The following is a 72,089-nucleotide window of genomic DNA, read 5'->3' on the forward strand; positions in this document are numbered from 1 at the left end:
GGTTTTCAGGTGTTTTGATTTGCAAATGCTCTCTGAGAGCATTTGGCAAGGAGGGGCAGACACCCCTGTGAATTCAAGTCATCTGATAATAGATTTGCTTTTTTTTTTTTTGGCTACCTTTTTATGAAGCCCTTAAAATTCATTCATGAATCATTATAGTTTTGCAGACCACAGCTGGAAAACCACTGTTGAAGTGGCTGCAGCTTGTCTGCATTATGCAAGTCAGACTTCTCATCTTAACTCAGCAAACTATCATTTAAAAAATAAAAATAATGTACAAATAGTAAACATAGTGAGGTGCAGCTTTCTGGAACTTGGTCTATTTAGCACAGGGCAGCAGCAAGTAAAACAGAAGACCCTCTGTAGCAGACTAATGCAATAAGAACAACTCTGAACACCGTTGTGGAATTGGAAGCCAAATATTTTAGTCCCCACAAGCTACGTACCATTTCTTTATAAAACCATTTTCTTCAAAAGGTTTCTCATGAAGAAGAATTTATTTTCTCCTCTGAAAAAGCTGACTGTGTTCTGAACAAATGTGGTACTTCAGCAAAGATGGACCCTTACCTGACATACACATCTGCCTGACAGGCCGGGTGGTGCTAGGCTGCCCACAGACCCAACGCACCAACGCCCCCCTGCCAGGGAGCCTGCAGGGATTTGGTCATAAGCCTGAAACTGTGCTTCAACTAAAAGAAAGTGTGTTAAACCAGAAATAAAAGCCTGAAACCCTCCAGATTCAAAGAAGCAGCAATTATCTTTCTGATTAGCTCTGTCTGGCATAGCCATTTCCTCCATCATCCTTCCCATCTCCCAGTTTTTCAAGGGTGAAAACTGCTGCAGCACCAGCAGTCCCCTGTGCAAACACTGCAACAAGCCCCAAAAAAGAACCTACAGAACACACTGGGGAGTTCAAGGTGACCTAATGAGGCACAGAGATGAAAAAAACATCCAAAAACAAAACACAAAATCATCTACCGTGTTCCTAAACTCGTAAGAAATAGCTCCAAAAGGATGCACAACAAATTCCTGAAGACTCAAGATTTTATCACTGGTGTCCATTAGAAGTTAATTTTTTTCTAGTTTAAAACCTACCTGTAATTGCAGTTCTGTGACTTGGCCAGTCTAATTCAAACTTGCAAGAACAGAAGTGAGAACAGTAGGTCTCTCCAGGACACCAGCAAATTAATTTTTTTCTAAAGGTCAATTTGTTTGTATTATCTATATATAAATTTGGCAACTTATCTAATAAAATGATTTGCCAAGTAGCTTTCTCAGTTCCATACCCTGTTTCTGTGACTCTGTGCCATATAAAATAAGCATTTAGATCAATGCCAAATTTTCATTGCTGTCTCTCAAAGGGCCTCCAACTGAAAAGCTTTAGCTGACTGTGCCAACCAGTCACAGTCACATGCATCTGATACACGAGTCAAATAGTTGTAAAGATCTCACAGGTTTGAAGCATTATCAAGTGTGACTGTTTATAGTTCATAGAATAAGAGATTAAAACCAGGTGTTGAATAATTTTATTTAACTATTATTGCACTGATTATCTGAAGAAAATGTGTTTCTCTGGAACATAATAAAACTTCTCAAAGATTAATTCAGTAAAAATACTTCTTTGCCACAATGAAAAATAGCTGCTGAACCAACGCATTTTATACTTTTGTTACTTCAGACAACCTCACAAAAAAGGATCAATAGTTATTCTGAGAAACCAGAGAAATATGGAGAACACAAGTCATCAGTTAGCAACAATTTTGTTCTTCATTCTTGTAATATGTCACCAGCTGACCCCTGAGCACCCACAGCTGGAATCAGCCTGAACCAGAACATGTGGAGCTAAACCTGACCCAGCTCTTGCAGAAGGCACAGCCAACCTCCTCCTCCACTCTCAGTAAGTGTCTGCAGAGAAACTGAGATTGGTATATAATACCTAAAGCAGAGTAAGAAAAGATCACAGGGGAAAATGGGGTAATTGCTATGACTGGAAAACTTCACTCTCCTGCCTTTCAAGAAAAATGAGTAGCCACCATCAGTAAGTAAGCTTTTGCTTAAACTGAAAATACTACAGATAAAGGCTGATCACAGAGATAATTAATCAATACCATTTGAAGTGGCAAAGAACTTAAAGCAACTGAAATATTTATTTGCCCTCCTAGTAATACAGTATATAATGGTCATTTTAAACAAAATAACATGCAGTGATCTTTCTCCTGCAAATGCTCTGGGTTAACTTAGAATAATGTGAACAAGGTCAGCTGACTGATAAGCAGAGTCATAGGAATTAATGTTGACAGTCTGAGTTTTGCTAGCCCAAAGTACCCACTGCATCTATACATTGTGTTTCATTAAGTACTACACAAAGGTTAATCAAGTGTAACAACCTTCTCCTGAGATGTCCCAGGAAATAAGGTAGTAAAATTAAAACAGTTAGATGTCTGCTGAAAAGCAAATATATTTATTATGCACTTTCATATACACAGGGATTTTTGCTTAATATAATACAAGGAATAAAATAAAAATTTTACAATGTGAAATTCATTCAATGTACATTAAAGGCTATTTACAACCTACTCCAGGAAAAACAGTCTATCTGCAAACCAAGTTAACTGAGGAGTTCAGATGGGGAATATTAAGCATAACAGACATTTGCATAGCAGAGTAACTGATGAGGGAAAATACCTTTTTATTTTTAAATAAATGGTAATGTTTTCAATACTGATCACAGAGAAGACAAAAATGTATCAATTGTGCCTCTATATGTCTTAATGCATTTCTCTTTTGAAGAGTTTTTCCACATGCATACAGTAATGATATCAGTGTCCACAAAAGAGCCTTTTCCCTAGCTCTCCCATCAAGAATTTTAGGTGTCTTGTGGAGATGACCTTTGAAGGACCAGTGAAATGGGATGAAGAAAAACAGGATTCACGTTTTATTCAGGAATTTTAGGTTTTGAGAACGGCTATATTGCCAGAAGAAATTGTGCTGAGTCACAGTGATGCAACTCCATTCACCGCTACTTGATTGTACAGACGTGAAAGAGCAAACGACAGGGGGAACAGCAACTTTTCTTTGTATGCAAAACCCTCACAAATGATGGTATTAAAAACCACATATAACAGCAACATGGAATTACACAGACTTTCTGAGAAAGCAGATGTTTTAGAGCAATCCATGCTCTGTTCCAAATTGATATTCAAAATCTGTAAGAATTGTGATTCTGAAAACATTTTCACCAGGTCTACTTCTGCTGATTTGGACACAAGGTTTCCCCACCAACCATTTCAAATGTAAATATTATTCACACAAAAACCATCAGGCTACCTATAAGTTGTGGCCCCTTGTGAAACTGGCCATATTCTTATGCCCTCTGTCCACAAGGTGCAATTAATAACACCACAATAAAATTAAATAAATATAATCCCAATGACAGTCAAGGTCAGTAGAAAAATGTCAGCATTCAGGGATCCCTTTCTAGAGAACAAAACATACATCTAATAACTAAGAAAAGCTGTACTCTTGCACAGTATTGCAAGTGTACTGTACTTGAGGTTCGGAACAAGTTTGCTGAGAACATTTTGGTACTCTCTCTTCACTGAGCCACTAACTCTTAAGGCCATTCTGCCAGACTCCTGTTACGTTTATTTTATAATTGTCCCACAGGGACAAGAAATTCAATACATGAAACATTCAGAATAATCAATATTGCCATGTGTCAACTTTTAACATCTAATTTTACTACATGCTGAATGCCTGACTATAAAAGATTCTTTTTACATTTAGTAACAAGTGAATAAGAATGAAGGTGTGAGATATTAAAAAAAAAAAAAAAAATCTAACTTGAAAAATGCTCTGATGACTGATAATCATAATAACAAGACACTGAGCCCTTTAGTGCCTCAGAATATGCACTACATATACATCCAGGGGCCATTTATCAAAGTTGAAAGATAGCCATACATCTAATTAATCCTCTATTAAAAATAACCTCAGCTTTCTATCATCTTATTTGTGGAATGATCAGAGTTAGAATATGAAAAAGATGAATCCCAAGCCTTTAGAAGAAATACATACAAAAATAGGCTTATTTTCTAAAGAGCAAGGCTGTGTAATGGTGAATAGTAGAATATAGCTTGCATTCTTAGGAGAAAATAACCACTTGTTTCATTCTATCCCTCATAGAGCTGTGCAAGTAAGATGTGCCCATTTAAAGGAAAAATTCATACTGTTCATTTTCATGACAATGGCCTTGATTTTTGCTCTCCTTTATATAAGCTGCAGAGTGGGGAGCCAACTTTCAATTATCTGTAGATGCACTACCCAAGGCTGCTGATTAACCATGCTCCAGGTACAGAGAGACTCACACTGGCTCTACCTAATCCATCTGAAGCAGTCACCACACCCATACAAGTTTGTGCTTTAAAGAGTTATTGTCTCAGGACAGGACTAACCCAGTAATCTTTGTACTTCCCAGACAATGGTATTACTAACTATTTGCTTTTGCATTGTACTCTCACTGTATATTCCCTCAGCCTAATTAACAGAGCGTCTGTATTTTCTGTGATTTGTTTTACCGACATTCTCAATACAGTCCTTTACCTTAGAAAAAAGAAAGAGCTGTTTCTAACACATAAAGATATACATGAAAGCAGGATCAGACCTTTTACTTTAGCACCTCAAAGATACCCATATTCATTTACCTCATTACCATAACAATAACAGAGGCTATTTAAGAACAGGTGTCCAAGACCTATTGCTATCAGTGGTCACAGTCTGCCATCCAGATTTGGTGCTGTAGTAGCAGAGAGTCGATTTTGTCTCTTAAAAATCCCAAAGATACTGCAGAACGTTGTAGTAGGACTCCTTTGCTACCACTGAACAGCTATTACACAGACAGAACACACAAGTGCAGTATTTATAAAATACTGTTACGAGACTTGTATTTCTTGAGAGAATTTTTTGAAGTACACAGGGAACTGACCATACATTACAACAATGCAAATGTGACAAACCGTTTGCTTATTTTCTTCAGCCACAGGAAAATAAATACAAAAAGCACTGCCTTTCCATACACAGTTCACTGTGGCACATGCACCTCTACCAAGCATTCTGTTATAGGAAATCAGAATTCCTTGTTCTTACGATTTTCAGCTGTTGTCAGGGAAATACAGCATTTATCTTTTTGCAATTAAAAAAAAGTGCTCATTCTGTGTATTAAATACAAAGTACACAAAATAAACTTTTGAAGCACAGAGGGTTATACTGAGAAGGCAGCCTGAAAATGTAGGCACGTTACAGTAATTAAGGTAACTGTACTGTAGTAATCACATTCTTGAATTTCTAGGTGGACTAAACAAGCATTGTATGCTTTCATCCCAGCCAGCTGATAAATCATTCGGAGCAGAAGCACTTCTGTTCACAGCATCATGGAATTGGCCTAAAAGTACAAAATAAAAACATTAAGTTTTGAAATATTCCGTAATACGTACAGTGTTGTCAGAAAGAGACCTATATAAATTCTAATTAAAAGCACACAACAACATAGCAATGACAGAAATTATTTCTTGCCTAGCTCAAATGCCATGATTAGATTCCCTGTGCTCTCTACCGTCCACAGCAGGTACGAGGTCCCCACAGCAGGACAGCTTTCTGAACAGAGCTCAGAAGCAGCAGCTGGGGAAGAAAAACCATTCCTCAGGTGCTCCACTGGAGTATTTCTGATGTGATTCTCCACAGGTGACTAACTTATTCACTGGTCAGGGAAATTACTGTTTTTGTGGCACAAAAGGGGGTAAATTATAGCCTGCACCAAGCAATTCATAATCCACACAAAATTGTTTGAAACTTCCATATTTAAAATGAAGCTACAAAAAAATCATTGGAGAAAAAGCTAAAGGAACCATTTAGTTATCCATCACCTCATGTGTTTAGCCATTTGCATAAACAAGTACTCCACAGAGGAAACCCCTGAATTTTCAATAAAGCACTATTTATTCCAGATAAAGCAAAGCCCAATTAGAATTTTAAAATTATATGTGAAATGTTAACTTTTTTTTTTTTCTTTTTATACACACTTTCTTTGTATTTTAAAACCAACAAAGAGGGAAAGGTCATTGAAATTAGTCTTTTGATGACAAGTCAGGTCAAATCAATGCATCCTAGGTTGGAACCATAAAATTTATTTACAGTAACATGTAACATGAAAGCAAGCACTGAACATCAAGTGGAGGTAGAGAAGAGTTAGGGAATAAAATTATTAATTATACATTTTAATCCATTTTACAGAGGCAGGAAAAAAGATTACAGACAGATTTAAATCCTCTCTTGGACATGATGTAGAACCCAAGGAAACATCTTGGAGTCCTGCACAACACCGTAATTCACAACAGACCTCAGCTACATCCAGAGAGAGATGCATTCCATTAAAGTGAAATCCATTTCCAGGTTATTTCAGGAAAAAAAACTTGTCTATGTGTTTTTGACAGCTGAAAATCTCCCGTTTGTGGATTCTACACCACCTGCAATTGTGCTAGAAACCTGCAGTCTTTGATGACTTGCAGCAGAACTGAGTCAGCTAGTAAGAACATTCTTGTTCTCAGGAGCAGCAGTCTGGTCTGTCAAAAAACGCATCATTTACACAAACAAAAAATATGGTTTCAGAAATAAGTAAATAAGCAATAAGAGATGTGCATACATTTCATAAAGATGCTGCTTCTTTGAAATTCAAATATAAAACATAAATTATTAATACATTCCCAATATCCTAAAAAAGACAGACCTCATCAAGAAGAGGGAGAAAAAGAAGGCTGTTTTAGCTGACTCACTGACAATTTAAGTCTGAAAAAGCTACATAAAACTGCTTTTTCAGCTTAAATTCAATATGGGAGAGAAAAGGAGAAAACTAAAAGAACTCCACTTATTAAGAACTAGAGAACGGTCAGAAAATTGGTACCATAACATGGACTGTAATTGTGCTCTGAGGAATGCTCTCTCTTTTATAAGAGGGTTACTTTCACAGTAACAGAATATAAACTTAAGGCTTTAGTGTAGTATTTTACCTTTTACATTTGTAGATAAATATGCCAAAAGCATACTTGTAAAAAATGAAATAATTATGGCATCTGAAAGTATCATACGTTAAAATTCAAGTTGTCCTTACATTTGAAAAGAAAATTCAAAATCAATGCTGTATGAAACTTGTAGTTACATATCAAAGACAGTGGGATAAAATTTGAGCAATCAGGATTCAACAGAAAATATGACAGTGATCCAATTTCTCTAAGATTGATGCTTTTTAAGCAACATCAAAAATATCTGCCATTCATGACATTCATGATTTGCGTTAAGAAAACTATTCCAATGATAAACTAAAATGAAGTGTATTTTTAGTGTACATAAAATACACGTGATGAAATACATGCATTTGCTTCATTTGTGACTGGATAGGTTACCTTTTATAACGGTGTTTCCTTCTTGTAATTGAAACTGGGGTCGCTACCTTCAATCTGAAGTTTTAAGGCTTGCTTAAGGCTGAGTTCTGTCTCTGCGGGAGGATAGCCTTCCAGGACTTCCTGATGCCCTCTGTCCTGCACTGCTCGCGGGACCGAAACCCTGCCGAGAAAAACCTGATTGCTCTGAAGATGGTAGTTCGGATTTGTCATAATTCCATTTCTCTTCTTCTGTTCTCCACTCTGTTGGTGAATTAGGAACTGTTGCTGAGATCGACCAACTTCTTGCTGAGCTGGTGGGACCAAAATCTTGCACTGTGGCTCTGCTGGCATTGATTTAAGTGGCACGTTTGTCCCAGATTTGGCAATAGGTACTCGCTTATCAAACTGAGTCATTTCATACTCTAACACTTTTGGCTGGGAGGAACTACTTTGTTTTATTTTTTTTCCAGCTGACCCCGATTTGCTGGAGTTGTCTGTTTTCCCTCCTTTATGAGCTTTAGTTGATTTCAAACTAGGTTTTACTTGGCTCCATTCAAATTCACTACTTGGTGAGTTATGATTTTGACTTAGGGAATGAGTTGTGGAAGAAGGAGAAATAATAGACTGCCTACTTCTACTGCGTGGCAGGGAATGCTGCTGTATTTGCTCTGTGAATGATAGGCTGTGGAAACTATCAATGGGCACTGTCTGAGCAGTTGCAGTTGATGACGTGGTGCGGAGAGAAGAATTTTTGGAACTTTTCAGGGAATTATTTGATAAAGATGACTTCTGACGGTCAACTGTAGAATCTGGTGACTCTGAAGGAGAACTGAAGGCATGAGCAGGCCCATTAGATAAGCCACGCATACTAGGCTGCATATCCCCACCAGTACTCCCTGAACTATTTGACTTCATTGTTAACGACTGCATTTTAGACGAAACCGACTGTAAGGGTTTTTGCTCCATTGTGTGGACTGGAGATGGAGTGCAACCATTCAGAGTAGACGCACCATATTTTTCCAGTAATTTAATAATCTGGGAGTGTCCATTTTTAGCTGCAACACGCATAGCAGTGCGCCCAAACTGGTCGGCATGATTTGGATCAGCACCATGCTCTAGTAATATTTGGACAACGTCAATGTGCCCTTCTTGGGCTGCAATGCAGAGTCCAGTAGCACCTTGATTACATGTATGGTCAACCAGAGCTCCATGCTCAATTAGAAGCTGCACTACCTTCACATGACCTTGCCATGCAGCAGACTGCAAAGCAGATCTCTTCTCATTATCTGCAGCATTCACATCGGCATGGTATGTAATCAGCACCTGTACCATCTCCAAATGGCCCTGCCAGCAGGAAACATGGAGTGCTGTTCTTCCTTCAGCATCACTTGCTTCTACATTTGCACCATTTTCTAAAAAATACTCAGCCATTGTAAGCTGGTTTTCTAACGCTAAGATATAAAGTGTTGGCCGGCCATCAGCATCTTTGTAATTTACATCTGCTCCATGACTGAGCAGTAGTTCAACTATATCTCTGTGACCTTCTAAAGCAGCAACCCGGAGAGCATTTCTCCCATCATAGCCTCGCTGATCAATGTTGGATTTATTTTCCAGTAATATCTGCACACAATCATAGTGACCTTCTTGTGCAGCTAATATGAAAGGTATACGTCCATCATTATCAATTTCATTTGTTCTAGCACCTTGTTCTATAAGAGCTTCACATATCAACCTGTGACCTTCAAAAGCTGCCATATGCAAAGGTGTCCAGCCTGCATCATCTCTGTGATTTTCATCTAGCCCCCTGTCCAGCAGAGTCCGTACTACTTCGACATTGCCTTGCGCAGAGGCTATGCTCAGAACTGTTCTCCCTTCACTATCAATGCTATCAACAGCTGCGCCCCAAAATAAGAGAGTATTTACGACTGAAGCATGGCCCATGGAGGCTGCTGCCAGAAGTGGTGTACGACCATTGTTGTCTGTGTGATCAACATCAGCTCCTCCTTCTAGAAGTAGATCAACCACATCTACATGTCCTTCATAAGCAGCTACCAGCAGTGGAGTCATGCCATCTTTATCACAATGGTCAACCTCAGCACCACGGTCAATTAGAAGACTAACCACTGAGGCATGTCCCTTACTTGCTGGCACACAAAGTGCAGCGACAGACAGCGCAGTCCTTCCATCCACATCCTCATGGTTTACCTCTGCACCATGGTCCAGCAGGTGCTCCACGATCTCTTTATGCCCCATGTATGCAGCTGCAATCAGAGCTGTTCTGCCCTCATTATCAGCTTTATTAACTTCAGCACCATGTTGAAGTAGATTCAGTACAATATCTTCATGTCCTCCCCAAGCTGCTGCTCTCAGTGCAGTTCGACTGTCAGCATCTGCACAGTCCACTTTGACTCCGGCGTAAAGGAGTGCAGAAACCACCTCTGTGTGCCCACCCCACGCTGCAGATCGCAATGCTGTCCAGCCATCATGATCAGTGTGATTAACATTAGCTCCACATCCAATCAAGCAATTGACAACCTTTGTATGTCCCTGCCGAGCAGCTAAGGTAAGTGCTGTTTGCCCGTGAGTATCTTCTATCTCTAAATCTGCTCCCCTTGAAACCAGTAAATTAACAACATCGAGATTGCCGCTGTATGCTGCGTTGGCCAAGAGCGTTCTCCCATTGGAATCGCACTGGTTTACTGATGCTCCGTTGTCTAATAAGGTGCGAATGGAATCTTCTCTCTCCAAAGCCTGCCGAACAATGCAGGATGTGCGGTCATCTTCACTGTTGACGTGAGCACCAGCTTTTACCAGCAGCTGCAATACTTCTTGTTCTTTAGGAATTAAGGTTGTCAGAGAGTCTTTGACAGGTGTGCCATTCCATATCATCCATAAAGCCAGCTCAGAAGTCTCTAACTGTAAATTTGAATTAATTAGATGCAATGCAAACTCTTGAGCTTCTAACGGTGTTAAGTCCTTTGCTCGGCAAGTGTAACTCATTGCTAGCATTCTGTGTCCCTCTGCTGCATTACACAAGTATTTCTGTGTACAGTGCTTTACATCTAGCAACCATTCTGCAAAACTGTAATGAAACAAGATTTTTGTATTTCCAAGTCCATCAATAAGGACTTTTGCCAGGACATCCAATTTGCGTTGAAAGTCTTCCATTGTCAGCGTCATATTTTTGGTCCATACTGCGTGATACAATTCCGTTGTGGTTAACGGCCTACAGGCTGCAAGAATTACATTAAGAATAGGCTGGACCTTTGCAAATTGTTTTCTCACAAAAAGTCTCTGGCAGAGCCAAAGGTATAGGCCATTCAATGTTCCCGGAATATCGCGGATCTCCCGTAACATAATAAAATTCTCCACAACTCCATCTAGGACACGTTCCAGATACAAAAAGCAACCGCTGCTTTTGATGTGAAGCTGATTCAGCATTTCTGCAGTTTCTTTTGTAAGATGTTGTCTCAGTGCCTCTTCCTGATCTAAACGATGCAGAATATATTGTTGCACATCTTTCACAATATAAGCCTTCCGTAGATCATCCAGACTTATTTTTCGAAAACCTATCAAAAAGGAAGAAAGTTATTATTATTTCTGATCAAGTCTTGCTTAACTCAATGTTTTTTAAAAAAAAAAAGGACACAGACATTTCTCGGTAGGGAATACCTACAATAATATATTTTGTGTATACAAATAATGAATGTAAATTAATAATAATAACAGAGAGCTTTGATAATATACACGTTTTTATCATCATCTACTATAAGAAGAAACAGATGTTAATAACAAAAAAAAATTTTTAAATCCTTTTAAATCAGGCATTGTTTATCTACCTTGGACAATACCTGAGCAATACCACCTGAACTGCAACCAAAATAAGATTAAGTATTATTATATTATTAAAGGAATAATCCCTTCTCCAATGTGGTTAAAAATGGAATTTCAAATAATTTTCAGCTATTTAGATTAAGACAGCTATTATGTTAATGTCATTACAGAAGAGGTTATTCATGCCTGGTGCATATGCATGATGAAATGTACATAAATCACTTTAACCTGATCACCTTAGTTTCTTTTAAAAGCTGTTATGATACAGAAGAGAGACACTCAAAAATAGGTTTAATTATCTTTACGCTTCTGTTCACTGAAAATTACCTAGTTTTTCAAGTCAGGACTGAGTTTTAGATAAACACTTCAGTTCTTTGGTAGGAGGTTCACTGAATAAGAAAACAGGTTTTCTCAGTCATATGACCCCATTGTTTTTCCAACCTGTTTACTCTTTAGAGGAAAAAGGGAAATTATTTCATACATGCATACTCTGTATTTGTGCTCCCTATACAGGTACACCCGCCCCCCCGAAAGCAAAGAACACTGTTCTTAGCAGCATGTGACTACCAGCCCCTAGGGCAGCCTCAGTAGCCACTAAGATTCTGGGGAACGAGGCAGAATGAACATCCAAATGATGCTACAGTTGTGTGGACTACATGGCTATCTTGGTCATCCAAAACATTTGCTGTGGTAGTGCCAAGTTAAGCACTTGATGAACATGCACCTTCTTTGACTAATTGTTTGAACACTACCTTTCCAGAAGCTATGGGAATACCACAGAGGTCACAGATACAGCAGCCTAAGCTACTGTGTTTTAGGCCAGAACTGCACCTCACTTCTCCAAGGACAGACTGTAATCTCTTCCTTCAGTGTAGCAGATTGCATGCATTTCCTTATAGTCAGCTCAGTCATAAAAAAACCCAACTTTGCTTTTCAAACCACAGCAGTTACTAACCTCCAAACTGTATTGAAAGAAAAGCAATGACATAGCAACACATTCGGTGCAATTTTGGCCCCATCTCCATGGAAAAATAATTTTAAGTGAGACTCTGAAGAATGTTATTTTCAGATCTATGATTTTATTGTATTTATGTACTCTGTGGATCAGACTGCTCACTCTGTGAGCTTGTTCTGACTAAAAACTCAGCCTGATAACAGAGCTGCATTTTTTGTTCCTAAGCATCTTCAGCAGAGGTTCTAAAGTGACATTAAGCTCACTTTGTTAGTCTACATGAGCATTGTACAAACACAACAGATTAGAACTGAGAGGCAAACTATGGCAGCGTTACAAAAATGTTTTGCCTCCTATATTAATTATGGTAACATTACAAATCTAACAGGACTAAATCAAGAGAACATCTAAATCAGAAGCATGCTCCTCCCCAAAATAAAATCACTGGATAGCACACTTTGGCACAGCCACTTCTCAGGCTAAGGCCACACTAATAAGATTGTCTACTTGCAGATTTTTGAATGAGAAGGCAAGAAGTAAGAAAATAATTATTTGGGGGAAATCTTTCTCCATTCCATAGAAACTTTTTTTTTCTTTCGAAAGAAACACGGAACCATCTTTATCCACCATAATTTGTCACTACTTCAAGTAATGTCCCTAACTGACCTGCAGCATGGCATAATTCATAAATTCATAACTTAATGTGTATTTGATTAAAATGTTCTTTATGCAGCTTTGTAAAGCCCTTAATCCTTGCACATATGCCAAATAAGAAACTTTGCTGAGTAAGAACAGACAGTGCCCTGTGATTCTGCAGATGTCAAGCTTTCATTTCAAGTGAAAGGCTGTTTCTACGTTATGATCCTTCAGAAGCTACAGAAGTGAAAACAAAAGCATTAAAACCAGAGCATTTCTTGGTGCATGCATATGCAGAACTGTCATCAAACACAAGTGCCCCTTTGGTTGTCTCATGCATGCAGGGAATAGCTCTGTTTGGCTCAACGCAGGGCAAATGCAACCACTGCATTCACCCACCTTCCAATTCTTTGAACTTCTCTGCTTCTCCTAATCAGATATGTACTTGTCACTTGGCTGAATGAGAACAGGCACAGAGCTCTGCAAACTCCTCCTCAATGTGTCTCGTCAGAAATGACTGTCCTCACAACATCCTCAGTCTCTCCCATTAATCCCATGTCCACATCCTTCCTTCCAATATATATCTGCCTACATGAGTTATTTTTGTTTTAAATAAACCTTGTTGTTTTTTTTTTTCCTCAAATTTCGCAGTAGTTGATTTCATTTTCCCCACCAAGAAAACCTCTGCTTGATTTGCATAACAGCAATCCTGAGATTTCAGCTGAAGTTCAGTGTTGACCAACTAATGACTACACTTCAGCTCCCCTGACTCCCAGCCTTAACATGAAAACTTACAAAGTGGTAATAACTGTGTAAGCATCTCAGTCCCTGTATGTGTGCTTCAAAAGCAAAAAAACCTCTTGCTTATTTTGCAATGTTCTTTGAATATCAATTTTTATTTTGCTTCCCAAAATGGGAGGGAAAGTGAACAAAATCATTTTGGATCTCAATTAAAATAAATAAATAAATAAATATGTATGTATGTATGTATGTATGTAAACAAAAACAAAAATAAACCCAAACCAACAACAAAACACCACCAACCAACCAACCACAAATAAGCCACCCACACACAAAACAAACAAAAAACTCCAAACCCTCCAAAAAAGTAAACAAGGAAGTGTTTGTGGTTTGGCTTCCCCCCACCCCCCCCACCCCTTAAAGTACAGCTGTATCATTACCTTGTTACATATTAGGGTTAAAAATATTGCCCTACTCTGTGCTCACCTGATACATACAAAATTACTAAGTACTTCAGCCAAGTAAATAAATTTCAGAAGACTTAGAGCACTGAATATTCCAGAAGTCAGTAACTGAAACTATTTGGGTGGCTGTATGTTCATGAAAGCTAAAACTGGTTTCTTTTCTTTTGGAATATTTCCAGATATTCCTTCTTAATGCAATCATATCTGCAGACAAGTTTGTATAGAAACAAGCACACTACAGTCATACAGATCTTCACATATCCCAAGGCAGATCTGCTATTTAAGGGCTGGGATTAACAAGCTTTCATTGTAACAAACTTTTAAACAGAAATACATTGCTAATTTTAACCACTGCACCATACCATACTATGATAAGCAAATAATAAAGAAAAGCCTTCTAGAGAGAATCTTTCAAAAAAAAAAAACCCAAAAAATTCTCAAATTCTTGTTGCTAGCTTGATGGAGTAAAACAAAGACGTGGTTTTTTTTGCCAAGACATCTATCTGGGCATATAAAATGAGGTCTTTTTACATTTCTAAACAAAGATCCTGCAAACTTGCTTTTCAACTCTACCAGATACAATAAGTCACTTTCATGGAGAAGAAGCATCAAAACATTAAGAGAAAGCTCATTTTGTTTCAGATGCATTCCTATGAACTATTTGTAGCTCAGCAAAACAGGAGTGCAACAGACAGAGCTTGCAGTCCTACGACCCTGCTTTTTGCATTGTTAAAATTTTTCCTACAACATGTAACTTTCAACCCAATGGGAGCTCCAATATGGATTTTCCTGACTTATTAAATTCTTGGCAGTTCTGTAAACAACTCAGTTCCAAATGTACTTCTTGGCAAAATCTGGGGTCATTCAAATAATAAAAGGAGTGTCTTGGCTGTATAAATACTTTTACAGTATGTCAACCTTTTCAAACTTTAAATAATAAAAAATAAGCTATTAACTAGCATGTTCCAGTAAATACTTAAAAATATCCTTCTACTTTCATATCTTTAAATACATTTACGTAAGTAAATTACAGAAGTTTTAAATACATTTAAACATATTTCATTTAACTGAATTGTTAACTTTAAAGGAACCTAAATAATTAAAAGCATGGCAATGTTTTGGCATTAATAATTTAACTGCTGACCCAAGCATATGTTAAACTAGGTATTTCTATGGCCATTTATGCACACCTGCTCAAAAATAATAACATATCCAGCTGAGTAAAATGCACCGAAGACTCAAACAGCACACTTAGCCTTTAGTGCATTTGCAGTATACCATGCATTACAAATTTCACTGCACCTGCTACAGATGTTAAGAGACAGTGAGGCTGAAACCTGCTCCTTTCAGTGGTCCAAGTCATTGCACAGAAGTTCATTTAATTAGGCTTACAGGTAACAGCCCATTTAAAACAATTTAGTCTTCTGTCTTTAATTACAAAGCATGTAAGTTCAAAATGCACACACAACTTTTTGCTAAGAAATATGAAATTCAAAGTGGTAATCAGAAGAAAGTGCTAACGAGTAGAAAGAAAACAGTAATTAAAAACTCCCATTTTATTTCCCAAGCCTTTTAAATACTTTTTTTCCCCAAACCAATAAACAAACATTTTCAAAGCTTTACTATTATAGAAGTAAATTTTACAACTATATAAATTTATAAATATTATCTTTTATAGTAAAAATCCAGCACCCACAAAAACCTTAACATGAAACCACCCAAATACAACCTATGATGAAAAATTAGAGGACAAGTTAGATTTTCTTTTTTGAAGCAATCTCTCCTAAAGTGGTGTCACACCATTTATATTCTGGAATGGCAGCTGGTGAGAAAAGGTTTGGTTCCAGATCGGGCAACTGATTTGATTTGAGGATTCAGCAATACAACTACCTGAGTAGATTCAATTACCAAACAGTATCAGCTTTGTGGGTACAGAGAAGTTGGGTTGTCATTTCTTACTAGACTTCTCTTAAGTTTTTACATTTTTGCTTAGTTTTTAGTTTTAGGAAAGGCTACAAGAAAAACAACCCTCCACATTTTTTCAGACCAGAACCAGCAAATAGAAAAATATGAGAAAGGCTTATACTCCCATGATTTCTCATCCAGAATAAATTTGGATAAATATCAGCTCTAAATAATAACTGACTGTCTGGAGCTGAAAAATACATAAAAGGAAGAGTAAAAAATGAATGACAGATTGTCTGCTTTTGCCTATGGATAAGTGCGTGAATAGAGCTTAAGCTGCCTCTGAGGCTAGACTGAACCCTTTCATGTACATTTTTGATTCTTTTGATTGTAGTTTCCAATATCCTTCCAGTATCTAACATTAACTTCATGAAAACTATGGCTCCCTGAGATGTGACATCTGCATGGATTGCACCATACTGGTGCATTCATGCCTCACACATGAGAAGGAATTCTTTGGATGAACAAAGTGTTTAATTAAGGTCAGTGTTTAATCAAGCCAGATGCCACAGATATTTATGTGTGTAGCAAAAAAAGAAAAAAATAAGTGCCTATTAAAAAGCCTCTTCAAACCAATAAATAGAGCATTTGTACATAAGCACTTTTGTCTATTTACCTGCATGCTGTTAATGAGAAAGTATCTGCTTTTCACTCAAATGTATCTAAATAAAAATGCCTGATTTTAAAAAGCCCAAAGTTTTTAAACTAACAAGATGCATCTTTAAAAAAGGAATTTAGTTTTATAAGGACAACTGCTATGCTTTCAAGATTTAGCATTATTTTTAAAAGAAGCATCTTTATTAGCTAATTAGCTGAAGCATCAAAAAAGTGTCTTCAGTGCCACTTTCAGTTTAGAGGACTTTTAAATTATTTAAAAATACAAGGAAACATTTTTCAATACTATAATACAAAGATTGGAAAGACTGTATTTGATGGAGCTGCTTGACTGTCCGTACTTGTAGCCAAATGATAGCAAATTATGATGTGGCAGATAATGTGGATAATTATGGGCACAAGAAAGAGAATTGTTAAATTTAGGGGAAAAAGTCCATAAGAAAAAAAACCAGGTATGATGTGGTAGCTGGTGAAAGAGCACATACAAGTGAAGACAGGAGGACATGCGTTATCTGTTCCCCTCCTTTTTTATTCAATTGGCTGGCTTTTTGCTCACTGTGGAGGGTGACCACAGACTCATGCAGGCATCATTTTATGTTTGGTTCATATTTTTGAGATTGTCTTTGCAGCCACAAGAGGCAAAACCTTTTATTTTTTTTTTTTTAATTTTAATTAACGAAAGCTGAGTATCTGAGTAATGGGAAAAATATGGAGCACATTGCGCTACTACAGAATCTGGGAATACACAAGGGTCTGGAACATAAGCTGCAGTAGATGCAGGCACAACTATTCAACTTTCATAACTAAGTCAGCAACAAAAGTGAAGTAACAGAGGGGACCAAATTGAACACCCCTCCTCCTTTTCTCATTTTTAGAGTGGTAGGGATGATGTATTCACCACTGGCAGTTGCAAAATGACAGTGGGTAAGAAGGACTTGACGATTTCTTCAATGTCATCGCTATTTCTGGCTAAAAGGACAAAAGACAAACTCTCGTCTGCACTGGACACCCAAAAAAGAGCATCATCAGGATGAGGCCACTGCAGCTATCTGGCTCCAAATCAATAACACTTTCTGAAAAATAGGTTTAGCTCTCATTTCAGGAGGTTTCTGGAGAAGTTTTCACTGCATGAAAATTTTAAGTGAAACCTAATATAAACTGATTGTAAACAAATTAATATTGGATAGTACATACTTTGTATCACACTCTAAAATTTTTAGCAGAAAAAAACCTACAGATGGGACTCATTTTCCTAAAATAATCCTAAAAGGATTCCAGTGTAACTGACTAAGTTACAGTGAAACTGACTTATTGCTTCCAAATTAAAGAAATACATCTGAAGAAAATGTACAGTGATTATATCATCATTATGGTTGCAAACTATTTGCTGGGAAACTGGAAGTATAACTAATTCTGTATAGCAGTGTCCTAGAATGCAGCATACATTATACACCATTTATTTCTTCAGTCGCAAGTGTGAAAACCACTCATCTTTGATCTTGAATTCTGCCTGTCCACCAATTAAATAGCTTTATAAATTGGCTCAGTTAAAAGTAAACATTCAAATACCACAAGGAAGGAAAAGAGTTTGACCCAGTAGCAGCGTTAATGACAGTCTATTCTTTTCAGGTCAGAACCAGGTGGGGTGGGGGGAATGGAATAAAAGATCAGCATTATCTTAAGTTTTACAACACAAAGTTGCAATGTATCTGAAGTTCAGCCACGCTCCTCACATCGTCTCTATACCTCTCACAAACCTGAATATTGGCTGTAAACAGGAAAATCATCCAATGGTGTTTTAAGTGGGTAACTGTCACATTTGCTGTAACGTTACAGTTTTCTTTGGTAGTAGAAAAAGCACCACTTCCTCCAAATAGACCCTAAATTTTTGTGCCATTTGTGTTGAACTATTTTGGGATTCATTTTTTCTTTGCTGTACCTTTTCCACAGTGAAGATATGATTATAATATCACAAGGCAACTTCCTTTATGCAATTCATCAAGTCATCCTCTGTGGAAATGAGAAATTAACTCGTTCAAATTAAATTTATTTTAAGGGCATATCCATTAGTTCTGCTGATTTTTCCTGTCAGGAATACCATCTGGAAACATACTTAGAAGACAACCGCAATTTTTTAAGACTAGTCTGAAACATTATAAGATTCAATGGAAAGGAAATAAAACAGCTCTGAAGTTCTGTCTGTTTTTTTGGCAACGACAACGCATCTAATCAGCCAAGCTTTGACAAAACTATTCCCATATGAACATCCAAAGGAGCTCTGTGAAGCTACCCCAAAGTTTCCTCTAGTTCTCACATACTCCAAAATACCAATGTTCACGTCTGCCACTGATTAATACAGTACTTCATTCCAAAATGCAATTATCCCATTGACCTTTTGCCACTGTGGAAATGAACAAGCCTATGGGTCTGTGTTCTACACCGCATTTTTGTCCTAATTGTTGCCTTAATACACACAGGCTTTACACATAGGTCTGGAATCCAGTCTAGATATTGCCCCTTATTAAATTTCAGAGAACATCCAGTAACAATGTAATTATAGTGAAGAAATGTTCTCATGATACAGTAAAGCCTGGATGAAGAAGCTGTGAAGAATTTTTTTACTGTGCAACATTTGCCAAAAGTATACTCCAAGAATCCACATCTACATTGTGAAGTTCCACCTTCAAAGGTTATTCCCTGCTTTCTGAAAATAAGGGGAGAGATTTAACTGGAGATGAAAAAAAACACCAACAAACAACTTTTGAGGTTGTAAGGAATGAATGCATGCTGCTGACATGCTTATGTACTTACATATCACCTACACTGATGCAAAGCTTTTTAAAACTAGCAAAGCAAGAGAAAAACTCAGAACAGCCCCATTCTTTGCAGATGTACTGCAAAGGCATAATTTACCACCAACATACTTGGCCAATTTAAGCTTTCTATAGTCCTCAGTAAACCGAAATGTGTGATTTTTAGAAATACCATTTTTGTGATTGTCATCTTTTAGAACTAAGCATGCTTCAGTGCTTTCAATGATCACGGAGGGTTTTGTAAATGCTATATCCTAGTTACAGGACACACAACAAGCACCTCCTAGGCTCTGTACTTACCTGTAAACATTTTTGTAACAGCTTTACTCTGCTTGCGGGCAGAACACAGGAGGAGCAGCCAGGGAGGGAAGAACTCAAAGTGGCCAGCTAAAAGCTCTGCTATTGTTCCAGATAAACTTGTAGAAGTCTGTTCACCCTCGGAAACATTACAGCCCTCATCAATGGAATCTATGAGCAGGAAGAGGCTCTGCTGAGGGGGCTTCATTCCCAACAGAGGGAGTAGAATGCACCTGTAAGGAACATGAAACAAGGTCAGTATTTTAAATACATTTAACAATACATTGACAATCGCAGTCGTTCAAGTTGAATCTATGATCAACTTAAATTGCAAAGTTAATTTTTTTAAATAGTTACTACAGAAAATACTGAGGTAAGCTGAATTAACAAAAAGAGAGTTTGAACATTCAGTGATGTAATTCTTGCTTAGGCAATATTACTTTTTAATGAACTTAATATTTATAACATCATTTTTAAAGTACTGTTATGTTGTTCAAAGCTCAGTAGAAGACTTGGAAAAATGCGGCTTCACTAAGAAAGCAGCTACCTTGCCTAAAGTTTAAGAACTTCATCACTGTTGTCTCCGCCACAGCTGTTATTATTGCCTACCAGAAACTAAAAGCAAACAATAGTTGGTCATGAAACAAAAGTCTAAATAAAAGACCCATGAAATATCACAGCTCAAATAGTTCACGTCCGAATGAATATCAGTTTTGCAAAGAACAGAATTTCCACCGTAACTCCACAAATAAAATGGAAATTAATTTAGTAGCAGACTCAGGCATTTGGTAGTAACTTTGATGTATCAGTTTTTATTCATACTGAAGTTGCCAAGTTCCCATTACTACAAAAGGACTATCTGCATCTTCTGTATCAACACATCTGACTGCACAGCTGAAAATCACAAATTTGCATGTACTGCTGCCATCCTTAACAGTACTCATTCAGAATATATCTAACTCTGCACTTAACATGCATCTTTAAATAGAAAGCTTACTGAATAGCTACTACATCACTGTCATGTTTCTATCCAGTATTTCCATGCTACACTACTGATTTTTGGGAAACTTCACAATGATTTAGGCCTCTTAAGTTTCACTGACTAAATTATCTTTAAATACATTTGGCAAGCAAACTTTGACTTCACAGTAAGAAGATTCAGAAAATGAAAAGAGTTGAGAAAAATACTTATCTAGCAGTTCACTGTCTTTTGGAGGCTTGTTATTTCCATGTGTCCAGAAGGTATGCACAATGTAAGTATTTTTTCTTTTACTCAGGACCATAATAATTTTTTCTCATTTGTTTTACTGAACAAACTTATCTTCAGGAAACTTTGGTCAATACATTATTACCTACCAGGCATTCAAACTCGAATAAAGGCAAATCTTGCCTGTTAAGGGAAGACTACAACCCACTTCAGAAATTATTCGTAAACACTGTTAGTGGAACGTTTCTTATCTCCTGGCTTTCTGCCTGAGAACGACGCAAAATGGAAACAGAGTGGTGCACCTTTCATGTCCAACAGTAACAGTAGAATATAGTGGAGCAGACTAGGTGATCTATTACACTTGGAGAAATCTCCCCAAAGGAATAAAAAGGAAGTACAAAATACTTGTGTTCTAAAAGTACTTTGATGGATTTTAAATCTGCAATGCCATTCAGCCCTCCCATTCTTTTTTTTTCCAGATTCACAATACTAGTTAGAATTCTTCAGTACTTTCACAGCTAGTTACTCTTTCAGAAGATGCCTGAAGTACAACTAAAAAAAATCATTGTTCACTAAGCTGGGAAGCTAAGCAGCTACCAGTTTACAGAACAGGAAATTAAAGTAGCCATAAGGTTAAAATTACTTTCCTAAATCATGCCAATCCCACAATGAAAGGAGGCAGCTGGAAATGGCCACATTTTCCACCCCTTCCTCCCACCAAAATGCTGCCTTGCCCTCTCAGCTATTTATGTCACAGCATTTTCCCCGCAACACTTATTTTTCTATCAACACAAATTTTCTTTAAACGTTGTTCTCTATATGAAATTACTTTTTGAACGTTACTACAAGATATGAAGAAATGCTAATGGTATCTTAAATTAAAATCTCACTTAAAATCTGAGTGATGCTACCAAAACACTGACAAAATATCTTAGGAGTATCTAACCATGTTCTTGTGTCAGTATTTACTCACTGAGAATCCCACCTTGAACAGCTAATCGTCATGTCTGGGAAGGAGTCTGCTTAATTCCTGCAGGACATAGCAGTTGGCTGTAGTAGGTCAAATCAAAAGGTTCACACTGCCTCCAAACAAGGGTGAAAGCAAATGTGTAAAGAATAAACACAAGCATCGGGCAAGAATTAAACCACATTTCCCAGAACTCCCAGGAACTGCAGCAAACAGTGCTTCCAGGGACCTTCTGAACATGATAATCAGTTTCTGCATGTAACATCCCTCAAGTGACCATTCTTCCATGGGTTTGTCCAAGTCTTCTACAAACCAATTTAAGCCTCAGGCATCCACAACATCCCACGGCAAGGGCTTCTGCAGCTGAGTTACACACCACATAAAAAAATAACATTAAAAAAAAAAAAAACAACAACACTTTTTTGTAGATCTAAATCCAAAACATCCTTGTTTCATTTGACAGCCTTTTGCTTCTATACTGGAAGGACAGCAAGGAATTATGCCATATTCACCTCCTTCATGCCATCTGTAATCTTCTGACTTTATCACAGCCTCCCTAAGCTGAGGCAGAGGAGTCCTAGCATATTGACTGTGCTTCATAAAAAGCTATTCCATAGACCCTCATCTCCCTGTGCTCTGCTGCACTACACAATACTTTTGTTTCTGAACCTTAACATAACTTAAATTCCACTAGGAGAAATATATGGAGATATCTATATATATATATATACACACAAACACACTTGCAGTCAGGAAACAAGGCGAAGTGATTTCTTCCTAGCTTACAGAAATATTAACTGTGACACTGACAAGACATTGATAAAAGGCCTTAGAAACTGTTTGATAAACTTCTGTTCCTTCTAGACATTTTATATCTCTTGTTATCAGAGTAGATGCCAAGTAATACAATAGTGAAACTTTTCAGAGACGGTAAGTGCTGTGCTAATTTACCAGAAGTCACGTCATGTTTACCTCCATAATGTGACTTAGTAATTCCACTCCCCTACAATTTCTTGCTTGCACAGGAAAATTACATACATCAACACACAACTGACGATGTCTTAAAGTACTTCCATAAAGGGTGATTCATCTACAGATTGGAAATTAAGCAATCTGTTACAACAAAGTGCCACTCAAAAGATCAGAAGTTGAGTTTTTCTTACCTTCTGAAAGGATAACAAACATATTATCTTTAGAACTTTTATATTCAATACAGATATAAAAGTGGTTATCATTACAGAAAATTACTGAAATAGTAATCATGATTTAAAACAAACAAAAAAAAAGAATTAGTAAAAATACAAAATCTCTAAAGAAAACAGCACAATTAGGTATTTGAAATGACGGAATTCATTTTAATGACAATGTAATGTAATGGCTTATTTATGCAGAGCAAAGATGTTTTACATGCTCTCTAGCAAATAAAGAGCCCTCAGAACAATGAACCATCCCACAGAGTTCTTCAGGATTGCTACTGAGTTGACTGAACCCATGCAAACACAATTTTCCACATATGGAAGGAATATTTATAGTCTATGCTGAAGTTCTGCTTATGATTAACGTTGAGATTTTTAGATTGGATCCACAAAAATACTAAGACACAACAGAACAAAGTAGAAAGATAATGGTGTTATCCAGAAAGGATGAAAAGAGAGTAACAGTGGAACGCACATACTTGCTCAAAAGGGAAAAAAAAGAAAGCAAACGTCATATAAGCAGTTCTAGGAGCAAAAGAAGTGACAAATCCTAGTTTCCTATGAATGTGTTCTTCATATTTGATTGTCTCTGGTGCACAGGAAATTCTGTTATGTCCCCACTTTATTTCTTTGATGCTTGTTACAGCATAAACCAAGGTTATCTCTAAAATGGCTCCTTTTTCCCTATCCATCTGCTTGCGTTTGCTACCCAACATATAGAACAATTATATTAAACTCATCTCCTAAGCAAGTCAGAAGAAGAAAAGAAAAAAAGAAAAAACCCACAAAGTATTTGTCATAGTGCTGCTACCTTTAACAAACACAAAATACTTCAATTTTCACAATGATAGAAATGACTGATTTGGAAATTTTATTCAATGACTACTACAGCTCTTCAGTTTTTTTCTACTTTAGTATGACAATTCTTAAACAAACTGCCTTTTGAGTAACCTCATGAAAAAAATTATTGTCCAGCACATGTACTTCAGTTACAGCCAATGATGACAAGAAGACCTATCCCAGAGGTCTGCATTGAAAATTTAAACTTTGGTGTCCTCAAAGAAAGTTTGTGAAAAAGTAAACAATATCATAATCACATACACAGCCTTCTTTCTTCTCCTGCATTTTTGCAAATGGTTCTATACCACATTCCTTGAGCAAATTCACTAGCTATTTGTCATATTTCTAATCCCTGCGTATTAAATTAGCTTCTTCCCCTCCACCCCCCATTCCTTCCTAAATTATTGAGGGACTAATTTTTCCTCCTAATTTTAAACTATTAGATGCCTCCAAACATTTTAATTCAGAAGAAACTATTTCTATAAGCTACAGCTAAGGGAGCCAGCTTCAGGATTAACTCTGAAAGCAGGTGTGCATGCTGCCCTCTCACAAAGGTGGGACAATGTTGGAATCCAAAACTGATTTTGCATCTGCAGACCAAAACCATAACATTTTCACCAGTGTTACAGAGTGAAGCCTACTGTTTTCTCCCAAGCTTTGCTGCTACCTTTGCCAAGCCTTCAGCTTCAGGCTGGCGAGCAAGAAAGGACATGGACAACCCCCAAGCACACCAGCAGCACTTACTTTTCAACTAGAAGCTAGCTTATGCTCAGACTTTGCACATGTTCTCCTCCACTCCCGCTCTCCTTGCTTAATTTTTTGCTTATGTATCAAGAGAATAGCACTGTGCTGTGCTTGTTATGGTTTGGACCATGAGTGACATTATCAGACTTGAAGATTTTGTTTTGTCAGGTTAGAAAGAACAATCTCTCATTTGTGGTGATGCAAGTTAAACACCACTATGGGACATGAGCACAAAAGTAGTAAGGTAAACTTCCCGAAGTGATTTTTAAAAACTGTTAAAAGCTCCAAGTGATGTTTATTGCAATCTGTCAGGTAAGGTTGCCCTTATGCTATACTTAAGCTCATCTGTCCTTCTCACTCTGTTTATGGCAGTTCTAGAACTTCAGGAAGTTTGTATTTGCCTGCTTGAGTTCAGCAGCACCTCCCTGCAGAGATCTCCTTAGAACGCCTTTTTTCCTAAAGACTATTTATGTTTCAAAACAGAAAGCAATATTCATTGCTAGTGAGAGTTCATATGTGATATTTACAATTGAGTTAATGCTTCTATTTTGAATCAAAAGAAATGGTAGTGCCAGCAGGTGATCACACAGAACAGAAAATAGCGGCAAACTCCATGAGGATTGTAATTCCTTGAATTGAAGTAATTCCTTGGGAATTGTTAGCATACACTGAAAAAATTGTATTCATAATACCTTGGAAGAACAGGCTCAGGAAGTACTAACAACATGATGGAGCTGATCAACTGATGTAAGTAACTGAAGTTACATTGAGTTTTACCTGAATTTATTATCTATTGACAAAAACTTGCCAACAGAACCTCAAAAAACATTAACATTATGTGAGAGAGACAATGCTGTGCTGTCATTCATATGGGATCTGAATGCCTTGTAGAGTTTGCAAGGAAATCACTCATTTGTTCATTTGATCTAAAGAATTATTGAAGATTAAAGTAATGGCAGAAGATGCACATATACATATATACACTTATTGATGGATATATTTGTTTATATATATGTACACACAGTTTAACAATGTTTACCAATACCTAGTTTATAACAAAATAGACAATTCTTCAAACACTAGTCTCAATCTTCAGAAAAACAGACAAGCATCTCCCCTCTTATGGGTGGTTTACAACAACAAGATTTATTACAGCAGTTTACCACATAAGTTTTAAGACACTCACATTTATGTTGTATCAGAAAATAAAGTACATAGTGAAACTGCAAATAAGTCAACTCTATTTAAACAACATTGTAGTAATTTTTGCCAGCTCTGGATCAGGTATAGCAGAAGCTCCATGTTCCCGAGCCCACAGCTGGAGGACACACAGGGAAGGAGAAGGCTCTCTAAGGCAATTAACAGCTGGAGGTGCTGCATAACATCAGAAGGGGAAGGAATTGTGTTATACAGACATGACGGAGGGGAGCCCAAGCCATTGCAAGATACTCAAGGACGTATGCACCTAAGAGCACAAATCTATACAGATCTATACAATCTATTTCACTACTTTCATGAGCAGACAAACATAAAAGCTTTATAATGTATATAATGTAAATAAGAATAGATGGTAAAAATGCAAAACTCCACATTTTTTAGTCATCTGCACTTCAATTCTCACCAGTAACAACAAATATTCCACCTTGCTCCCCACTGCCTCATGAGTTTACAGACACATGTTCATTTGCAGATTACAATAATCCAGTGGTTGGTTAGCTGAGTACAATCCTTTAAAGCTGTGCCACCACAGTTTCAAATTTGCATTTAAAAGAATGAAACCAGTGAAGATAAAACTGTTAAAGATTGTCAGAAGCATCAGCAAAGCCAGACAAATGCCAGTAGCTTAATTTTTCTCTTTTGTTTTCCAAACTGCATATGGGGCATAAGTCATAATAAAACAGGAAAAGGTAAATTTCACTTCTAATAAAATCAGAAGTTTGGGCTGCTCAGTTAATGAAATATTACCCTCTTTCCAAGAAGACTTTCAGCAGATATATTCACACAGGAAGAGAAAACAAGGTATCTTTATGCGCTACTTGCAGTAATATTTGTAGATAGTGAGTTTTACTTTGTCCTATGACAAGGTATTTATGTCTTACAGATAACTGACAGTAAACAGTTTATTTACCTGCCTCATAATAGATTCTGGCTAATGATTAAAAGGGAAATTCTAATGGTCAAATTAAATAGCTGCTTTCTGTACCATACCACCCCAATTCTTGGCACTCTGTGCATGCATACCATGGGCCACTGCTTCATACTGATTGCCCAGTTGCTCATACTGGTAATTAACATCCCGAAAAACATATAACACCCTTAACTGACAGTGGCAATATTAAAGAAATACAAGGGCTGTGAAGCACAGAACACTTCTACACTTCAAAAGTTGCAAAATACAGCATAGGGCGAACATGAAATTACCCAGTTTGACGTGGGCACACCTGTGTGCATTGTAACAGATTTGATCAAGTTACTAAGGTAACTGTTCTGTAATTTTTCCAGTGTGATTAAGTGTGCTGCAACTGATTATAACTTTCTGACAGAGCGCAATACTGGAATTATACATACTCACGGACTATAGTGTAATAGAGATTATTGTTTCTAACAAATTACTTATTTACAAGCTGCACAGGAAGACAAACTGGCTCTAGCAGTTCTACCCAGCTACACAAAGGAAGTTCTACCCAGTCTTATGAAGGAAGAGGCAGAAAGGAGTGAAAACAAAACAAAACCAAAAAACACCACAACAAGAAAAAAAAAACAAGCTGAGAATCACCTGTTAGGGAAGCTCTAGGTACAGTACATGGATGCAAATCTAGGGTCTGGTCTTTTCAGAAGTGCTGAATTGGAAATAGCAGGCAAATCCTGTTGTGCAATTCCATACCTGATTTTGCAATGTCTTGTAGCAACCTGAATTTCATATGTAATTGTAAAGCAGACTGCAGTCCCACAAGAAGAGCACAAAAGCTAGCTCCAGGGCATCAGGACAGACAAAAGCAGAGTTTATGACAGAACCAGCACCATTGGTCACACATAAACAGAGCATGCTGGACCTCCTACTGTTTCATACAAATATATAGGTGATTTTTGTCTATGAAGTATTACCAGCAGATCTCCTGTTGGATTTACTCAATCTCAGAAAATAGAAACCTTAAGAGCAAATATTTTGGTGCAATAGTTGGACTGCCTCAAACAGTTTGCAAACATCTCAGCTATTATAAAGGACATACAACTATAGCTGAAAACCATTCACACCTGCTACCATGAGCAGGTTGACTCTCTTTACATAATTCTAAATGGAATATATCTGCCATATGTGCTAACATATACAATATGTTCTAACTACTCAGAGTCTGACATACAAAAACCTGTATTTCTACCAAAGGCAAAGAGAAGGAGAAGACAGAAAACCATGCAAATATTTTCTTGAACATGTAATATAAAGCAGTATTTTATTCTAGACAAATTCTCCCAGTTCTTCTTTTTGGTAGTAGAGAGGTCACCAAGTCCAATTCCCTGCCTACACACAGATCAGCCCTAAATCTCTCATCCCTGAGAGATATTAGTCTAAGCTACTCCTAAAGACTTCCAGTGTTCAATACTCTTGTGTCTCACACAATCTGTTCCAGTGCTTCTGTATTCTTATAATTGTGACGTTTTCTCCCTCTCCCTGTTGTCTAACCCTAACCTGTTTTCCTGCAATTTAAGCTGGGTCTTCTTGCCCTATTACTTGGGTGCCATGAATAACATAAGAGTAATTAAAGAAGCCAGTAGTGTCCAAAATTTATGAACATCTCCTTCTACTCAGTCAACCAGAACCTTAAGAAACACATTGAAAAGAGACAGCGACAGGACAGATCTCTGTGAGACCCAACATGATGTGCTATGTCAGTTTGAAAATGAATGACTGATAATTACTCTTTAGGTATGATTACTCAGGTCTTTTTTGCATGTAGCCAAATGAGTCATGTAAGCACCAATGCCTCTCTGAAGTCAAAATTACATTTACGGTTATTCCTTATCCACAAGTTCTATTACTGTCTCTCACAAAAAGATTAGATTTGTTGAAACCAAACCATGTCATCCCATGTTAACTGTTTTTCAACTCTTCCAGCTGCTTGCAAATACTTTATCTGATTATTTGTTCCAACAGTTTTTATTTCAACTGACGTGCTTCTAAATCCCCAATGCCTTTTTGTCCCTTGTTAAAGCAAGGCTCTAAATATACATCTTTTTCTTTCAAGTCTGAATTTTCTGCCATCCTGATAAAGATAACCTGGCCTTTGAAGATAATCAGTTAACAGTCCATAGGCTGAACAATTTGTAAATATCTCACCTATTTTATGTGTTTGGGGTTTATTTGCCCAGGCTATGTTTTTTTTCTGTAATCTTACTTCTTTGTTGCTAGTTTTAATTATGTTAGCTGTCTGACTGCAAAATGACTGGTTTTAAGAAAGGACAATTTACACAAGCATTGAACATTTCAGCTTTGTCAGAGCTATCAGTTTTTCCGCCCCAGTGAATAGCAGACCAACACTTGGTGGATAACTTCTTTCTGCTAACATATGTACAGAAACACAAACAATGCCCCTTGAACTTTCAGTTTTGCCCTCATTTTCACGTTATTCTTTTACTTTCATATTTACTAGCTGATCTACTTTCTCTTTGTAGTCTTCCTTCTAGAGTCTAACGCATTAATGACAGGGAGCTCAGTTTCACTAAATTGGATATTTAAGATACTGCTTTAAGATCTCAGTGTTCTTTGCAGATAATTCCTTCTTTTCTTCATACTTGTCTTCATGAGATCTTTCCCACAAGTTATCTGAGGTCACCAGCATCTCCAAGTCCACAGTTTTTAGTTTGTCCTTATTTCTCCTCCTCTCCTAAACATCATGCATATAAGATATTCTCATAGTCACTGTCTCCAAAAGTCTCCTATCATTTTCTGAGCTAGTTCTTTCCAATCTGATCAAAGCAAATCTGTGTCTTCCCACTAGATGTTTTCTCTTCTTCGACATTGGAAATATGGTCACTGACAGACCTGTTTATATCATGCTTTCCCAGTTGATACTCATATCAGATTTGTTACATTATTCAAATTTTTAAACTATATAGATATTATAGTCCAAATTTTATGCATTGGATAATTCCATTTGATATCTTAAAGAAACTCAGATAACATGATCTTCCTGGTTTGGCAGAGTAAAACATTAGTATTTAAGAAAAGGCATGGTTTAGAGGTGTAGGAATCTCTCTTAGTTATTGAGAAGTACTATACGTTTTCAAAGTAGGTAAACTTTTAGATAGGCAAGATGATCTAGTAGGGTAGATTGTAGGTAGTTGTATTTACAGTCCATAAAAGATAACACTTTTACCAAGAAACATTTATGTAGATATGATACATGCGAAACTAGCACCATGTGTAGCGTATATCTTTTATTCACAGATTTTTCAGTAGCTTTAACTTCTTTGTTCTAGAACTACTAGCAAGCATAGGATGGATATACAAAGCAACTCCTAGCCAAGACTTTTTTTTAAACGTACCAGTCATAAAAGTTATCCTGACAGATCTTTCAGGGCGTTTAAATCAACCTTGACTGTGCACTAATATTTCCAGTTCTGCTTGTTAGTACTCCATATCTTTTTCCCATTAGTATAAAGACACCTAAGGCATTTGATTAACTACTTCACTTTTCTTTGTCCATCCCATGACCCTATATGAGTAATCCTATTTCCCCTCCTCCTCCACCTCCAGTTTTTGAGCTGTTGTCTAAGTTGCTATTATTTATATTTACCCCTGGGATTTGTCATCCACCAGGTGTTGTTGAAAAGTTCTTTTTTATTGGGGAGGTGGGGGGTGAAATGGCTGCTTTCCTTTGTATTAAGCAATTCTTTGTATTAAATAATTCTTGGGTTTAAATGAGAGAATTACCAGTACTGCACCTTATTTTCCATACTTGTAAAGTCAGGATAAATACTTCTTAAACATTCAGAACTCTGTGGCTGAAATGCAATATGTAAGGGTAGGGTACCACAATGAGAATAACTAACAAGTTTATAAATGCAACAGTAGTATTAAAATTGCAAAGTTAGTTTAAAATCATTTATGAAATCAAAGGTACAACAAAGAGAAATATATAGTCTTTTCAGTTTTCCCTATGAACTAGCTGGTTCATTAGCCATAAAAGAATTAATATTTATTTGTTAAACAAAAATATATATTCTTCTATGAGTAGTGTTACCTGAACACATTAGTATACAACTGAATCAAAGTTCTTGTAGCTTTACCAGCATTTTAAGTTGTTGGTATTATCCTATTTTTTGGACACAGGCAAAATCCATTTCTTTCTTGTGTCTCAATTTATGCAGAGCACAAACACAACTGAAGAAACAGATATTATTCTCCATATATACGATTGTATTTGTTTGTATGAGAGAAATGTTAGCCACCAAAAAAAAAAAACCCAACAAGAAAAGAAACCCCCAAAAAACAGATGAGACAGGTAGAAAACTACACTGAATGCATTCAGTCGTGTCACTTTCAGCCTATATTCTAGTTCACTGTCCAGCCAGCCCTACGTTCTATTCTTCCATGACCATGTAAGAAAATACAATAGCGTAATTCACACAACACAAAAACAGTCACCGTTATCACTGCAGTGCAGTCTGACAATACCCTAATTAGATTTTTCCTACATATTTGAGTAGAGAAGAAAAAAAAAATACATTAATGGTTAGGAAGTGCAAAGAAGAGGTGCTGCAGTGGCTACTCCAGCAGTAAACTGTTCCTTCAGAAAACAAGGTGCTTGAATTGCCTACCCAGAGGAACCAGGCTAGAACAACAATATACATTTTGAAATCTCTATCATTCCCTAATCAAGTTGCTATATACCTGCATTTCTCATTTCTTACACATCATCATAAAGCATCCCACACTTCAACTGTTGAACTGATTGCAGGATTATACTGTCCAACCTCATTTTCAGAAAAATCCTCTGCACAAATACCAGATGAAAAGTTCTTAAGATTTTAGCTTACTAGTCAAGCACCTAAGACAGCTCTCCTCCTGTGTTTGTGTTACCACATATCTTTTTCCGTTGTATTTTCTCAATTAAAAGGGACTATCCTAACATTTGCACTGTCTTAGTTGGAGAGGCAACAGATGGAGCAGCTTTCATGTGCACCATTCAAAGTTATTCTCCTGTACTTCTCAAAGTAGAAACCAAAGCATATGTTTCTCCTGCATCACCCTGAGTTCATATTAGTTACCACCTGGTTTGTTTTTTTCACCTCCTCCAACCCCAAGCAGATATAGTTTCTCTTAATTTGACTGTAAAACTCTTATTGATTCTAATATCTTCTCTGTAATTTACTTTAAAAAAAACATTGTTAGGTTAGCACCATGTGAACTTGATTCCATTATCTTACAGCAGTGATGCATTTAGCTTTGGAACTGATTCTACACCTTTATATTTAGTAAGACCTATTTTTAGCCCTAATTACAATAGAACAAGAGACAGAAACTACATTCTCTTCCCCTCCCTCCCCCCAGCCAATTTATATGTCAAATATTTACTGTGGATGGCAACTTTATCATAATCTAAAACAGAAGCATCAATCTCCAACACAGAATAAAGCAACCAACACCAAATTGCAAATTGATGCACATAAATCATCAGTAGCGTGCAGTACAAGTTTGGAAATTTTAGTTCAGTGTTTCTAGACTAGTCAAAACTCATATGTGTCAGTACCACTGCCATCACTCACACCAGTGCAACAGTGAGGCACGTTAACAGAGTTCATAACATTCTTACTTGAATTCTTTGTGTTGTTGACTATTTAAGTTTCCATCTGGTAGAGAACACAGAGTTGATACCACTTTCATAGTTCAGAACCATATAGGACACAATTTCTCTTACTGTGCATCAACTGCACTTTACCTACAGAGGTTTTTCCTATGTCCTGTTGAACTCCATGAAAGTGCAGAAAAAGGATGGACAGCTTAGTGATTGTATCATGCTCACCAACACTCCAGGAGAGCTAATGTAGTTAAAGCAAGATTTCTTAATTAACTGCTTTAAGATGGAAATCATGTTGTAATCCCTTTCTTAACAGTTTTTTCCTCAAGAGATTAATTTATATCTGCTCATTACTGTCTATATACTGCTGGTATTTTCTTCTGAACAGTTCTTTCTTCTAGGACGACTCCATAATTCTGCAAATAACCTTAAATAAGATGCTGCCATGCCCCCTTCCTCCTCATCTCTTTCATCTGCTAAGATATCACAGACCTTTAGCACACAAGCTTGCATCTGAACAGCCACATGCTCATCGTCCCTGCTCCACACACACACCACTATTACCAACTCTTATTGGTACATGACAAAGAAACAAAAAAACAAGGAAAAGATGTCATTGATGGGCCCTGGACTGATAGTTCACTCACATATGATCCTTTACTCGCATTCTTCCTCCCACTCCTGTCAACTTAGACAGCAGCATTCAGAACAGCCAAAAACTTTGATCATCTTCTATCCATGATAAAGACTTTTTAGTTCTTGCTTTGTGTGAAGGCGTATGCAAACATGCAAGATAAAGAGGAATTTGATTACAATGGTTTTGCCCCTTTCACTCCATCAGCTATGTAGTTTTCCCCATTTGCTTTCTTTTCTTGATCTCATTTTCGGTTTGTCTTTCATGTTATCAATTGTTCCAGCAACCTACCCATCTATGCTCTTTGCAGCACCTCCTCTGCAATACCTTTGAACACCTATCTACAACTCAATCCTTATTTCAACATAGTTTCTTGTTGTTTTTAATCACACTCACCTTTTTTATCTTAATTATTTATTTTTGAGCAGTAATTCTTCAATCATTAAGTGTTTCTGCATTAACTCTAAAAAACGTTCTTGCTCCTAAGTAAAGAGAGATTTCACACCATCCCCAGCGTATTGTACACATCATCACGCAGAAGAAACCGAAACCTCTTCAATGCATTGCTTCACTAACGGTTTCAGGAGGTGATATTTCAATATTACCTTTTCCCAGTATACTAGACACACTAAGTCCATTCTACTTCACAATCCACCAAACCCTTTTCTTTTTTTTCAGTAAAAAGGCAGGAAAAAAAAAAAAAAAAAAAAAAATTAAACCCTTGCACAAGCTATGAACATGTGCATAGAAAACTGGAGGGAAGGAAAATAATTAACAAGTGAGAATTGCTGTGAAGGTCCATCTAACTAAACAGCTTATAGGAAAACCTGTAAGGTTTAAGACTGAGCCACATAGATTAAAGGCAAAATGTTAATGCCTATACAAGTAGAAGACAAAAAGGTCTATGTAAGTTCTCATTCTTAAAATGCCTTAGGGAAACTTTCTTATGGTAATTTAAACTGAAAAGGTTAAAACCTTAAATGGTATTATGTTCAGTCTGTATGCTTTGCTTCCATACAATGAAAGAAGAACATACAACTTGCTATGTGACCCGTTAACTCCACACATTTAAGGGAAAAGCCTAAAGAGAAACATGCCACAAAGTACTTGAGCCTCAGGCAATGCTCAACTTTCTAATAGTCAAGAGAGCAACAGAACACAGCATCTTCTATGAAATCTAGTGTCAGTTATAAGTCTAAAGCATTAGTTTTACATTACATGACATACTAGGAATCAGAAGCTCCATCAGAGTCAAGATGCTCTCACAAGAGTGAGTTTATGAAATACCACTTTATCTTCTGCAACTTCACTTTTATCAAGCTGGAAACACAAGCTAAGTTGGCAGATTCTTTTTAACTTCTTGTACATGCTCTTACAAAAACAGTTTCTCATGTCACCCATGACTTGGTATGATTTTCAGTTGGTGTCTGACTATCATTTGAGTATAAAATAAATAATGTTAGTGCAGAATCAAAATGTAGATAAGTGCTGTATTTAGTAGAAGTCCCTATAACATACATGACAAATATGTAAATAATAAATTAACAGAGTCAAACCACACAAAAGTGAAAGCACAGAAATTGTGTACTTGAACTCTTGTAACTAGTAAGCTACACTGAAATTCAGTAGCATTTTACCTCATTTTTAGCATTAATACACTGCAGTTGTTCACCTCTTCACGGTACACTACCACACAGGAAATTAAGGAGTTAAGGTTCAGTGCAAAACTTTTTTTGTAGTGTTTTTTACTTCTTTCATGCAAGCTGTCTTGTTCACCATTTTTCTTCATTAGATCATAAAAGATCTTTTGATTTTGCATATATCAGCTTACATGTAGCTGCTTCCTATAAAGACTCATAAAAGCTTTGCGCTGTGAAGTTTGTCTACTATTTTTAATATTTTATGTCTCTTGGTACACAAGCCCTAAGTGTAAGCCTCCACAGTATGAACATCAATCTACCAAGGAGCTGAAGACTGTAAAACCATCCAGCCTTTCTGATGAAACCCATAGGAGTTGTAATGTTTTAAAAATAATAAAAAAAATCTTGATTAGTAAACTTCTTTTCAAATTAAAAAGTACTTCAGACACTTGATGTTGAAGGTACATATTTTTGACACAAACTTTATTCACCAGAAATGAGATACTGAAGCAAACTGTAATTATTACATTATGATTGAGTACATAGTACTACCAGTGACAGAGAAGCATGTGTGCCTCATGTTTAGTTATGGCTATATGTTTGACAGTCTTAAGTTTCTTAAAAAGCAGAAACACTTAAATCCTTTTGTGAATCTAGCTTTAAATCACACAGAATGGAGAGCTTGGTTCCAACACCCAGCTTCTGTGGAATTTCAAACTTAAACTAGAAACAGCAAAACTCTACATGGGAGAGACTGTGGAGAACCTCCCCTACTAGAGCTCTGCTTGCACTTCTCCAGCATGCTCCAGGTGCTGAGATCTTGAATACCTCATCAATGCACCACAAGAAGTCTACAAAAAGATACCAAACACCAACCAGCTTCATATCTGAGCTTGCTTTTAATTAAAAACGGTTATGGCTCCTAACAAGTTGGAATTATTTAAAGATAAGGTGAGAATAAAGCAGCATTCAAATATGTAAAAGGCTGGCCCAAAAAAAAAAAAAAAAAAAAAGAATCTATTCTCCAGGTCTCTGGAGAACACTATAAGTAGTAACAAGGTTAGATTATAGCAAGAAAAAAATCAGGTTAGATGTATGGATATTTTTTTTTTCTTCCTAATAAGAATTGTGAAGTGTAAGAGCAGATGAAGCATGCATCTCTCTAACAGACTTGGTTTCTTCTACCCGGAGAAGATAGATTCTATTTTCTGAGGTCCCCTTCCAAACCTCTCTCTTGAGATAAAAATCAGTCACTTGCACATTTGAATTTTACACATGATAAATGAATAAACACACTGGAAATCTAAAAACTTCCTTCTTTATAGGGTCTTGTAAATTAATTCATTATGCATTCAGATCTTTCTTCACATGAAATGGGATGGTTAGTCCTCGGCTTTGTTTCTACCATTTATAACTCTGTGAAATTAGAGAGCCTGACAAGATATACATTCATACCCTTCTTGTAACCACTGCAAAGCTACAGCTATCAAAACTCTACCGAAGCTGCAGATGTAGAGAGAAAGACTGTGTAGCAGTCCTTACCAGAAGAAAGGAGAGCATTAGAGAAAAAGGCACATACCACTCCCAGTCTTTGAGACTTAGGTGAGAAAAGTAATCTTTTATATAAAAAAGTGATGCCTTTAATACTGAATTACTAATGTCTTACAGAACAAATTGGTAGAAATCCCAGCAGCTTTTGCATTGCCAGTAGCCCAAGTTCAGGTGTCTGTAACTGCATCTGATGTGCTGCCTCTCAGTGTATCTTTTTTTTCAAACCCTACTAAGCTCATGGTAAAACCAGACTTCTAAATCCATTTCATTAAAAAAAAAAAAAAAAAAGAAAGTATAAGATATATCACACAATTAATACTGCTATTATAATATTCACAGCAGTCACTGAACTTTGAGTGCCAGCAAAACAGTCAGAAGTTACATCCTTGTCATGCTTCTGCCAGCTGCAAACAGCAGCAGATGCATGTGCTGTGGTTAATTCACTAGCAAAGACAACTCAAAGTTTGTAGGGTAACATATCAAAGACCAACCCCTTCTGCTTCCATGAAAGTCAGGATACTCTAATTAATCCCTAGCCTCAGCCATTCAAGTGGATTTGAAACTTTGTTAGCTAAAGAAAATGCAAAAGTCAACAGTTAAAAGAGATGGGGGCGGCCAGGGAGGGCAGGAAAGAGGGACAGAAGAGGAAAGAATAAAGAAAAGCTGGCCTTCAACTTCTCATATTTACTCCAAAAATCATTTAAGTTTTTTCAATTAAGAATAAGCTACTCCAAAACAGTGAAAAGCTCACTAATTAATTGTTCAGTAAAGCCTACACAATCAGTGATTTTAATTATATTACTGGTTTCAAAGATCATACAAGGAGTTCCAAAAAGAACAGCTTCTTCATAGTTCATCTGTTACCATGTACAACTCAATTTCTAAGCCTCTTCCTTAACCTATGTTAAATAAACAGCAAGAAAGATGGCACTTTAGTACTGCAGATGTAAAGTCCCTGGACAACTGTCACAGAACATCTGCTGAACAAACCTGTGTTTTTCTACATTGCCAGACAGCTTAAAACTTGAAATCAAACTTGTTTCCTCTTATCATTTAGATAACGGTAAAGGCTCTCTAAACCACCTGCACTTTACAACTTTTTGATGATACACTACTCTTGACTGAAACAGGGAAGAAAAAAGGAAAAAAAAATAGTAGCATGGAAAGCCAATACAGGTGCAGGGCCTGGGAGGAGGAAATGCTTGTTAGCATTGGTTGACAATCCTGGTTTTTTTACTCCACTGTTTATGAGTTTTCCATCATATTGCCAAATACCAAACATCACAGGCTCAATCCTTTGGAGTTCTCCTCCAAAGAGGTAAAAGTAACTTCACATAGGTAATAGCTGTTGGCATAAGATTTGCTGTACTTTAACACTGTCCAAACCAATGACTCATACAAGAAGGCTTTCAATTTTAATCAACACAAATCCCCGCTTCAAACTTGCAGTCAGCATAAAACCTTACATGACCTCTCACACTTTTTACAAACAAGTCTACAGATATTTGCATATGTTAGAGAACTATAAAACTGTTTTACTATTTAATATCACTTAACATTACTGGGCATATTCCAAGACAATGCAAATCTGTTGTGCACTCAGACACACAGGAACTATACCACAAATACTTGGTACAGCTTCACAGAGCACTAGGGCGTGTTACAGCAACAGAGAGAAACAGCAACATCCAACCATTCTTTATTAGTGTTATTCTAAAGTTCTGGTGCGCATGTCTCTTGTCACCTGTTCAGCTTAGTCAACTCTCTGGGGATTTTCTTTTCAAATATACGAATCAGAGATCAGGAGTTAGAAACAGAAAAGTTGTGCTTGTCTGGGAAATTGCAAAAGGAACCATGACATTAAATTTAGCACCAGTGTGCATAGGAAAAAAAATAAAACTGGTGTCCGTTCTGGAAAGAAAAAAAAAGATACTTAAGTTGTGTGGTACAGTTTCCACTATACTCATTTTTAGTAAAGAAGATGTATCTGCCATGGTTTACTGTTGCCTTGCAATAAACTCTGACACATCAGCTTGATAAAACTTCTATAGTTTTATATAAAACTTGTAAGTTCTTATATAATCACAAATTGTTCAGCAGCTTTTTTTTTATTTTCCCCTATTAAATTGTTCTTCTCCTGGGTCCCAGCTGATCAGGGACAGCTATTTGCATGGGAATGCATCTTCAGGAATGCAAATAAGTGGAAATCTTAATTCATAGCTTCATCTTTCCCCCAATATAAATCTCTTGGATGTGACCATCTCACATTGAAGTAATATATTAGATACACTTTAGTAATAAACTTTAGGACACTTCACAAGTTAAAAAAACCAGAACAAACGAACAGTTGAACATCACTGACCCAATTCAGTATGGGAGAAATAAGTATGTGCAAAGTCTCACAAGATGTGAAGTTTCTTGAAAAGACATGCAGAAGACGGCAAGAAACTTTATCTGTGAGTGATAGCAAAGCAGGTCCATCTGCAGCAACCTGCTGGGAGATATGGAAATTCACTATTTTTAGGGATTTATTGATTTCAGCAATTCACCCAAGCAAAATTCAAATTTTGCTTTAAGTTTGTACTACACCAACGCACACTAAAGGCGAGTTCAGTGCAAGTTTAACAGCATTGTGTTATTTAACAGGCAGCTGTTCCATTTCTAAATTCTCTGAATTCATGAGCTCTGGTCATGGATATCTTTCAAACTCAAAGCATTGGCTGCAAAATAAATCAACTCTGCAGGGTAAATTAGGTCTACACTTCTAGTACAGACTATTTTCTGTCCTGTGAATTAACCAAGCTCTGCCTTCTGACACTAATCTTAACTGTAGCACATGTGGGAGATACCTGCCTTGCCCTACTGTCTGAAGCAGGATCATAAGGGTACACATCTTTTTACAGACTAGTGTGCACATTCAGCCTTATCCATGGTTTATGTAAGAGTTCCTCTATGTCCTCATGGTCTTGAATAGCTGCCTGTATTCCTACTAATCACTGGAAGTATAAACTTGCTGCAGCAAAACCAAAAACAACTCCTATTGACAACACTAGAGATAGGATGGTAAAATTGGGTTATTCTGATTTTAACTTTTCTGTTTAAATAGAGAAGAATAGCCTAACAGACATGTTTGATTAAATTATTTCAGTTTAAGACATACTGTATTCTCACTTCTAGAGTCTGTAACACTCTTTGCCATTTCCTTTATACTTTCTGCTCCACTTCCACCTAAAATTTGAATGTGAGGCTTCAGCATTCTCTCTTATGTTTAAGACTGCTTTCTGCTCTAGAACTGCATGTGTGGGAAAAGTGCCCCAGAAGTGGTGCTGTAAGTAGTAGTTCTTCCCCTCAGCTATCAGTGCAGTAAGAATTGCTTGTTAAATACATTTGTATGTAGAAGCCCTTTCAGCTTATTCAAATATACAAAATCCACCAATGAAAGAATTTTTAGAGCACTTTATGATTATAAATACATGAGAAACTTTTAAGAAAAGACATTCAAACAGAGGTGAAAAGTCTTAACTTTCTAGGTCAACACTTGCATATGTATCATTGTGACCATCAGGGTTGCTGAAAACATATTTTAAAAGTTCTTCAAAAAAGATTCAATATTTCTACTAAAGAATGTTACATTGTTTATAAACTGGCACATTACAAGGCATCAGAAAATTTTTCTTGCTTACTATTACTAGGACAATTAGCACAAAAATAAAATAGTGTAATCTGGTTTAGCACATATGAAGAGAAGCCTTTCCATTTTAGGCCATGAATACATAGCCAGGTCTGGAGCAGCTGTGCAAAGCAGAGCAAAAGTCTGACAGTGTCTTCAAAGAAAGCTCTTTCTCCTCTTTAAATAAAGAAAATTAAAATAAAGTAAAACCAATGGAATGTTGAGTTGAGAGCTTCATGCTTTTTCAGTGCCTTTATACAATGCAAAAGGCAATCAGATGATTGGTAAGTCTTCCTAGAACTCAATTCCACATTACAACTTTCACTTCACAGAAAGCATATATAAACGCACCAGACCAGAATACCGAAATGCTCTGTGAAAAGTCTTGGAAAGCATGAAAAATGCTAACTTATGCTTTTGTTAAACGTTTCTTTCTTCCATGCTTTACACATTAACAAAAGTTCATTTAACAAGTGATTGAGGTATCCGATGAAGGGGGATGGGGTTGCCACGTTCCTTGTATTTGTGGACAGGGTATCATACAGGCAGTAGAACAAGCTTGCAGCACTGCTGTCAACAGCTATCTCCTGGTCCCCTGCCACAGAGCTGAAAATTTATATTCCCAGCACAGCACCTTGTCTCCAACACCTCATCTCCCTTAAATCTGAAATATGAGAATGAAGACTAGCTACCACATCTGCTTTCAAGAGCAGATCAGGGTAGGTGGACAGCAAAGGAATACAGGAAGGAAAAAAAAAAAGGGAAAAGAAAGAAGGAAAAAAAAAGGGAAAATAAAGAAGAGAAAAAGAAGAAAATCTTGACTGAAGCTGTTGTACTTCAACATAAGTATATTTACTGTAATAATAAGATAATAAGAGTTCATGGTTACTACTACTAGTACCAGATGTTGTGTCATATTTTGTTTTTCCAGTATGAAACCAAGAACCTTGTATACTGACCTAAATACTCAAACTGCCCATCATTAAACCCTGTACTAATAAGAAGCAGTCTTACCTAAAAAGCTGAGTCTGACTCACAATTATCTTTCATATTTCTATATTGCATTTTTGTCTGAAGACATTCATCTAACTGCTGTTCTTTGGAGTAAGGTAACTACGTCTAAAATAGAAGAAAGATTCAAGCTCTCAGAGAGAGCATGCCTGTACCAAATTAGTAAGATTTCCTTGTAAGAGACTTTTAAACATAAACAGGCTCTTACTCACCAGATTAATCCACTTCCATGATTTTAAAAGACTGCCTAAAGCTAGATGGCCAATCTGCTATTCCATTTATAGACACTTAATTTCACCCAATTTTTAGTCATTAGCAATTGAGAGGGCTTAATACTTCTGAAATTAGGACCTTAACAGCTGCTAGAAGTTGTGTCTTCACTTAGAAACTAGCAAAAAAAAAATCTAGAGTTAGTCTTGGTTTAGACTATTTGTTTTGCTTTAAGACACTACACTGAGAACAATGTAGACATGCATCCTGTTTATTCAGCAGGCAAGGACCTAACAGCCATCAGAGCTGGGAGGCTCTTTTACACCACCATGACAATGAGCAAGCACTACAGTTCAACCTCAACTTGTTTACCCAGTCTTAGCAGTCAGAGATAGAAAAAAAAAAAACAAAACCAGGATTTTTTTTATACTGCAAACATTGTCCAATAAACCCTTATGTACCACAAAAAGTTATGTCACTACACAGCACTAAAGAACTTCAATTTAACTAATATTCTGGGAAAGTTTTACACTAGCCACAAAATCCACTGAAGGTCTGTTGCTAGAGATAAGCCTTATCCTTTCTGAATTTTCCTTGTCATCCAAAGAAACAAAGACTGATAGATACATGCTTGTGAAGGCTGTGCTCAAAACAGCACTCTTCTAAAACATCTGTGAATATACAGGCTTACGTACACATTGGTATCCCTACAGAAACAAAGTTCTCAGTGACATACTGAAGGGACTTTGGCTTGCTGGAGAACACTAAGTAAATACATATTTTCATACAGCTTAGATAGCTGACAATCTTCTGAGGGAGACGAGGAGACCCCCTCCCTTGATAAATTTCTGATCCACTCAACACTTCAGAGTACTTTAAAATAAGTAGCAAGAAAGATTTGACATAATCTGTACATATTGTGAGAAGTAACATAAGGAGTTAATCAACATCTTCCTACCACATATTTTTAGACAAACATAAAACTGATGTGCTGGATCAGACCCAGAGATCCATTAGTCCAGTTTCCTTTCAGACAGAGCACAACATTGGAAGCTTCTGCCAGGGTCCTAAAAGGTCTGTTTCAAGCTTGTGAAGGAGAACTGCCCTACCTTTACGTCACATGAAGACCACTGACCACATAATTTTCACTCTGAAGTCAATTACTTTAAAGTCTTTCCAAAACACCAGTTACAACTGAGGGTATTAATATAAATACGTAAATAAATTCACTATGAATAATACATTTTGTTTTAAAAGTAAGCTATAAGGACAAAGTTTGATTTTTCCATGGTAAGTCTGCAAGCTCTGATAAGAGACAACAAGCCATGAAACAAGCATGTGTTAAACCACCTGCATTGTAGATTCTTTGGAAGGAAGACCTAAACAAAAGCCGGAATTTATTTGGGTTTTATTTCCAGTATTATTTTGAACTTTTTTTTTACCTTTTAAATGCTTCAGCGGGATTCCTCTCACATTCCCCAGGTTGCAAAAGACTTTGAATAGCAGGATCTCTTAGTTTGTCCTCATATCCCTGGATCAGTCCACTGCGGCAGATTTGTGTAACTAAACCTCTAATAAACCCTCCAACACACAGTGTGTCAGAATCTTGGGCCCTGCAGAAATGGAAGGCAAGAGCTTGACGATGTAAGCCTCGTTGTATATTTGCAGGCGAGCTTGGCCACAGTAACTCAGTACAGAGGGCTGTCTTCCCACTACCAGGCCCTCCTACCAACAATACACCCCAGGCAGCTCCTTTCCCAGAGACACCACTGGTATTATTCCCAGAATTTGCTACAAGAGATGGTTTGTTGGCAACACTATTGCTGCAGTTAGCTTTCTCCTGGAGGCAGTGCTGAAGCTTGTGGAAAACCCACTCCCTACAGTAAAACTGTTTTCCCTGCAGCAAACTGGTTTGAGCCATTTTATAAAGGTTCTTCTCTTGGATTTGTCATAAGCAGCAGTACACCTTCAACATCTCAGAGTCGGAGACACAGGTTCATCTTGCACAGAACTTGACAGAGGTTAAGGTAATCAGTTAACCTTTCTTGTAAATCTTTACAGCCTCTTCGCAGGAAGGGTGTCACTCCATTTGTATGCTTTAATACGATTAGCATAACACATCACAGTTCAGCTGACATCATGCAGTAGTGTCTGATACCAACGCTCAATACTTCGCATATGGCTCAAAAGTTCATACAGCTCCATGGCTGCATCTGTAGTTTATGCAGTTGTGTGTGTCCCCAGTATACAGGGGAGACAATACATCTGGAAAAACTGAGGGGAAGCCAACTTTTCAGTGTATGCTAAACGCCTTTCAACTCTAGGCATTAATCTGTCTGGGTATACATCCAGAAAAAAAAGCTGTCCATAATAAAATGTTCCCTCTGGAAATTTAATAAAGAAAGTGATTTTTCTTCAGAGCACTATATACATACCACAAATGTGGATAAGTACCACTTACTAAGAAATGGTCAGTTTGGACAGCAAGCTTTGCAGACTTCATGCCTCTGGGCGGGTGTCTGAGAAGTGCTTCAGATTATGGTTTCTTATGCAGTATAGATGACAGGAAAAAAATATGGTTACAGCTTCTTATTTCAATACATTCGTAAGTGTCTTCTCCAGGAATCTGGATTCTTACTGAACCTGTTCTCAGGTATCTTAATCGCAAGATGTCAGAAGAGACAACATCTTCCCCTAGAGCTCTGAAATAAAGAAGACAGCACTTTTAACCCTAGATGCAAGTCACAATTCAGTCAATTGCAAATGCAGACAACAAAGAGTACAGTCAAGGGCTCTTATTCTCTTTTTTTTTTTTTGCTTATTCTATTTAATAAAATTAATCTAAAAATCTGTTTTAAAGGAATTTCTTGTCACAAGGTATGATTACCCACACATAGAAAACCATAACAAAAAACAATGCACAGATATGACAGTGGCCTCAAAACCACAGGAGCAGTCTTGCGTTTTTCTCTTAAGGAGAACTGAAGATATCCCTTTACCTCAGAAACATTCTTCCTAACAAGGTTTTATCACCAAATCCTCCCTCCACCCAATTTTTCTACTGCTGGTCATGGTTGTTTTTTTAAGTTTATTTTACATGCGAGAGCTGCCGACGGCTCTGTGCACACTTCTTTGTTCGGGGCTCGCAGGCAGTGGGGCGCCCGGCAGACTCCAGGGTCACGGTTTCACACCCCCACCGCCGACACCTCACGCCCCGTCGCTGCGCTTGTCACCGCTCCATTCCCCACGGCCCGGCCCCGTCCCCGGCATGACACCCCCTCCGAACAAAACCCTTTATCCCGGGCTGCGCTTCAACCCCACGCTCCAGCTTCTTTTCAGCCGAGCCACACACGCACACACACACATGGCTCAAAAGTCACTTCGGCAGCGTCCTGGCAGCCCGGTCATCCTCCTGTGAAAAACCCCGAAGTCAAGTGAGCAGCTGCAAAGCTCCCCCCTCCTCTCCCGCCCTTCATCTGCTTCTTATACCCACGGCGCTGAGCACACCCGCCCTGTCCCCCGCTCCCCTCCCCCAGCGCACACACACACACACCCGGCTCCGCACAAAGATCCCGGGCACGGCACCCCCACCCCGCCGGGGGCCCGGCCCCCGGCGCGGCACCGCTGCCAGCCCGGCGCCCACCACACAGCACCCCCGCCGCTGTCAGCGCCCTGCTCCCCTCAGGCGGCGCGCGGGGCGGCAGGTACAGCCCGCCCCAACCGCCCTGCAACGGCCGCCCCGCCGCCAACCGCCCCAACCGCCGCCCCGACAGGGACGACCCGCCGCCTGCTCCGCAGCCAGGCGAGGGGCCTCCCCAGCGCTGCTCACTCACCTCCGCCGTCGCCCCTGAGCCGCCCGCCGCTTGTGCTCCTCCAGGCTCTCCCCGCGGCAGCACGACCCTCCTCTTCCTCCAGGCCCCTGGGCTCCCGCCCCCGGGCACCGCCGTGCCAGGGCCGCCGCCCCACGCCCCGGTCCGCGGCTGCCTCAGCCCGTGTGGTACTCTCCTCGGCGCCTCCTTGACCCCCTCCGCCCGGCCCCGCCTCGCCGCCCGCGGCCCCGCCCCGGCCCGCCCCCTCCGGCGGCTGCTCCGCCCCCTTCCTCTCCAGCGCGTGCGGCGGCGGGGGCGGGGACAGATGCCGCCTGGCATCTGGGGCGAAGTGGTCCTGGGCGCAGGGACACGAGGGGAGCGGCTGCCGCCGAGTAGCGGATCCGTTCACCCCCGCCCCCCTCTCTGTTCACCACCTCCCCGGCTTTTGTCCAGGTCTCGCCGCCGCCTGCCAGCGCCACAGCGCCCCTCGGAAACGCGGCGGCCGTGAGTGCGGCGCCCCTTCGGCCACAGACCGCCCCGCGGGCCGCCCGCCTTCCCGCGGCGGCGGGACCGTCCCGGCGCGGCCCTGCAGGGGGCGGCAGCGCGGCTCCTGAGCGGGGCGGGGCGGGGCGGGGGCCGCTGAACGCGGTGCCCGCGGCCCGGGCCCTCCGGCGCTGCTCCGACGGTACCCGCCGGCCGGGCCCTGCCCGGGAGCAGCCCCATGTGAAAAACGAAGAACAAAGGTTCCGTTTGGGGGCAAACCAGCCGTCACACCCGCCCCGGGACGCCTCACTTCGCAGCCCAACGCTGGTGTGAGAGCAGCGTGCACAGGCTCTCCAGTGCAAGATCTTTATTTTTTTTGACCAAGCTCATGCCTAATAACATTTTTTTTCTCCCTTCTGCCACACCATTGCCTTTTCTCATTTTTCCCGTTTCGGCCAGACTTTCATTATGCCGATGGAGGAAGCGCAGCCTCACAAAACACAAGCAGCACTTCTACCTCCACCCTCTTGCTTCTGGTGATGGGCACAAGTCATGTCTCCCAGGCTGCTGAAGCCAGGGACCAGTCCCAGCCAAGAGGTCAGGGCAGCCTGGCCCTTGTCTTGCACCACCTTAAAATTGTGACTGTCCGCCTTTACAGTTTGTGCATCTCATTGGAAACGTGGGCCTTAATAGGGGTGAAAATAGGGTAGAACTTGTCCTGGCCACTTTCGGGAGGCTCCTGTGAAGCCACCTCCACCCATGAGAAGAAAAGTAGAGCGTCCCTTTATTTTGGCTGCATGATAGCGGAGGAAAGGTTTACATTAAAATATGCACCTATTGGAGGTGGCTATGTTATTTATGATAAGGCACCTTTCCATTAACTGCTGGATCAAGGTCTCTATGATTGCTAAATAGTGCCTTCATTTTAGCACAGCTCTGTATGGTTTCATATACCAGATAATTAAAGTATTGTGGAATACACACTGAATATATCCATATGCTACAACAGAGTGATTTAGGGCCCTTCAAGGAGTGTCCTAAGATTCTTTGTAGGAGCAAAATGAAAAAATTAAATAAATTCACTTAGTATACTGAAGAGCTTAGAAAAACAAGTCTGCCTGCTTCTGAAAACCAGTAGAACAAGTTTGAAGAACCTTTGGAAGCAGTGAATTACAAATTCGCAAAGCAATTGGGAGTGAGGGAGAAACAGAAATAAGATTAAAAGTAAGAAAACGTTGTGTGGCTGTTTTGTTTTTAAGCTTTCTTACTTGGTTGGATTTTTTAACCATGTACTTTAGGCAAATAGTCTTCTCTGTGGTATGGGGTTTTTTTCCCAGCTGCACCTCCCATTTTGAAATCTAGTGGAAACTCAAGACTTCCAAAACTGATGCTAACACAAGTTCCAAGAGACTTTGAACTGTGAAATATTTTCTCTTTTCTTCTTTTAACGGTAAAGGGTTAGAGGTAGATAGCATTTGGAGTGATGAAATTGCAGGTCTGGACAGCCAAGCTGGCTAGAGACAAAACAGAGGTTGACAAAGGAAAAGAAACTGTAATTAAAGAAACACAGGAAATAATTGCAGATTTGACATCTTAAGAGACAGATATTTGACACAAATATTAGACTGGTAGATGTTCCAGGAAAAAAAAAAAAAATGGACAATGGTAAGACCCAAGGGAAAGCAGAGCTTCTGCTTTTCTGATGGCCAAGGCAAATGAAAACCAGATTCACATGAAAAGGTGCTGTCTGATTTCACAACATCTGATGTGAGTGTACTGCAGCAGGAGTAATAATAGCATGGTTTGCTAAAATCAGAGATATTTAACTGTAGTCATAATGGAGTTGTAGATAATAATTGTGAAAATACTAATCTTTCCGTACTAATACGTAAATCCTAAAAGCAAGCAGAGGATGGTAATTTGATTTTAGCATGGGACAGAGGACACAAAATAACTACCCACACAAAAGATAACTTGTGGGTAGTGCACTGAGCAAAGCTTCACTTCAGGATATCGCTCCTACAACTAACATGAGGAGCGTTAAGTACTTGTGGGAATGTCAAGGAGAAGAAGGAAGGGGGAAGGGAGGGGAGAATAAAATGCAGCAGGCCTACAATATAATTATACCCTTATCACTGGGTGGATTTTTAGTCTTTCTTTCCAAAGAATTCAAAATATTGCAAGATCCAAAGCCTGATCTACACACTTCTTTCCAAAAGGTTGTATGTATGACCTAAAGGTGAAGGCTGGTAGTGGCCATGCATTGAGCCCCTGTATTACTATCAGGAAGCAAAAGCATATAGGCACTTTTGATGATTTTTGGGGTTTTTTTTTAAGTTAAAAAACTCCTCAAAAAAGTTAAAAGGGTTAAAAAAAGAGATTGTTATGAAGAGGCTCAGCTGCTTAGGCTAGGATCTTTCATCTGTACACAAAAACTAAGACCTCGAATTCACCTTTCAAAAGCAAGGCATTTTGTTATCAAGTTTATTTGCATAGTACCTCCTATATATAACATGACAGCTTAGATGACATCATCCTAGTGAATTATTATAGCTGAGAGTCAGATATTACTGATACAATTGTGCAATGTTGTAGTTAATGAGACAGTATCAGGTTAAGAACCAAACCTTATTTTGTGGTTTTGTATAACTCAGTTTGACATAGATGGCAAACCAACCAGGATATAATTGGATGCAGCCTTGCAGGCTACAAGACTGACAGATAAGACCGAAAAGAGACACAAAGAAGATGAAACAGATCAAAATTTCTTATCTTAAAAAAAGCAAAAAAAAAAGCAACTCTGTTGTAGCTTCAGTGGTCTGAAGCTGTAGCAACCTTCCTGCCTAACCCAAGCCACATTGCAGGGCCCCTTTTTAAAATACAATGAGAAGTTTCTGTCGTGCAAGGTTTTAGGTATGGTTTTGTACTTATGCTAATTAAATACTAGTTAATGCTGAGAAGAAACTTTTAGTAAAAATATTGCACAAAAAGTAACAACATTACGAAATCTATGACAACACTGAAAAACCTAAGGGGTGCATTAAATGAAAGTCTGTTACACTTTCTAAATGACTTGACAGGATATTAGAATATACTATTATGTGGTTTTTAAAGTATTTTAACAGTTCCAATGTGATGTTATTTGGATATGAAAGTAGTCAAACCTGATGGGCAAGAGAACGTAATTGATTACGACGAGAAAGGCAGCATGAGGCTGATACTTGAAGTCACAATCCGGGCCATCACATTCATATATGAAATTTTGTTTGCTTTGTTTGCTTTAGTTCAGTTCAGTTTAGTTCAGTTTGTCCATTTTCTGTTTCGTGCATGACTCAGACCCACTGTGGGTCCCATGGTCCGAGTGCCGGCGTGTTACAGCCAGCTCGGAGCCAGCTCTGCACACAAAGAGAGCAGAGCTGCAAATCCTAGCAAGCTCGTAATGTCATTGGTAAAGCTTTTAGTAGGCAGTGATTCACATCCAAAAATAAATGTTTCACAAGGGTGGGCCTGAGGCATGATTATCTGCTTAGTAGTTATTTTAACTACTTTTCTAACTTTAAGTTACTCATTCTTCCTGCATAATTGTGTATTAATTTAGATACTTTCATTCTATGACAGGTAAAATTAGTGAAGCTGATGGTAAATAAAGGTAGTGTAGACTTAGTTTAACATGAGAACATAACATAAAATTTCTATAATTTCCAAGCAAATAGTGAAAGTTTTATCACATGAAATATTTATACATGGGCATTTCTCCGATACCGATATTTCAGGTCTCAGTCCCAAAATCTATCTAGGGCTAGATGCACTTTTGTCTTGGGCCTCTCAGTATCATATAAGATGCCTTCACAAAAATGATCTGGAAGTCCTGTAGGTGGGGTGGCCCGTTCAGCTTGGACCCACTGCAGTGTTTGTAGGTCACTTTTGGGCAGGGCAGCTGCCTCACTGTTTGCATCCCAGCCTACAGAGATGCTGGGGCTTGCTCTGTCCCACGCACAGAGCTCTGCACCTCTCCGGATTGAACCTCATGAGACTGCTGCCAGTCTGGTTTTGAAATTCAACAGGCTCCCTCTGGACTGAAGCTCTGCCATTTGCTAGGCCAGCCACTCCACCAGCATAGCAAAGTGCTCTTCCATGAGTTGATGTGTAATCCTCCAGGCTAGTGATGAATGTTTGGGAAGACACCAGCTCCTGGCATTGATCTTGGAGCCTCCTGTGAGTCACTAGCTGCCACACAGACATTGCGCCACCAGTCACCATTTTCTGAACCAAGCAGTACAGCCGGTTTCTAACCCATCTGATGGTTCGTTCCTGCAGGCCATAACTCCTCAGCTCCTAAATGAGAATGCTACAGGGAATGTGTCAAAAGCCTTGATGAGGTCCGGTTAGATCACATTCAGCAGCCAGTTATCACCTGCAGAGCCACTCAGTCAGTTGTGCTGCTAAAGCAGGCTGCCTGGCTACGTTCTTGTCCGTCACGTACCTGGAGATGGTCTCTAAGAGGATGTCCTTCGTGTGCGAGACTGACCATCTAGTTCACTGCATCCTTCTTGCCTTTTTTAAAAGAAGAACATAATGCCTTTTTTTTTTCTTTCTTTTCCTAGTTATCGGGGACTTCCCATCATCGCTGTGATTTTCAATAGATGAAGGCAATAATGTTCTTTTACATAAGAATATAGCTAGGAAATATAATAGTTCCTTTCAACTTCTTCCTCAAGTCTCCCTCATTACCCAGTAATTTGGGTAGGAGTACTATCTATCCTGTCTATTGAAACTGCATATCTGTGAACAAAGGCCACAAAATGATTGAGCTGAAGCAAAATTAAACAAAAGATCCCGGATAGGATAATGTGGTGGCTGGAACACTTGGCTCGGAGAGGAGGGACCTATATTCTAATTCCCCCTGAAAAGGAAATTGTTCCCATTTCCAGGCTGACAGCATTAATTTCTGGGTCATTACAGAGCTGCCACCACAACATGTTCTAGTTGCACTTTGGTGGAAAAATAGCTACTGTGCTTTGAATCAGAAAAGGCAATTAACTGCTCCTTGATAAACAAGGGCCAGGATCTGTGGCCTCCGTCAAACACATCTGTCCTGCAGCCACAAAAAAGGGAAAGGAGGAGGCTTACATGCACTTATCATCATCCTTTGTGCAAGTACATATGTGCATCAAATACCCTAGCAGTAGTAGATGGTCATTTTGTAGCTAAAAACAGAACTGAGACAAACTCAAATGACCTGCTGCCCATGTCTGGAAAACACGGTGGGTGGGGAGAGGCACCCACACTGCCTGGCCTGGCAGCTCACCCCACTGCTCAACACAGGAGCAAAGAGACAGGACAGGCGGCCCTACCTGGACAGAAGCATCAGCAAGAATTAATACATCAAAGTATAGCCCAGCTGAGCTACCAAAACCAGAGCAAAACAGCAGCAGCATTGCAGATACCATAAGGATATGGGTGCCTGGTAGCTTGAGTATCTTTTGTATCAATTGACCAGTTATAACTGTGATTATGTCTACTACCATGGCATACTGTCACCCTAGTACTACAATTGCTCATCACCGCTACGCTGTCAATAAAAATGCTTCTCCAGATGGCTATTCAAAGTAGGAGCTTGGTTTAAATGCTCTGAATTGCTTCTGGAGTAGCCTTTTTCTTCCTCTTTTGACATGAGAGCACCAGCCTCCCAATTTCAGCCCTTGGACTGTGCACTAAATTTAGCAAATGGGCTGTGAGACACTTTTATGCCTTTTGGGCAAAATGCCAGGCATTGTCTTTCAAGATTTGCTGCAGCATCATATGCATATATATATATATATATATATATATATCTCCAAATATATATCTGTATAAAACTAGGAAGAGATGAATCTTCTATTTAATAATTGATAATCAACCTCTGATACTTATTGGGCATGGGTTTAGCTGAATGTCTGGAAAGTGCATTGCAATTGTTAGACAGCTAAACAAAACGACTCCAAAATTAGAGCTTTTCACATCTAAGAAAAGCATGTTGATATAGTGCCTTGGAGTGCTATAGTCTGTCTGGTGTGGGTCATTCTAACCTTGAATATTGCTGTGTACACAGGAACATGAATATACTCTCTGGTAGGAGGAAGCTGAAGGAACTTGTTACCCAGTATTTGTGCAACATGAATTACTGTATAACATTACCATTCCATTTAATAACAGTTGACAACACACAAGGCCAGTCAATAATAATAAAGTATAATATTCTGGAAAACAGGTGCAGCAGTTGATAACTAGTTCTGTTGTATGAAAACATATGAGGAACTAGGAAGAATTTAAATGTCATTAAATGATGGCATGAAAATGTCTATCTAGTGGAAAGAAAAAATTTGCAGCAGTAAGCCATAAGAGAAAACTAAATCAAAAAAGTCACCTTTTATGTGAGTTGGACCAGAAATATGTTCAGTGTCATTCTCAGGTTGAGTATGAAGAAGATAACCAGTTGCCCAAGAATATAATACTTGTATGAATAACCAGAATTACTACAATGACAGAAGACTTTATGCTGACACAAGATTTAATGAAATCTAACATGTTATTTGATTGATGTGCAAAACGAAGAAACCATAAGATTTGGGAAATTTTATGTATAAATAGCTTAAGTGCATACTATATATTCCTTGTGCATTCTCACTATTCCCACAAGTTTGTGTCATAAGCGCTGCTTGCCCTGACCTGCTCTGTGATCTTGAGCAACTTGTGTCACCTTACCTGCTTCTATTTCCCTATCAGTACAATAGAAATAGTAAATCTTTCCTATCTACTTTCTTATGCCTGGTCAAACTACAAGCTAAAGCAAGATTTGCCAAAATCTTATGTACCACTTCAGTAACACATGTAGCCGTAAACTTGCTGTAACTGGCTAAGTTTGACTGATGTGTCATTGAATCAGTGTAAACTCTCCAGACTAAACCAGAAGTAATAAATAATCAAAATACTTTTTGCCGTTTGTGCTCTTACAAACCTGTGTCCAAAGCTTATAATAGCTCATAAGCTTTTGTGTGAGAAATCATGCTGATATACCATAGAGTCAATGTAACTCATTTTCTCACCATGCAGTTTACCATGTCTCAAGACCATTTCTTGTTACTTATGAATATATGCATTTTAAACACTATTTTGCAAGCCTTCTGCAGGCAAGCTGCCCATTTGACAGAATCCCTCAGGTCAGTAAGTACTTGCTGTTGCACTTCTGCTGTTCCTTTGAATTTGTGGGCGCTCTGTAAGTCATCTTTTTAGAAGCGATAAAATTGCAGGATTTAATTTTGCCTGTCCTTTTAAACAAACTCCACCTGACTGGGGAGCAGCCTGCTCCCTCCAAAGCTAGGTAGGCGTTCTACCATTCATTGCATTAGCTGCCAGACTACTACAGCTATCAAATGCAAATTTGGCTTTATCTATAAGCTAAGCAGCCAGAGTTATCAGCACTTTGGAAAAGAATACGGAATGCAATCGTGCTCGTCTTTATTCCTTAACATAAGGCGTGCTTAAAATAGCAAATACTAGATCCTCCTGATTTAGGGGACTCAAGGAACACAAAGTACATGCAACATTTGAGTGAAACCATGGGAGCAGCCAGGAGTAGGTCCAAGCTGCCTGGTGGCTCTTGATGGCAATATTGCTCACAGGGTCATGGGGCAGCCCTGGCCTGTGCCCTGCTCAGGGTGAGGCAGCAAAGAAGGTAAAACTCTATTCTGGCATCTTTCATAGCTGCATTGAGGTCTATTTAAAAAGTCATACACGTTGCCTGTAGTATTGTGTTTTACAAAGTTAATAAATAGAAGTAGTCAGCCTAGTTCTAAAAAAATCTGTACTATAAATTATATTTTTTACAGTCTGAAGCCACTACAGTGTTATAGACACTCAGAAAATGAAATTATGAATAGCAAATTGTAATCAACAGGGATAATGTTACAAGAGACATTTATTTTTTTATCTGTTTTGCTGCATCTACGCAATCACTTGATTAGTGCTTTTCTGACACATTTCTAAACACGGAAAAAATACCTCGTGACATGATTGATTTTTAGAGCATGTTTTGGATAAGTTTATTTAGATTAATTACAGCTGTTATGGATCCAGAAGAGGAAGCTAAAATACATTCCTGGAGATGTCCTATTAGACTTTGAAAATAAAATGGGAAAGACAAATTAATGTTGATTGAACAAAAGCATTGGAATTTTGTGTGGAAGTGAATTAGTTTGATCATTAATGTCCTTGATTCACTTCCTCTAAATAAGAAACTCACTCTATCTTCCAGAGTCTTTATTCGAATGGATTTTAAAAATCCAAAGTAATTCCTTTTAAAAAGGGGATAAAAAGGGAAGAATCAGGTAATGTTTCCTCATGCAAAACTGTAAAATCATTCAGGACTTTATATACATACTGAAAGAGAAGATTCATATCAAAGAAATTAACTTTTCCTCTTGCTGTTTTCCAGTAGGACAAAATTAGTTGTTTATGGACTAAAATTTAGTTTGGCCCATTGTAATTGTAAAATAAGATTTTCTGCACCTACTAAACACAGAAGTCAGATGTTTTACTTATTAACTTACCAGGTGAAGGTTACTTAGGAGAGATTCAGAAAGTACATAAAGCTTAAGTTAAAAGGTTGATTCAGGGTAGATACTAACTTTGGATGTTAAATGGTATTATTTGTAGAAAATCACAAAACCCACTGTTCTCCAACAGGCAATGCCTGCAGGTGCATAGATGGCATCAGTGAGAATGCGTATAAAACTACAGTAAACACTGCAGTAGGCAGCAGAAAATGCAGACAGCTTTCTTCCATGGAAGCAACAGTCCGAGAAACATAATATTTTCTGTGCCTGTGAAGTGTGCAGTAAGCCACTGCCACCTAAATAGTACCAGTAATACTGGTAACAGCAACAGCTTCCACAAATACTTTATTTCACAGTAATTGACAAAAAGTTCCCCTGAATTGACAGGCACAGACTTTTCCAAAGTAGGGTGGATTTCGATGTCATTTGTTTTGGACCAGTCTAGTGCAAACAAACGTGATGATGGCCTTGAAGCAGCTCATCAGCAGCATTCGGTGGGGTGGTACATTACTGAACATCTTACTGTTCATTATTAACCATCTCCTACTGTTCAGCTTGCATTACCAAATATCCTCCTTCTTCTGCATTGCATTAGCACTCTGTAGAAATCCAAACTGAAGTAAAAATCCAGGCCACATTGTTAAAGCTCGAAGGGCTTGTGTACAGGTTGTCTCCATGCGTGTCTCATCTTCGTACAATCCTGTAAACACTTATGAAGCAGACAATGGAATTTAAACCTGTGAGATAGATGAAGATCTGGAAGTGTTCCAGATTAAGATCTTATGCAGCAGATGGTTTATGACAATGTTTTATGACTATGGAATACACTGCCCAAAAGGATTAAAGATATTTAGATGTAGAGCTAGGCTAATATTTTTTATTATAGCTTTCTCTGAAAAGCAAGTCTCATTAACAAAATAAGTCTAAAATAATGTAATACAATTGGAGTTGAGGTTAAAGGAGAAAAAAAAAAATGATACAGTTCCTCTGAAAAAAAATTAATACTGGTCTGTGTTGAAAATAGCATATTAAGTTAAACATTACTAGTCTGACCTGTTACCTCCTTATAGGTGAATTCCTGTGATCCTGAACCTGCAGGAAGACTGGAAAAAAAGCACAAAGTCAATTTTTTTGTATAGTCATGAGAAGCAGACAAAGAGTTAAAGATAATTTGTTTTTGCTATGTCTGCTGAGTCTTAGCAGGAACACTCCACTAACTTTGTGCTGGGTGTACATAGACCCATCAAGAGGCAGCACATAGGACCTGGAAGCTGAGGATTTAGCAGAAGAAAAAAAAATATAATAGAAGAAATTAAATGGATTAAATAGGTGGTGGGACTCAGACAGAAGGAAGTGGAGATAACATTAACTATTTAGTAAATGAGAAGAGTGAGAGATGATAAACAGAGTCCTGAAGCCTCCACAGATTAAATTACCTGTGTGGGAGGCAGGTGTGAATTACTGGGGAAGTGCAGGGACTAAAGGGATTTTTGTATTTGCTGGTGTAAGATAAGTTCTCTTCACATGACACCGTCACAGTAGTGCAACTGCTTGGAGCTGTGTCTACCTGCATATGTATTATATAAGGACTAGGAATAATTCTTAGCATGAGAAGGGAAGGAACCATTAGTATCTCACTAGAGACTCAATTAGATTAAAGAGAAGGGCAGCAGAAAGACCAACCTTAACATACGTTGGAAAAAATCATTAGTCACTGTGGTAAAGACAATATTACTATGATGAAGCTAGTCTGAAGAAAACCAAGCGAGCTGGCTATGCAGTGGTTAGGCATGCTGCAAATATTGCTAGAAATCAATTACATGGATTATATCCATATTCATGTCATCAGCAGGTTTTCAATCTTGTTACTGTGCATCTCATTTTAAAATAATGTTGCAACTGTTTTCAGATCAATCTGTATTTCTCAAGTGGTAAGAATCTCTTTGGCGGCTGTGACTGTTATAATATCACAGTATCACAGTATGTTTGGGATTGGAAGGGACCTCAAAAGATCATCTAGTCCAATGCCATGTTTTGCTATAGTTTTTACAATGTGTTTGTATTCTTCGCTATTGACAGCTAATCAAGAGGGTAATCACCATTGCCCTTCGAGTAGATCAAACTAAACAGATTAAAGCCAGCTTTAACAGAAGTTGTGTCAGGTTTTGACAGAAAAAAAAAAAATTGAAAATAAATTAATTTAAAGTGAAAAAAGGTGTCCCTATATTTAGCTGCTATATTAACTTCCTATATTAAGACACTACTTAGTGTCATGCCCATAATAGAGGAAAAAAATAGTTGTTTCTCTCCTTTGACAGGTGTTCCAGATTTCAGAAATCAATTGAAAGTCAAGTAGATGTTTTCTTCTTTGCCTTTAAGGAAAGTAAATAGTTAAGTGACTGTTTTCAAGGAATTTTAGACTCATCCATATTTTCTCTTGCACTATAATCACAGCATTAAATTCTGTGGAAGGGGATTAAGTGTTTCACTAGTAATTCAGTGTCTTATTACTGAAGGTAATAGCATTCATGTGTATCAACTGCTCTATAATCCTATTGACATAAACCAAGTCAGATGTGACTAGTATACAAGTGTGCTGATCACAGCAGTTCTCCCAGCCTTATCATCCAGCAAGACTTTCTGCTCTCGGTAAGCTGAAATATTTATCTTCAATAATTTCATACTTAAATTTTCTTCTTGGTTTAAACCTAGCAGCCAAACCATGTGTCTGTCCTTTAGCATTGTGACAGCACTCTCAACAGAGGGTTACCACCACTAAATCTGCTACTAGCTTGTTAAGTAGCTGGCTCAATTTTTCTAAATGCTCCTTGAGATCCACCCACACCATGAAGAGTAATTCCCTCCAAATGAAATCAAATTATATTTAATCGGCAAATTTAATTATGCTATTGCAATAGGTATTTTTTGAATGCCATAGATGAGAAGGTTTAATCAGATGCTCAGGAGGTAGGCGGTTGATATTGAAAAGGCAAAACGTTTGCTGTGTATGTACAGACAGTTCTGAAACTGCCAGCCAAATCAGAAAGGAGGGATTTGCATTTGTACTTCTAAAGAGAAATAGATTAGTAGAAGCTGTTCAGTTAAAACAAAACAAAAATAAAACAATCACCATTTTAAGCCAAGCTGAGGAGTGCAAAAGCAGTGTAAGTTAGTAAATAACAGCATCACGGGATGCTGACTGACAGCTTCAATATCTCACTTAAAATATGTAATAATTAGTTGGATAATTCAGCTTTCTAAGGAACATTATTAACCATATTAGATTTACAATCAACTCAGAAAATCACATTCCTAAGTATGCTGAAGTCAATGCCTGTTTTTATACACAGCATCTGGGAGGAAGGAGGGATAATGAGCACAAGTTGAGTAAGGACAACAAAAGACTAGTATTTTAGGATCCTAGACCCAGGTTTTCCTCAGCTTATGTTCGAACTGGAACTGTTTCCAACTCCACAACGGGGCAAGACCCCAGTACCAAAGCAGCCCCCACCCCAGCTGTGTCTTCCCTGGGAAGCAGCGCGGGACTGGCCCAAGGGGGACAGTGGCAGCAGCATCAGCCCTCGTGGGCACGGAGTCAGAGGAGCATGTGTGTGTGTGTGTAAATATATTCATGTTCTGAATATATAGCCAGATGACTCAAACTCATGTTGCTGCTCTTCCTAGAAGCATAGAAAATTTGGACCACACTGGTTGCCATGAAAAAAAAGAAAGTCTGTCATCAAACTGGTTTGTAAGCAAGACACATTGTCACCTTTATGAAAATCTGCTTCATTAAGAATAACATCAATGTCATGTTTTCATTTAATCCTAATGGCTATGTAATATTAATTACAGTAGTTACAAAAACAAAACCCCAGAGAAGCTGGAATCTCAGTCACATCGTTTTCACAGTTGCCAGGTACTTTCAGATTACTTTGCCCAGGAAAAAAAACCAAACCAACAAACAAAAAAACAAACAAAAAACCCAAACATTCAGCTGCTATTTTTGAGAAACAGTCATCATAAAATTCTGACAGTGAAGATCCTTTATGTCAGACTTAAGAAAAATAGCATTTCTTTCTAAGAATGACATTACAGCAATTCAGTTCTGTGTGAAGTTGTCAATATATTGAACATACACATCAAATAATATTCTTCAACACTGATTAAATCATCTAGAGCTAATAAGCATGGTTCTCAAAGTCAATGAGTTACAAAAAAATACATTTATTGCTGATAGCTCCATGCTAATTTAAATCTGTGTTCTCTTTTAGCTTTTGATACTTCAAATGTTTAATTTAAATTAGCAAAATAAACCTATTTTTTTGTTGGTTTAATCTGTTCAGATTATTTGAGTTGGGCTCATAGTAGTTAGAAAAGTCTCATTTTAGTAAATTGAGGGAGAAAAATTTTAATTGACAATAACAGTGTAATTTTTTTATAGTTAGTTTTTCAAAATGATAGGATACTTTGAGAGGAAGGCTTCCTGATGCATTTCAATTTTGCCAGTATTTACATCTTATTGTTATTTCTTTGTCCTTTTTGCTGCATTAAACAGATTATATGCTTAGAGTAGAAGTTAAAGCAGAGGAGATGGTGTAACTGCAAGTATTTTCTCATACTGTAGTAATGAGCCAGATTAAAGAAGACACAAAGACAGAAGTGGATGATAAACAGAATCAGCCATACTAATCATACCCTGTGTGGTCATCTGAAAAATATATGAAGTACCACTATAATGCCATTTTCAGAAAGGTTTTACATTAAAATTGGCATTTTAAAACCTCTTAGTGGCTTTAATTTTGAAATAACCTTCAGCTAACTTTCAAACTTCCACTTCTGTATTTTAGATAGAGCCATGTTTTAGTGGCCTTTTCACTTTAATATTTACGCCTCACTGTGTGAGTGAGTACTCTCAGAGTCCTGTTGGGCTACCAGTGTTTTTGAAGATGAATATGCGTGTAAGGTTTGGATCTGGCTATGTACCCTAAATAACATATGCCTGTGGAGTAACACCTAGCATTTATGAGTATATATGTGTATTTGTGACAGAGAAAACTCTGTGAAGACAGAAATTTAATGTGTGCTCACCTATCACACAAAAATGCCTGTCTGCCTATGAGAAGCCAGGTTATTCATGAAAGGATACCTGTACTGAAGATACCATGGATAACTGGTTTAGACACCTGTTATAAATTTGATCCTTAAAGGTGAACTATTTTTCTTTTGGTATTTGGTACATTCATAGATTAGTACATATTAAATATATTAATACATAAAATACTATGAATTTTCATTGAAATTTAGAGCTCTTTAAAACTTCTCTTGATGTCAGATTTATTCTGTCATGGTCTATTAACAATACGGATACAAAAACTTTGCAAACTGTTTGTTAATTAAAAAACATTATTAACCAGCAAATCTTTGCTTAAGAATGAGCAGTCCTTAAGACACCCACATCAACGTTGCAAAAATGAGAAATGTTTATGAACCAGCACTCCGTGAACAACATTCCTTTGGTAAATAGGCGCTGGTAAGAACTAGTATGTCCCTGTGGAAAATGCTAAGGGTACACATTGCAGTAAGGCAAGATACAGCAGTGCAGTTTCAAGAGCAAGAACGCCTTTAAAAAACACGGGGCTAGAAAGTCTGTGACTGCTATGAGGGATCTAGGCAAATGTTTTGGTGGGTTATAGAGAAGACAAACCCAGGAAAATCTGGAAAGGTGTTTTTTACGGTCATAAAATGACAAGCAGGATTGCCACATTGTGTCTGGACGAGAGTGGTGGACATGGACTATAGAAATACCAAAGATGTTTGTAGGCAGAAAATTGAGAGGGGAAGAAAACTTAAGAAACCTTGATAGGGAAATGTGACGTCTGTACTAAAGGTTATTAATTTGCAAAGCTTTGTTCTAAAGGTGAAAAACCATGACTAATAAAAGTAAGAAACAAGATCCTGGAATAGTGGGAATTAATTACAACACCAATTATACACTCTGTAAAGAGTTCTGGGACATGGAAGACAGTGTAGCAAAAAGAAGCACAGAGTAGGCTTTAATTAAACACAGAACATGGAACTAGCCCTCTAAATCAATCACTATTTCTAGGAGGCAAGGAAAAGCACAGAGCTGTGTAAATGCGTGAACAGAATTTTGGGTAATGGCCCTGCAGATTTCTCCAAGGAAAATACTTGGACAGATGTCTCGTGGGACTACTTCTTATGCTGAGCTCAAGGGCAACAACAACAACAAATTACTTCATAGTATCCAAGAAAAATCTAAAAAACTTATCTTGGTGTAGAAGGCTCAGAGTTTATTCTTTCCCTAGGTTTAGAGTGAGGTATTGGAAAGAAAAGTGAGACTAATGATCTGATCCAGATAAAACTCAGACACTACTTTTGGCAATTCAAGACAGTTTTCTTCCCATACAAAGACTAATCCTCTTATTCATTACATACTTTAACACAAAGCATCGATCCAACTCTTCGTGCAGTTTAGACTTGTGTCCCTCCATAAACATGAGCAGGGACATGCTTACTTACATTAGCCAAGGGTCTTAGCCCACTGCCCTTGGTGGTAAGTGGTCATAAGCCACAGTCTGCCAGAACAGAAATTATGCTCATTATCTTTATGCAAAAATCATATCTGAACAGAGTTCTGAGCAATAAACCATCACTCAGTCTTTTCAGGTAAATTGACAAAAGCACTTATTTTTAAACTATGAAAGAATAGGTTCCTGATGACGACATTGAAAATGCCCATGGTTTACATGTCTGGAAAGGGAACACGGTGAACATTTGCTATTTGCCAGTCAGTGTTTTGCTTCCTCATTGTTTTTTTGAGTAGTACTGGAGTCAGTATTTTTCATGAACCTTGTCCTAATATAACGTGGCAGGAACACAGTGAGAAATAGCCAGTGGTCCATGACTCAGGGGCACCAACTACGACAGGAACATACTTTGGAGAGGGAAGCAGATGAGACTAAGACAACACAAAATAGTTCTGGTGATGACAGCAGGAGATGAGACGGTTCCCCTGAGATACACACATCCCAAGTCTGTCAGAGCTACACAGTTAAGGCTGTAGTAATGAGACACCCACCAAAAGTGTATGCAACAGAAATAGGACAAGAATATGCACAAGATTTTCTCAAGTCCACTGAGACTGGAACATACTGATCTTCATACTTCTTTCTGGGTTTGCTCTGGAGCAAGACATGGTGTCAGTGGTACTTCTTGTTGTGTCAAAAACTCCGGTGAAAGAACAGTTCTACTTCTGAACACACTGAGCATCGTTGTTCTCTGTTGTCTTTGCATCTTTAGGATGCAATGAAAGTTGTTTACCACTTTCTAAATAGATTGTAGGAAGTCTGAGAAATAAAACTATTATTTTCCCACATGCACATTTCAGTCTAGAAAGGTTATAAAAATGTGTACGCTTACTACCTTGCTGCACAAATTTATGGTCATTCATGAGTATAAATTGTGTTAAGCATGTAAAGTGCTTATCACATTCTTAAAAATTCAGCTTTCTGTAGTTAAACAATCCTTCTATTTCTTACTGGTGTGAGTCCTGTCCCACGCAAGTGGCTGTGTCCAGGGAAAAAAAAAAAAAAGGCTATTTACATTTCTGTAGGTAAGAAGGGACCTATTTTTAAGGTTTTATATGTAGTATCTAACATCAAATAGTGGTAGGGAAGTGTTTGCTCACAATTTCTTTGTTGATCCATGTCTGTTTGGCTGCTCACTGTTGATGTGTTTGTTTAATTCTTGGAAAGAAGGAATGATTTGATTGGACGTAGATTTAAGGTTAGAGGACTCCACATTTTCCAAGCAAACATTCTGTAACCCATTTAATTGCAGAAAAAAAATAATCAGGGAACCAGTCAAGTACTTCTAAGGACATGCTAAAGTCTTCTTTTAAACCTCGTTAGTTATTACTGGTTACTGAGGGGACAGGCTTTGAATCAATCATCTGGAAGCAAATCAGTCGCAACATTCCTGCAGCCTTTGAAGCAAAATGCTTAGTCAGAGTGGAAGGCAGGAGAAAAATAAAATCTCAGAGAATGAGTTCCCATCTTCCAGTCATCAAAAACATGTACATTTAATTTGTCCTGGTTGTACTGGTCGGCACAAACAGCGAGAGCAAACCACACTAAGTAATGACCCACAACTGACCACTACAGATAACCATAGATATTACGTCACACATCTTAATCACAGTGATTTATCTTTCAGATCTTTATTTGTACTCATCTGATAGCAGAGATGTTCTTGTACTTGCTATCTTCTACAAACATTTTTCCATTCTCTTTGAAAAAGTGCTTGCTTTCAAACCTTTTTCCACCATAGGGGACAGAGCTGGTATGCAAAGCCATCACTGGGATTCAGAGCGATAGCTGGCGTGCACCAGCTCACTCTGAAGCAGCAGAGAACTATGTGCTCTAGAAAATACGGGGCTTAATACTTTAATCAAGTAGCTAACTGCAAATACGTTAAGAAACAGAAGGAAAAAACATGGTTTCCTATGGTTTTGCTTTCTAAGGCAGTAACCATAGGTTTCCCTATCAGCTAGACTTTCATGTTTCTCCCATGTGAACCATCCAGGGTTCAGTTCACACTACAGCCCTCCCTTCAGCACAGACACTGATCCTTTATTTTGCTGTTTCCACACAACCTGCAAGAACTCTGCATTCTAGGGCTGCTGTTCTTTCATCAGATCTGATTTAAAGTGGCAAATGGATTCTCAAGTGATTAACTGGGTACAGGCAGACATACATACATGAATATTGCCTGATCATGAGACATGTTTGTTTTAGGAAGCCTCATTCAAAAGAATGTACATGCTTTCAGAAATATAGCTTCTCCTTTCAGGGCAGGCAGCAAAATGTGTTTCCCACTTCCAATATAAATAAAAGATATGAAAATAAGGCTAAATAAACATGTAATTGCAGAATATCAAGCAAACATTCAGAGATACTTATTCTTCAGCCATGGATAGAAGACTGATAGAAGCATTTAAAATAACATTAAGAATTGCTTGGTTTTCTTAATTTGAAAATTTAAATGCAAGATAACCCATTTGCCCCAAAATACTTTTTAAAATTTGACTTACAGGCTTGTCAAGGATTCCTAAGATAAATATTTTTAGAACTTTACATTTGCAGAATTTGAAGATCATACTCAAATCTTTTGATTACTTTTTCCCCTGAAGAACTGAATCCACTCGTTATTGTGTAGCATGTGAATTAAGCCCCTATTATAACAATTAGATTTCTAACACCATCATTAGACATGCCAGATTTTTTGAAATAGTAACCAAACTTTAATAGGCATATCATATAATGACATTATGTGAAATGCAACAGTGAAATCAGCTTGCTAAATAATTTTGTTAGTTGTCACAAGTCAGGCTTTACTAGTACAGTTGTATCCAGTGGTTTTTAAGGGGTAGAGGATGGGCAGAGAGTACTTTCTGCCAAGGAAACACTCTTTCTTCCTAGAGAAAAGCCCTGTACAACTAAATAAGTAGGAATTCATAGAAAGAGTTACACTTTTCTGCCTTGACCCTGTGCATAATGTGGGACAAAGTATTTCAGACAGACTATTTTACACGAATTTTGTTACATTTAACGGAATAATTTTTTAAAAAATCATTTATTTTAATGTCTACACTTTTCATTGCTAATAGCCGGGGTTTTATACTTGCAGGAACAGGTGATTTAATGCTATTATATGGTGTAAATCCATTTTCCAGGATGAAAGGAATCCTCAGTGAATAAAAATTTCCTTCCTTCTTTCCATTTGTCCTGTCTTGTTCCTGCAGCAGTATAAAGTTTCACTTCTTAAAAGTATGTTTGAGAATATCTATGTTCACATAAGAAATAAATTACAACTACATGCTCATATATGCTTTAGGAATTATGCATTTCCAGTACTTAGATTCTTATATATCTTCTTGGGTGTACTGAAAAGCCCACTGGAAAAGTAATCTAGAAAGAAAATGCTTTGGGAATATAAAAAAACCCTCATATCAGGGAACATATTTTCTTCCCTATCTACAGAAGCAAGTCTTGAACATGACTAAGGCACTTAAAGCTTGATTTTAATAATCTTTCTGGCAGTAAGTTGCACTATATTCTACAGGTGGTTCCACTGAACTTGACTAAAGTATTATATACTCACAATCCCAAGAGAACAAGCTGTTAGGCCTTACCTCTACCTCAAATTAGAGTAATTTAAGAAAGAGGATATCAAATATGTTTATGCAAAGGAAGGCTGAAGAGTTGCAACAGAATGCAAGTTAATCAGTGTGGCTTTTTCACTAAGAGCAGGAAAAATCAGCGTAATAGATTTTCAGATGATGTACCCTTCTGAATGGTTTCCATCTTTAGAGGTTATACTGAACAGCTCATGTGAAAGGATCAAATTAAACATCTCTTACAATATACGTTTCATCTTGGGTCAGTCTATACGTCAAGCAGAATATGGTTCGGGTTTCTAAACCTGGAATTTTAAAAAAGTGGTACTTATGTTACAAGTTGGAATTTTGCCATGAGTAATAAATTAAAAGCCAGGAACTGTTTCAAGCAGCATTGCAGTAATTTGCAGGAGCACATAAAAAGCAATGAAGATACTTGAGTGTTTCTTTTTAAACACCAGTAAAAAGAAGGAAGTTACAAAATGTAGACTAAAATATTTCTAGAAAGATCCAAATGATTTGCTTTTCTACACCCTGTTGAGAAACTGCATGACAAATCACATTCTTGATCCGTTTTCAAATAATTGCTAGAAGGGTTAACTCATGAAAGTCGTATCCTGCATATGATGTAAACCAGATGCAGGTGTATTACTGACTTATTTCAAAAGGAGAATTGGGTTTTTCATATTTTCTAAAGTTTTCTAAAAAATATGTAGAATTTAAAAGGTACAAGTGAATCCAAAGCGGGACTGGTAAAATTTCTTTTGCTTTTAGTTACCTGAATTCTCTGGGATTTCTGTGAATGCCATTAGACACTAGTTTAAACTTCTAGGTACCCAAGTGTTCTTGCAAATATTGTCTTTATTTTCACAAGTGCATGGCTGAAATATCAATGATTAGGCTCTTTTAAAATGAAGACTTCCTCTTTAAAAAAATTACTGTATTCAGAAGACAGGGAGTATTCCTACCTGTGAAATAACTGCCTTTTGATTCTCAAAAAAATGGTCACATGAATTTTTTCAAAAGTCCTATCTGCCATGTCGAAGAGGCTGGATTTTATGTCATATGGCATTGCTTTTGATTCTCTGACTGCCTGAAAGCGTCCTGTAAAATTAGAAAATTAGCAAGAATTACTCTGGTTCCATCTCAGAGGACAGCAGGAGGTATGACGTGCTCCTTCTCCGATGCTACTTGCCGGGCTGCAGCAGAGATGAAGGGAACATACAAGCAGGAGAGGACACACGCCTTTATGCCTTCTCTTGTGTGGACCATCAGACCTTGGAAAGGATGAGCCCTTGGGCTGGTGTAACTCTGTCTGCCTAAAGGACAGTCAACCCTTCCCTGGCAGCCACCAAAAGCATCAAGTCATCTCTTTCCCAATAGAAATATTCTAAGCAGGGAGAGATGTTAGCTGAGGACAGGCTGGTTTGGTAGGTCCTCTGGGTGCGGACAGCAGAGATAAGCATCTCGGTGCTCATTCCTCACTCTCCTGCCTTAACTTCCCCCAGCCTGTGGTTCTGCCTTGCAGCATTTTTTCGGTGGTGTGATGGCCGGTGCCCTTCCAGGCCTGCTGCCAAGGGGTGGCACTCAGCAGTGCCGGGGTGGCTGGGTGCTGGTGGGAGGCACAGCCGACTCTGTATCTGCACCTGCATCGTGGGACTCACCAGACACAACACTGTCAGCTTCCAGCTTCCTTCCTTTGATTTGGTTACCTCCAGTTCAAATTAGAAGCAGCTTTCCATATGTTGACATACCATGCAGGGAGTGAGGTCTCTCAGGAGAAGGACTGGTGGCACAGACAAAGTGCAATCGTACTATTTGAAACATGTGAGGAATGAAGAAATATGGGCTCTTCCTCCCACTCCTCACAAGCTTTCATCAGAACTGCAGCCAGCTGATGGCACTGATCTCAGGCTGCAGTCTTCTTGGAAGGTAGTCCAAAGAGATGGGAATTCATTTATGGAAGAATTAAAGCCTGTTTCAAACCTCAGCACTCTCCAGTCTAAGCGCCTTTTGCCTTTTTTTTTTTGGCAGGCTTTGCTTCCTAGAGCTACATGACCAAAACAAGCTCAAAGATTTTCCCCTGAGGAATGCAGAGTGAGACACTCATTACAGATGGTATCATATAGTTTTACCTTCTATTGAAATACAATAATTTACCACAGGTATGGGTGTACAAGAAAGTGAATAAAATCGGCATCCACTGTTTAGCCTAATGAATGAGAAAAGTGCCAAGCCACAACTGAAGTGCTATGTCAGGAATGCACTGTTTGCCCTTCCACTTCTAGAAAATTCAGGTCAATGACAAACGATCATTTGGTACCCTGCTTTACCATTTACAGAACTGAATACAATAGCCTTCAAAATCATATTGTAAGTACTGAGCATCCCCTATGTGGCTCTTAGTCCATCTGACATGATGTCTGACAACTACTTTTCCTTTATCTACTTTAAACAGGACAAACATTTAAACAGGATACATTCAGGCAAATAAGTGTAACACCTCAAAAATGCAGAATATACAGCAACAAGACTCCTGGAGTGGTAAATATGCAGCATACCTACCAAGGCTCCAAAGCTCTTTTGATCACACACACCCCCCCTCCTCTTACTCATATACACCACTGAGCCAGCTACACTGCATGAAAGAGTTCATCCACTATTTACAGAAACAGCATCCTAAAATGTTATGGGTTCCAGATTTAACACTTATGTTTTAAAAAACACAAAATATTTTCAGTTCTAAGTCTACATGGCTCCTTTTCAGAAAGTGTTTCTGATGATGTCCCATTGATAGTTTTTTGTGTTAGGAACACCTTGAAAGAAAACAATATTTGCAATACACTTTCTACATGCTTTTGTCTTTGTACTAATAAACCATCTGGACTCACAATCTAGATATTTTCCCTCTCAAATACTTTTAGCATATTTTATGGTTTATTGAGATAAGCACATGGTGACACTCACCCCTGAATCTTGGCTCTTTCCTGCGATACCAAGCAAAGAATGATTCCTACATAAGGTTTTAAATAGTTCTTAGTATTATTCATCAGTTAATGACATCCATAGATCATTACTTAGTAAAGAAATTTATGGCAATAAGATGATTTTATTCTCCATTAGCAAATGCAAATCAAAGGAAAGCAGAACAAAAAAAAAAAATCTCACAGAATTAAAAAGATCTTAAAGCTACATATCCTACATATTTTCCAGACAGAAGATTGGAAGATCTCCAGTGGAATTTTGATTTAATTCTCGTACTGAAGACTGCACAACTTGGGTTGCTTTTTCTCTCTTTCCTACAAAGCAAAGCCTTCAGCCTGACCTTGGGGGAAAAAAATAAAAATCTAAGGAGGCTTTTGTCCTTTAAAATACCAATAAACAACATTTTGTAAGCTATGGGTATTTTTTTCACTAGTCAATCTTGCATTTAAAAATAATGAAAGCCATAGCTTTTCCTTTGATGCTTTTGGAATGAGAAGAGTGATGTTATCAACAATCTTGTACTTGTCAATGTTTTTCTTTGTGTAGTTTCAATCTGCCTTCAGCACACTCCAAGATGAGATCCAAAGAGTCACTATTAGGAACTGCAGAATTTGAACAATGTGTAGATTGCAGAATGCTCTTCCCCATGCCAGTGAATATGTAATTCTTCCAAGGAACTAAAAGGCACATGGCTGTTTACTTGGAAGATCTGTCAGGGTTTTAGTAGAAAAATGAGACTGCAGAATTTGTCAGGCTGAACATCAGGAAAACTTTGCTCTGATGGAAAGTTTATTCTAAGGTGGTTTGTATTGGGTTTTGGTTTTGTTTTGTTGTGGTTGTTGTTTCTTGTTTGTTTGTGTTTGTTTGTTTTTAAAGTAGCCATCCTAATTTAGGAAGTCTCAAAAAAGCTTCACAAAATAAATTAAAATGGTAATCTTCAAGTTAGAATTGTCTATGATATAAACAAAGCCATATTAAAAACATTGAAAGACACTAATTTACCCACTGTCAGCATGTATGATCCCTCCACTGTTTAATTAGCTTTAGGTTTTGCTATATCTACAACCATCCTTCCCAAAATCCTTAACCTGTGAAGTCTTGCAAGCCCATCTTATGCAAACAGAAGAAATTTAAAGAAATGCTGGATGCTTCAGATGTGTTGCCCTTATAAGCCTTAAAGTCCCCTCAGAGTCACACGGGAATTGCACCAGGACCTAGAGTTTTCCACTTGCTTTAAAAGAATAGCAGATCTTTGATCTAAATGTGAAGTAACACCAGTTCCACTACCAATTCCAGCTGCTAGGACTTACCCAGGTAAGGGACAGCAGTAGCAGCAAGTTCCTTGGCTTCTGAAGGAGCTGAAAAGAGAAATTATGTGCCAAGCTCAAATCCTGAAAGCAAACGCAGGAGCTTCCAGAGACAAGATATTCTGCATGCTGTTCCAGAAGCAATAAGAAATAATTTGGAAAGAACCCTAGGAGCAGTCCTATAGCACTGCTCAAGCCAGGGCTGAGGCCAGGGCTGGGCTGAAATACCTCTGTGGCAGGGGCAGGTCCCAAGTTGGGCTGCTTGGGCCATTAAAGCCTATTAGTGCTGTCAGGGTACTGGCGTTTGGTGCCAGAGCTTCGCAGGATGCGGAAGGTGGTCTTTTAATGTCATCAACTGTATAAACTTGATTAAGTAATTTTTTTTTTTAACATGTTTTGGACAATTCCTTGCAGTGCTATGGTCTTTGTCACCGCCTGTAGATCTGCTCTGGCCCATCCCGGAGACAAACGCAAGAAATAAACCATATTTCTGCTGAGTTGCTCATCAGGCCTAAGTGTGTAGAAGTCGTGGAGAAGCGTTTAGCTCAGAAATCCTGGGGAGAGTAAAACACAGATGACACATGTAACATGAACGTGGTGTCCCAGGCCTTGTTTTGCAAGACAAGCTGTGGCTCACGGAAGTTCCAAGGCAGTCCCGTATGGTTGTTTTGTCCTTCACAAAATTTTGTGGGCTTTTCTGACCATTATCTTCTGGAGAGTGGTTTGACTCATAGATGGCAAGGCTGCTATGACATCTTGAGAAGTGTAAGGCAGTTCAAAATTGAAGATACTACTTTACTTATTGTCACCTATTTATCATTAGTCTTCAGGAATCTTATTTGTGCCCCCATGGATTAAATAGAGGCATTCTTTGTTTTTGGCAAACTATGTAAGACTATTCTCTTCCAAACTTTCCACAGGCTTAAGTATCTGTCTTAAACATGTCAGTAATTAAATTTTATTGCACAACAGAAATGCTCTTAATCTCCTTCTTCTTACTTTGCGAAAGATCCAAAAATGGTGAATACGAACAGTGTTAATTTAAGTGGAATAAATGATGGATGTATTCACACAAAACCTCTAAACTTCTGTATTTTCTTAAGCGGGATGCTTACTGTCTCTATAATCTCTCGGGGATTTTGCTTCTTGTTTTGGTAGTGCCTGTTTATGTAGCAATGTTAGCTGAGACTTGATCATTCTTCTGATTTTAATTACTCTTGACATATTTTCTTTTAAATTCCACATTGCTGTTGTAAGACAGTTTTACTGTAGACACTGCTTAGTGATATTTTTCCCTGATGAAAACATCACAGTTAGGGGTCTATTAAGGTCAAATATTTCCTGCTGCAGTTCTGCGAGTTCAGGAACTTCCCATCACATTTATTAGTATTTTGTTTTCAGATAGGCTTCCCACAGAAAAAAACCACAGACCTTAACAATTAACTCATGATATGTCGTCAAAACAAATCTTAAGGGATAATTTAGTAAGGAAAATTGATGGTTTCGTTTTACTTTTCTTACTTGTTAGCAGAATGCGTAATCTTTTTAGCCAAATTTATTTCTGGACTCCAGTTTCCTCTTCAGTTTCTGTGGACCATAGAACAAATCGCATGCAGCTGCAAAAGGCGATGTGAGTTATTGAATCAAGTATCATATTACAAATAATCCCGTCATATATCTTCCATCCACTTTAACATGGTGAAGTGTATTTACACACAGATGCAAGAGTGCACAGAGGGACAGTTTTGTGTAGGCTCTGCAATATGGAGTCTTTCATGTTTCTCAGTATTTTCAACAGCCTTAAGAGCACCTGGGACCATTCATTTCCCCTCAAGGTCCTATGAGGATACTTTACTGTATTTATAATATGGAAAGAACTCCTAGTTTTGTTGAAGGAGCTCATTGCTTCTACTTTCCAAAGCAAATCTATTTTCATTTCACTGGACATTCTGCATGCTATGGATATAACAACAGACATGAAAGGCATTAACACAGCACCTTGACAATGTTTCTAGTGATTTGGTTCTGTCTAGTATTTTTTTTTTTTTCCATGAGCTTTCTTCTGGACAAAATATGAATTAACTGGGTAAAGTTATGATTACCAGAAAAGTAATTTTTTTTAAAAATAAATAATATCAAAATAATGTCAACAAAATCCTTATATTTGACCAAATAGCCTTAACAGTTTTTTAGGGTTTTTTTAAGATTTTTCAAAAAAATGTTCATGGTCTTCCTATGTAAGATGTTTAACAAACATTAGTTTTGGATGGATAAATACTTCTGCTCATATTCTGGTCAAAAAGTAAGTTCATAGTGCTTTTCCTTCTCTTTAGCATTGAGAAGCAGAAATAGTGCCTCAGCAGAAGGAACTTAAAACTTTGGCTTTTACGTTATCTTTCTTCTCTGAAGACAGTCCACAAATATGTGCTAGCTAAAATCACAATTCACTGAAAATATGTGTGTTTGAGAGCTAATGTCAGTGTTGTTTCCTGAGGATTTTATAGAGTAAATGGAAGAATTCTTGTTTCAATTGTCTTCTGTCTTCCTTCATTAGACACATTGTAAAATAGTTTAGTGATGTAAACAGATTTTCTGCTGTCGTGGCCTAAAACCTAGTTAAGTCAGTAGGAGTCTTTCCATGGATTTCAATGTGTTTGGGACCAGGCTACGTCAGAGAAACCTCTAATTGATTGAGGATTATTTCTTCTGTGTTTATTTTGAGGCATAATCTTCTGGGCTACACCAGAAGATAGAAGATGAATGATAATATATGTTTGCATCTACCATCTGAACCAGCTTGGTAACTTATGATTTATTTACTGTAAAATTGTGCAGAATGGAAGTAGGTTCTTTCTGCAGACTGTAACAACAGTGTCTATTTTATCTTACTGCTGCATCATGAATTTTGTCTGTATATTCATTTATTGAAACAAAGGATGTTCAAAATTAAGTGTGTTTTATATTCTGTATTAATATTAATCACAGGACCACTCAGAGCCAAGTGCAGGATAAAGGATCTACATTTCAAGCTCACTTCTTTTGGAAATGGAAGAGATCCAGATTTCTTATCCTCATTCCTTAACAAATATTGCAGTATCTGAATTATGGATTGAAGGATGTAAAGTCTCAGCTCTTCACTGTACGTGATAATTGAAAGAAGTAAATTTTAAATATTTAAAGACATATATGCTACTGTACTAAGTTTTAGGATTGAACAACTGTCTACCTTTAAAAAAATCATATATGTACATTTGTCAAAGAATGAAGAAAAGCAACTGAACACACTATTTTTATAGTTTGTTTTGACATTTCCTTTGATTTTTCATTTAATGTGCATGTAAGTGTGTCTGGAATGTTATATTGCTTTGGCAGATAGTTTTATGAGTATCTAGCCAGGTATGCTTTTCAATATTGTTTCATATATATTACATACACTCTGCCATCCCAAAAGATCCCAGACCTGGCCCCATACTATTGGGGTAGATATTTCT

General features: G+C 38.1%; 1 protein-coding gene across 1 annotated transcript; it reads right to left on the reverse strand.

Moving 5' to 3' along the window:
- Nucleotides 1-7,457: 7,457 nt before the first annotated feature.
- ANKRD50 (ankyrin repeat domain containing 50) lies at nt 7,458-43,171 on the reverse strand (the record flags this gene model as incomplete). The annotated part of the gene is given in 4 exon segments (XM_080344429.1): nt 7,458-11,002; nt 19,754-19,983; nt 42,662-43,144; nt 43,146-43,171. Coding segments are annotated over 4 exon segments (4,284 nt in total).
- Between the last annotated feature and the right edge of the window lie 28,918 nt (nt 43,172-72,089).

Source organism: Nesoenas mayeri (genome assembly GCF_963082525.1).
Source record: "Nesoenas mayeri genome assembly, chromosome: 4".
NCBI lineage: Eukaryota > Metazoa > Chordata > Aves > Columbiformes > Columbidae > Nesoenas > Nesoenas mayeri.